Genomic DNA, 72,089 nt, shown 5'->3' with positions numbered 1-72,089 from the left:
GTGCATCAAGCCATCCTCACTGCGTCCAACATCAACTCCATGAACTGGTCATAATCACAGATTCGGATTATGTACGGAACGGGTTCGTGGAGCACCTGGCTAATTGGAAAACCAGAGGCATGTTATGTGCTAATAACAAACCCTTGAAACATGGGAAGTTAATCCAAAACATTGATGATCTGGTCACCTTGAATGGGATGACCATCTACTGGAAAAAGATCAAGGGTCATTCCAAAGTTCAGGGATTAGACAAAACTGGAATTGACTTAGCTGATCAGCTGGCCAAAACCGGGGCCATCCAAGGGGATCTAATAGAAATAGAGTCCCTGTTGGGGGAAATCCAGGTCACTGCTAGGTCCCAGACAAATGCTCACAATGATCTTTCAACTGCACAATGGAGTAAGGAGACCCCTGATGCTGATTTGATTACAGCTCAGAAGGGGGATCCAATAATTGGTAAATTTTACCAACACATTGAGGACCCTGAGAACTTTCCCCTGACGGATACCGATTACATTGGGAAAGAGGACCTAAGAGTGTTGATGAAATGTCCAAAAAGGTTCCGAATCCAAGACGGTTTGCTGGTAAGGAAATCCCAATCTGGCCATGATCAGTGGGTGGTTCCTACCTCATTCCGAAGCCTGATGTCAAGTCATGCCCATGATGCGGCCACCGCCGGTCATAGGGGGTTTCACACAACACTTGAAATCTTAAGAGAGGTTGCATACTGGCCACACATGGGGCAGGACCTCGACCAATGCTTGAAGGGGTGTCTTGTGTGTACACAATTTCAGCCGGCATCCCTCACAAACTGTGCGCCTCTCCGAAAGAGTGGGGTGACACTGCCATGGTCAGAATTGTAAATCGACTTCGTAGGCCCTGTAATTCGTTCATCTAGAGGAAACAAGTACATGTTGACCATCACATGCTTGTTTACCAAATGGGTGGAATGTCTCCCAGCCCCAAACTGCAAGGCAGAAACAGCAGCTGCCCTGATAATTAACCACATCTTTTCCCGTTTTGGTCTACCTCAAAGGATTGAGTCAGACAGAGGTAGCCAGTTCACCAGCGGGGTAATGACAAAGATGTGGGAGATACTGGGGGTTAAAAGGAAGCTACATATTGCTTACCGGCCAGCTTCTTCTGGAGCAGTAGAGAGATACAACCAAACCATTGTGAGCATATTAAAAAAGATTGTGGCAGATTCTGGGCCAAGTTGGGATATCCGATTACCTCTGGTCCTAATGGCCATCAGATCTACCCCTTCATCTGCAACTAAAATGTCACCATTTGAGTTGATGACCGGACGCAAGATGGTGCTTCCCCAGCATCTGCTCTACAGGACCCAAGAGCAGACACTGATAAATGCCTCCACAACTCATGAGTATGTGGAGAATTTAAGGAAACACCTTCAGCATGCTTTTGCCTATGCTCAGCGGAATCTAGAAAGATCAGCTGATAGCATGAAAACCCACTACGACCTGAAGACCACCAGGAAGGAATATACTGTGGGGGACAGGGTCTATCTATACAATTTCCAAAGGAACCAGGCCAAACAGCGAAAACATTTGCCTACATGGAAGGGACCGTTTGAAATTATAGACAAGATCTCCCCTGTAGCGTATAAAATCCGCATCCCCAAAGGTAGTCTGGCGGAAGGGGAAGACAAGTGGGTACATATAAATCAGCTAAAGTGTTGCCATCCCAGGCACACTTTGCAGCAACTGGAGGAGTCCTCTGCAATACCAGAGGGGACCGCTCCAGGTTAATTCAGTTCCAACCCTAAAATATCCCACATATAGTCTCTAAAATATTATGACGCTTGTAAGCCACTGTCTCTGAATTATATCTTGTTTTTCAAAATTGGAATGCTATGTCTATTAAAGTATAAAATGTATATGTCGCCCCACTATATCAATAGTGGGGGAGAAATGTCTATGAATAGGTATTGCCGCTTTCCTTTGTCATCCTAGGAGAAAGAAAACCTGGAGACTGGCCAAGGAGGACGCCCAGGGACCGGGAGCAAAGATCCGAGGGGCCCGGGGTACCGCCCAATAATCCCATCAGGACCTGCGAGGAGGACCGATCGATCCAACTGGGTGGAGAAAAAGATGCTGAACTGTGCCATCTACAGAATTGGAAGAAGATAATGTGGACATACCAGCGCAAGGGCTCAAAACCTCCTTTGCACCCGACTTCCCCTCGACTTGAATCAAAGCATAGTCAGGCGGGGGGGTTTGTGAAGGGTTTTGACCCATGCTGAATCAATAGACTGGGTAGATGTGGGGAATGGCTGTCGCCGCCCATCATTCCATCCCAGAGTCCAGGAGAACCGCGCAGTGCTGAATCAATAGACTGGGTAGATGTGGGGATGAGCTGTCGCCACCCATCATTCCATCCCAGAGTCCAGGAGAACTGCGCAGTTGTGCGCATACCAAAAGCGCCAGGGGTGAAAGGTGGTGCCAAAGGAAAAATAGCAGCACCTGTCAGAGCAAAAGCGCTTTTAAATCACCTCTGTTTCTTTGAGGGCAAGCTCCAAATGTCAAGTTCAAACATTGCAAGATAGCTAATACCGGAGACCTTTGTTCAAAAATCTGTTTTACTGATGTCAAAAAGTTGCTGAAATCATGGGCACAAAACCACTCTAAAGATTCAACCTTCTTGTGGGGGGTTCCACATAACCACTCTAATGTAAGGATGCCCATCAAAACAATACCAAAATTCTCCTGTCAAATTCAAGACAACTCAAAAATGGATGCAGTAACGACAAATTCCACAAAGCGGCGCTAGCGGTCTAAACTCTGACAGGAGAACTGGCTGACAAAGGGACCTGAGTCAATTGGACTTCAAAGCCTGTTGGTTAATTAAAACATCTTAGCCACCTGCTGTTCCCAGAGACCAAGAGGCTGGGAAACCTTCTCACCTCAGAGATTCCCACACCAGGAGGCAGGATATCACATGGCCCTTCTGAGTGAGAAGGAGGGGTTTTCCTTCAGCTTTCTGGAGCTCACACAAAAGACTCTATCCCTTGAATGGGGTATGTTAATTTTGAGTGTTTCCTGTCAACAGGCTTCTGCCAGCAAGGAGAGACATGTGATCACTGACCCACCCAGACTTCTGGAGGCAGACCCAAACACTTTGGGGAGTTGAATTGAAGGCAAATATATGTTTCATAAAAACACTGATAACTCTTTGTAACCAGATGACAGAAATGTGAAATTTGGGGATCCTTAAAATGAAAACTGTGCCCACAATTCAAGACCAAACTCCAATTTGTGTGATGTTCTGGGGCAAAACCCCAGTAATTATGAATATTGTAGACACTGTATTTAAGCTAGAGACCTGGAAATTTACTGGGATATTTGGAGAAGGGGGGTGTACCTTTGTATAATTTTGATGAAAAACCAATGTTGCAAAACCCACGAAAATCGAAAATAAGTTGCCATTTTTGAATGCAAGCTCCTAGAAACGCCAGAGTCGGAACAGAGACTACCTTAAGCAATGTGTAATATGTACATGTAATGTCAACCACTTGTGTACCTGGGAAATATGTATTTGGATCAGAAATAGATTTGTGTGCACATTGACCAGGGGAGTGTCATTTCTGCAGGTCATAAAAATGACATCACTCTGACACACTATCCCTTCCCAAATCAGGGACCAAAGAATCTATTGACCTATCAAATTAAGAGAGGGGCAGGCTTAGTGAAGCTAGCTTCTCAACCCACTTTCTAAAAACATAAAAGCAGAAGGTGCAGGACAGATAGGGATTCAATTCCATTTTCTGCGGGACGCTCTGCCGGGAGACTCCAGACTTCACATCCATCAATCTCCAGAGACCAGAACTTTACTTCAGAACTTAAAGCAAGGGCCTAAACCCACAAACTGAGAACTCTTCTCAGCAGGCCTCAGCATCCTTAAAATCATTTGCAAACTATTCCACAGCCCGGCGAGCTGTCTGAATTCTTTGCCAAGAACTTTTGCCAGTACCCAGAAAGCAGTGTTACATCCAGAATCCACTTGATCCGGACCAGAAAGCAGAGTAGTATCCAGAATCAGAGGCCGCTGTATCCAGAGAGGCTAGACCAGCAGAGCAGAGCTGACCCAGACGCTGTGAGCAGAACCGCCTGAAGTCCAGTCCAGTTGACCAGATCCGTGACGAGGCCCATTCATTTCAACATTAGGAGTGAGTATCCGCCAGAACTGTGCAGAACCCAATCTCTTAGTTAAAATAATCTAATCCAAACTATTTTAACCTAAGTAGAACTGCCTCCTAGTAATCCTGTCATCTGTCATTCTAAAGCTGCAAGCTGTCATCTGTCATTCTAAAGCTGCAAACTGTTACCTGCGAATTTTACCGCGATTTGCGATTTGGCCTGATTTCTTCTCCAGTAAAAATCAGCAGCTCCTTGCTTTCCTTTGCTAAAATTCGTTTAACCTGCTAGTTACTCATAGAGCATTGCTAAAGTGAGCCTGAACTAATATAAAGTAGCCATCACCTACCCTGAACCTCTAGAGGGAATTAAAAGCAATTTTAGCACCTTTTCACTTCCTTGCAAACCACATTAAAGTAATTTGCCTGTGTTTCAAACCTCTACCTGTTTTCCTCTAAGCTTGCTGGGGGGGAACTGAATTTCGTATAGTATTTGATTGCATTCCTGAGAACTGTGTGCTCCTCCTTCCATTTCTTGTATTGCATAGGGGGAGTGAATTGTCAAAAGAAAAAGTGATCATATCATCTTTTGCTAAAATCATAACAAGTTATTTCTGTACTGCATTTTATTCCACCTTGCATTTCCTTGAAACCATCAAGCATTTTCAGCTACCTCATCCTCTATACTACTCCTAAGTAACCAAATCAGTGTACCCCTGTAACATTATCCATTGTTGATCACGGTCATATTCTGAAGTGTGATATCAATTATCAATTTATATATAAAGTGTGATAGATATATATTGTTGAATTGTCAAAATAAACCTTTTAAATTTGCAAAGCAAACCTACTTCTTGGCTCAGTGGGGTCAGGGGGATTCTAAGAGAGGGGTGTTATACAAGGGTTCATCATCCAGATTATAACTTGCCATAAAAAATATATGAATAAGGGCTTCCCTTGGGCATCCCCGACAAGGCACTGACTTAGTGGGATTGCTTGATTGGAGAAACTTACACTTCTTCACTGGACGCTGCATAGAGGTAGACATAGAACAGAAGCATCAGGGTACTGTACAATAGTCCCCTAGTCAGGAAGCAATAATACATGAGTGGCACTGTCAAACGTCACTTCCATCCTGTCCCTCCACAACACATGGGTGAATGCACACTACACACATGTAGAAACAGGCACGGCGCATGCAATCAACATCAGCATCCATGTACAAGGGCCTCTGTTAACCAAAATGTTGCTTTCAAACTCACATGCATCATGGCTCATACTGATCCCATGCACACACATCACCGGAGGGTCATGCATCATGACTCGTACACCACAGACACAGTGGATACAACGGTGACCAGACTGCATGAGTGAATTTACACATTGTCACGGACATGTGTCATGCATCCATGGTGTTTCAAAGTAACACATACGCTTCTCAGACACACAGACATGCACACCATACATGTACATGACAGCAGCACCCATCCCTCACCCCCTCCATGTCCAAGAACATAGACTGGGATGCATTCATGTGTGCATTCTGCATACAGCTCCCCATGTTGCATTGGAACACATGCACCATCCATGTGGTTCACACATTACTGGTATCACATGCATGACCATGATGTCCCTGCACACACACATCCATACATGGTCTATGTCACACATACAGGCAAGTATCAGACTACCAGCACACTGCAACATGCCCTGTCTCACACAGCAATGCATGGCCACTTACCGCTCGACTCCAGACTTGCCTGCATCCTGAGGATCTGGTGGCAAAGCACTGAGTGAATGCGCTCCAGGACCCTCATCTGCTGGTTGGTAAGGTGGCCCCAGCACCCCACTGCATCCTGTGCCTCTAAGAGGCGCCGGGCCTTCCTGAGGGTCCTGGACTTGTAGTCCTCCCAGCGCTTCTGGACATGTTTCAGGTCTCGGGGTGCCACCCCCTCCGCGTTGATGGCACCTACGATGTCCGTCCAGATCCTCCTCCGTCCTTCCTTGTCGGCGCGCGATGGTGTGAAGAGGGCATCATAATGCCCCAGGACATGCTCCACCAGGACACAAACTTCCTTCTCACTGAAGCTGGTGGCCCTCTGCCTCTCTGGCTGGGGGTCGCCAGTGCTCGCGGATGGTGTTTGGCCCGACATGGTGACCCCCGAGGCAGGCGTGGGTGGGAAACTGGGTCCTGGGGCTGGGCTGTGGAGCGATGGTATCCCAGTCGGGAGTCTTCTGTTCCAGCAGGGTTGGACACAGTAACTGGACCCCTGCAGATGGCTGATGTGCAGGCACCAAATAGCAGGGCTCGTGGGCAGCAGGCAGGCAGCAGCAGATGGCAGGTGGGAGTGTGCTTGGGGGCCGTGGGGGCAGGAAAATGGTCTTTTGGGCAGTAGCATGGTCTTCCGTGTGTTTTCGCGTGGCCAGCTTGATACAGAGTGATTTGGAACGTGAAAAAAGTGCATGTCAGCGTGAAATCCGAGGATAGGCCCTTAGCGCGTTAGCGCATCTGTGACGTTACGCGCACAGGCGTTTCCCTCATGACGTGTGCATAGTGGTTCGGCACGTGAAAAAACTGCATGTCCGAGTGTGAATGCGTGTGATCCGAGGAAAGGGCCTACGCGCGTAAGTGACGCGATGCGCGCAGGTGTTTTCCCTCAGCACGGGTTAAAGGTGAGCGGGGCCAGCAGTTCCCTGTACGTGCCTTTCGTGGAGACCGACGTGTGTGTCGCTACTTCGTGTTGTTTCGCACGCCATCACAACTTCACAGCGGATCAAGAATGTATCTCTTCTTTTGGTGGGGGTATTGGCTACGCGTGTTTTTCATCATTACGCTAGTCTGACGGGGAGTCTCGCACACTATTTTTCCCACTGCGGGTGCCCCTGTATATCGCGTACCCATTTCCGAGGTCATAGTAGCCTGCGTGTCCCACGCATACGCGTTTTTCGTGTTCCTGGGTGTCACCGTGTACTGCGGGAGGTTAATTCCACGCACGTAGGCTGCAGTGGTTGCGTGCACAGTTTTACTGCAGATTTGGGGTGCCTGAGCATTGCGTGACCCGTCACTACATCACCGGGGTCACATACTGTTATGCTCACCTGGCTCCCACCGAGGCGTCGATCTGAACTGGACAGCTGCAGTCTCCACCAATGTGACGCGTCGGGCCGAGATGACGGACTGGACTGGCCCACGTAGCTTCGTTTGCTTGGCCGTAGGAATATTCTTCTGTAAATGGAGAAAGGGAATTAACCACCAGTGGGGTTGAGCGTAAATCCCCCCACGCCCTGCTGTTCTCCCCACAGATCACCTTTGATGTCCCCCCTTATAGTCTCACCTGATGGTTTGAAAAGAGGAGCTCTCCATCCTGCATTGAGCGCAGGGGCACGTTGATAACCAGTTGCTTCACTGGCTCGAAGGAATGGGTGAGTCCCAGAACAATGTTGACTCCGAAAAGTATGTAGTTCCTAAGAGTTCACATGTCTGATTTTCACTCTTGTCCGATTCCTTGCAGTTTGCAGCTTGACCCCAGCGAAGAGTTCCTCATGGTAGCTGACGAAGCTCAGTTAAGGATTTGGTTTATCCTACACAGTTCAATAAAATAAGGCCAGAATGTAACCTGTGGCTTGCTCCCTTATTCAGGTGTGGCGAGAAAACATGAAGTTCGGGGAATAATGCCTCCGGTGGTAAAATTAGGTATGTCTATTGTGGTGAGAAGAGTTCCCCTTGTTTCTCCCTTCGTCTCACCTTGTTGTCCTTTTGTTCCCCTTAGGGGCCGGGGTACGGCAAGGATGCAATGGAGACTGCGCCGACCCGTGAAGAGGAAAAGTACCCCCGGCGGTAATCAGGTAAGTCTATGGGGGTAGTTACTATTGCCTCTGTTTATTCCCTTGGCTCACCTTTGCTGTTCTTGTGTTCCCCTTAGGTGCCAGAGTGCAGAGGGAATGTGCAGAAGGATGCAGTGGATTGTGAGGATGCTGCGAAGGCCGGTGAGTTTAGCACGGAGCTACAGCAGGTGAGGCGGCGCGCGTAAAATGCTTCTTTCTTCCAGCTCGAAGGCGCGGTGGATCCGGAATTCAGGTAAGGATCGAAGGTTTTGCTCTTATTCTAACCTGTTCTCCTTCTGTTCCTCCCTTTTTCTAGGAGCTGCAGACTCGAGGCGGGCGTGGCAGAAGACTGGATGCAGGCTTGCAGACACGGTGAGCGTTACGCTGCTGGATGCAGAATAACGCAAAGCGTGTGCTGCTCTTCGGGCGTGGTTTAAATAGCCTCCAAAGTAGTCCCAGGTAAGTATTCCTCCCCAGCCCCACCCGAGTAAAAAATAGTCCCTAGGTAAAATAGTCCCTTTCAAGCCTCATTTGGCTTGGAGCTCTGCAGCATGGTCTGCATCAGGTAAGCTTGCAGCATGGTCTGCATCAGGTAAGTTCTACTCTATGAGCCTGGCGCCATAGGTGCCAAGACTGACTCTCCATATGAGCCTGGCGCCATAGGCGCCAGGACCGCACCCAAACAGCCCCTAGCAGGGGTTTTTGGGCTTGCTCAAAATAACTTGATGCCTGCTTCTGGGGTTGCTGGACCTGGTTTGGTTCCCCGGGGGTAGGCATCATGACACATACAGCCTTGCAGGTGCAGGGGTGCTGTTAACATCTTGCATCCCACCCCCTTCACCCCAATTGCCCAGGACTATTGTGGTGTACACCTCCCATTGGCACTCCTCCATTTGTGCCGGCACTACTCCATCTGTGCCATGGTTGGGAGGCCACCAAAGGTGAGGGGCGCCTCAGCTCGGCATACTCCTTCTGGCGGGCGTGGTCAGGGACGTGGGTGGGGTGACCAAGGAGTAGGGGGACTCCAGGGTGTCCAGGGTGGCCGGAGAGGGGGAAGAGGCAGGGGTGCGCCACTGGTGCATGATGTTGTGCCATGTGTCGGTGCAGTCATGCCACCACCCCTGTGGTTCAGGGATATGCAGCTTCTGCATCTGGCTCTGGCGCCCATGTGACCCGGCAGTCCGTTTCATTGACTGCCACGGGCCCAAGGGTAGTGGTAGCTGCAGGTGCAGCTGTGGACACCACCACCCAGGCTCAGGGTCTGCCAGCGCAGGCTGCGTTGGCACTTGAAGAGTCCTTGGAAGATTTCCAACAGGGCCGGAGGCAAACCGTAGGTGCACGCAGGTTTGCCCTGACCGAGACACGTGTCCCTCGGGCAGTAATGTAATCTGCTGCCCCGACCAGCCGGGTGTTGCCAAGTGCAGGGGCAGATGCAGCCAACAACACCCCGGTTGTGAGTCTGCCAACCAGGACAGTCACGGTAAATGACCCTGCCACAGCGGATGTTGCTGCACACGGTCCATTAGAGGGCACCCAGCTGCCACTGATGCAAGTCAGGCCTTTGGTCGTCCCTCCACCTGCCACTCCCTTGGCACAATCCACCGGTGCCACTGGCCATACTGATCAGGGTGGCATTTGCCAGCCAGGGTCTGTGCCACAATCCAAGAGGAGGAAGGTTGCACCTGCAGCACAGGCTGGGACCCCACACACAGCCACAACCTCCTGCATGTCGAGGAAGAAGCCTTTCTGCAACCAGGAACTGGACTTCCTCATGGACTACATGCAGGACCACAGCCGTGACATGCTAATGGGGCCTAATTGTCAGACTACCGCTGCCCGCCGTGAAACCCACTGGAAGCAAGTTGCGGAACATGTGAGTGCATTCGGCCATGAGGTGCGCACGGCGCAAGAGTGCAAAAAGCGTTGGAATTACCTCAATTGCAGCGCTAAGGCTAAGCGAGCCTCAAATTACAACTTGACTCTAGTGACTGGCAGTGGGCCTGCACCTGAGGAGGAAGACCTCGCTCCCCACGAGTCACTCGTTGCGGAGTTCATACCACCTGAATCAGTCAAAGGAGTGGGAGAGATGCCAGACTTTGATGCCCAGTACAGTGAGTGTTGTAGCGTGTTTGTTGAGGACATGTGTGTTTTACTTGTGTGATGTGTTGTGCATGACTGCCACTACATGTCATGTGTACATGGTTCTGATGTGCAAGTAATGCAATGCTTCACTGATGCATGGCTGCTCTGCAGGATGGTGGACATGTGGAGTGGACGGGGACTGTCCGCATTACCACTTTTGCACCCTACTCACATGATGGTCACCAGGATGCCCCTCCGGTCCATGTTCCAGCTCACTGGCCCTTCTGCATGTAGCCTGGGGTGACCTTTCTCTCAGCCCTGGGACTATGTCATAGCATGACTGACGTGCATGTGTCCTCTGCCTGCATGCGGGTACTCCACCTAGGCATGCTCCCTTGCCCCTCCACCCCCCCTCTGCACCCCAATTTCACCTTTGCACTGGTCTGCTTCAATTTTGCCGTTGAGTACTTGCCTGTTCAGGCGTCCTGTGTACATGCTAACTTCCACCAGCCAATCTGCCAGACATATGCTGTGGGGTATATGCTTTGTACTGCAGGGTGTTTCACTTGGACTGTGCAGAGGTCAGATTCCCCGCAGGGATATGAGTGCCCATTCATGCTCCATGTGGATTCCATGCATGCCCCTATGTGTCCTTGACTGGATGATCATTGTAGTACGTGTCCAGGGTGACTTACATTGCATGGCATTTCATCAGCCTTCCCATGGCCACTGTGGCTCAGTCCTGCGTCGCACACATGTTTAGGGTGTGACAGTCTGTGTAGGTCACAGGCCTCAGCCTGTTTCATGGCCAATGACTCTGTCCAACTGGTGTAGTGTCTTCTTCACTCGTGGGTGTACTCTGGAGGTTTCATCATTTGTCCTGCTTACTGTCCCATCATCATCTGCAGTGTTGTCACTTGACTCACATGATGCACTTGATGCTAGTCAACACTGTCTGTCAATACACAGGTCTATGGTCATCCTTTCAATACCATGCAAGGCATCCCTGCATTTGCACTTGGGGAGGGGTGGTTTGCTTGTAGCCATGCTACCCATTGCATGCACATTGCACGTGATGGCTGAAGTTGACCTTGCACTGCCTTCACATTTTCTGATACACATCATGAAGTACTTGTATATGTGGATAGTGAGTAACGTACAAATGTGCTGCACTGCATCGACCCACTTCAGAGCGATATAACCCCCTTCTACATGCCTAATCACAGAAGCAAGGTCAAGTTGACCCAGCATGCATGGCAGGTTCTCTTTTGTGTGTGACATGTCTGCTTCATGTGTTTGGTGTCTGTGTGATGTCTATGTGTGTGTGTGTTTCTAACATGTGTAGTGACCTTTTTTTCTCTCTACTTTTCAGATGATGACGCAATGGAGCCAGAGGATGGTATTGTCATGCCAGGCACAGGGTTGTTATCACTACACTGGTGGTAGGCCACAAAAACCCACATGTGCTACAGTCCATCTTGTCTTTGGCTGGCAATGAGTCCAGCCCTGATGACCACACTGACGTCCATGTCGAGTTGGATGTGCATCAGGTCCATATTTCAGGGGTGAGTGATTCTGATGTGGGCACCCCTCTGTCCGTGACACCTGCACTGAGGGGTCAGACAGTCTTGGAACCTCCGTCTGTGGTGGATCAGGATGCAGGGTCACCCTCCACACCAGACACTGATGTGCCTGGGCCATCACGTTGACGGCGGCATGTAGTCGTGCAGCCGCGGGTGGTGCCAACACAACGAGGACACCCGGTCCTTGGGTCCCGCAGGTGTCAAGCCCAGCAACGCGGTCGCCCCGCGCAACCGCTGTATACTGAGTGGGAGAAAGACATGACTGCCAATTCTGATTGCCAGGGGGCAGCAATGGAGAACATCGCTGTGAGCATGGAGCGTGTGGCCCAATACATTCTCCCCCCTGCTAAGCAGGTGCTTCTCCAGCAGAAGGCGGCACGGTCCATGGCCCGCTTGCTCAGGCTGGGCATGGCGGCCTCAGACAGGGCACGCCAGGCTGAAATGTTGTCTCTGCGTGAAGCAATTGCTGCTCACGCAGAGGCACACATGGAGGCCCTGAGGGAGGAGTATGCTTCCCTCAGATCCACTCTGGGGGTCCATGTGATGTCCCAGAGGGAGCGGTCAGAGGAGAGGTTTGCGCAGCTTGAGCGTACCATCTCAGCTGAGCTACATGCTTGCCGGGAGGTGCATCAGTTGTCCAGCCAGGCCTTGCAGGAGGAACTCTGTGCAAGAGGAAGCACGCGTATCACGTGAGGTTCTGCATGCAGACCTATGTGTTATCGCCGCACAGAACCAGGCTCACCGATCCGGCAGACTTGCTGCCGACGAGGGCAAGCTGCGGCTAGGCATGGTCAGGCTCCTATGACATGTCGTTCTTTCCAGGAAGAGCCAGACTGGAACAATGAGGTATCTCCCACATAGGTCGGGCTGTGCAGGCGTTGAGCCCATGGAGGTTTTTTTTTCCTCAACAGCATTGCATGTGGGTGTTGAGCAGCACCCTGTACCGCCCCCCTCCTGGCTGCCTCCCCCCCGGGTCGTATGTGGCCATTTTTGATTTTTCTTTTAGTTTAGTTAGTTAAGTTTCTATTTGATAGTTAGTTTAATTAGGTAATGTAGGTTTTTGATAGTTAGTGTAATTAGTTAATATAGTTTAAAATTGCTTGTCTGTTGTGCTTTCATGGGACGGTGTGGTGCTTTGTGGCTTTTGAAAGCATCCGCTGTCTGGTTCAGCTGGTCCCTTCAAGCTTGTCTCGTGTATGTGTTTGCAGCTTGGGGTCCTGACTCACATATGCCACTCATGCTTCCCTTATCAATGGGCTCGTAAGGATGGTTCGGTGTTACAGCCTATTACACAAGGGCTTTGGACTGTCATATCTGTGGCATGTCTGCTGCTGTACTACTTGTGTTGTGGGGATGATAGGGGTGATTTCGACCACAGTTCTTCCTTTGCTAGATGGGCGGTTTCATGATTCATATGTGCATTAATTGCTATGCATTGTGTAGTATGTTTCTTATCTTTGCTGTACATGTGCTTCATGTAATTCATGCTGTAGACAGTGGCTGACACGCTTTGGCTGGGAAAGTTGCACTGATGAAGTGATTTCTGATGTACGTCTCTGATATGATCCACTCATGACATGCCTGAGGAGACACACACAGGGAAATTTCATGCATTAATCATGTGTTTTCTGCCCTTTCTGCAGGTGGATGAGCCTCCAGACCACCTTTCCCAGCAGACATGGCCCATTGGATGTCTGGAAGCTGGCCACATTCGGTATTGCAGACATGCACATGTATGCACAGGCAGAGCCACAGGGATTGCGCACATATATCATACAGAAGCTGACGTGTTTCAACAAACTCCAGGCAAGGTGAGCAGCACAAGGGGGCCACACCGCAGCCAAGTGTCCACCAGGACAGTTGCACATGCCTGCTAAGTAGCACCACTGACGGTGAGCTTGGACAGATATTGGTGTTGAAGCGCACAGTACAGCTAAGATGCGTTGGTGGAGTAATGGGTAGTTGATGGGAAAGTTGTCACGGGCACATGCAGGGGCAGTGGCACATATCCTCTGGTCCAACATGGTCCATTGAGGCAGTTGTATTAGCCATCTAGCGTTCCAAGACAGGGAAAGAAGCAGCTCACAGGGACAGACAGCGATGGACAGACTTGTGTGCAATGCATTTCATTTACAGGTTTGAATTGCCACATGCACTACCTTCTTTATTTAGGTTATGCTGGAACACGACTTGTACTCAAGTCGTACCTTGTAAATGCGTCTTGATTCTTACCCAGGGAACATTGGATGTTGTGTGAATCTTGACACATTGGTTTTACTTTTGCCACACACCCACCGGCGCATTACTTACTGCATTGACTGTGTACAAACCATCACGGGGGAATCTTACGTATGGGTACAAAGCACCACACCAGATAGTTTTTAAAGTATCTTGTTACTTTGGGGCATGCATGGTGGTGTGTGTGTGTGTGTTATGGGCACGCACAGATTAGTGACTATGGCTCTCTTTGCAGCGTTGAACTGCTCATGTTACCGGACCTGAGAGTGCGCAGGCAGAAGGCCAGCACTCACCCCAGAGATAAGTTTCTCTTTGACTTCAATTTGAGTAATTTGGTACTGTGTGCATGATGTACACGTTTGGTCTGATTGTGTATGTGTTAATCTGATTATTATGTTTTTGTACATTCCCTACTTTCCCTTGTCAATTCTACTCCCCTCTCCTGCCCCTCATTCCGGTTATCCAGTATACCAATGCCTGTCCCGACTGCATATCCCTGACCCTCCTTCCCCACCAGGGTCTCAGAGGCCTGTGTGAGTTTGACCTTGCAGGCACCCAGACCACGGTGGGGGTGGTTGGTTCGTGCCACTCCTGCACCTGTACACGGGAGCTGTGACAGTACACATCAGTTCATGGTGCATCATTCGATATTATGTACCACACATGGTACACATCCTGTTGTGACATTGTTTTAATGTGCTACCTTGGTTGTTCCATCATTGTGCTAGTACTTGCTACTTCAAGTCATCTACTGGAGGCTCTTCTGGTTTGTTTTGCTGCCTGCAGGCTTTTTGCTTGGCTTCTGTGTTGGCCTGCTTTGAGTTCTCTTTGATTGGGTGTTTTTGCAAGTCAAGGTGGCCTCTGAGGGTGCTAGACACTTTTTACACGCAAGGTGGAAGATGGAGACAAAGGGGAAGGGTGATCCTGTGGCCAGGTGAACTTCAAGGATGAAGGCTACATACCCCATGCGCAGTTCTTCAATGGGTCTTGGTGATATGTGAGGGAGGGGAGGTATTTTGTTGTTGGACAGTTGCCTTGCCCCACAGTGTGATGGGCACCCTGACATTGTAATTGTGGTATCCTATGTACATGATGTATTCTGCTGATCAATCGCTGTTCATGTGTTGTGTTTACCTTTCAGGTGTGAGGGTATAGTTGTGCTGGGGTGTACACATGGGCAATGTTCACATGTGATGAGGACACTGATGGTCACTTCATTGCACATGCATGTATTGAGTGCATGTCTCTGCTGATACACACACTCGCACTAGGATGCACAACATGTACAACCACCCTTCCATGTCCACATGTGGACACAGTTAGCCTTCTGGGGACCACTGTGTCCCTGCAGCACATGATCTATGACCATTTCTGGATCCTGTACATGCGTGATTTGTTTTTTTATTTAGTTTGTCATTTTCATGTGTTGCTCAGGGTGTGCATCACACACAATGACTGGTCACTATGCTGTGTGCTGAGCAGTGTGTTGCAGGAGATGGACACAGCACACATATTATGCAGTGTTTATTTTGCTGTGCACAATGTGCATGTGAACAGGCATTCATTGTTATGTTCAAGCTACAACTGTTGTTATGCATTTGGGTATGACTTGCTTTGTGTGGGAGGTTGTTGGTCAGTCATTTCATCTGATTCCATGTCAGGCATCATTGTCTGACGCCACTTTGCATGTTTCACATGTCAATGTGTACATTATTGTTATTGTGTTGGTGTTTTGCTATTGCTTGCCATGTCATGTTGTGGTTTTGGTGGCTTTGTGTGACATACCAGTGATTGTCATGGCCTGTTTCGCAGGTCTGTGTGATACACACCTTGCATGTGTACCTTTTGGTCACACAGGATTGGTTAGGTTTGAGTAGCTAGGGATGCACACAATGTGGCACTTCCATGACAACATTCTCAGGGTGGTAAGGTCGTGTCAGTTGACTGTCTCTTTGTCATCATCGATTGTCACCTGGTATGTGCCAGGCCTGTGTGCACTCCGCAGGGGTGGGAATTTAGGTGAAAAATGTGGCCACAAGCTGTGTCCGGGCTGCCTTGCCACTTGCCCTATCCCCTCCCATGGGCAGCGACTGTGCCTGTGGTTGGGGATGTGGGGTCACCACCATGTCCACCGGTACGCCCTGCCGTGTTGCAATATTGTGCAGGACACATGCTGCCACAATGATCCTGCACACTACTGGGGGTGCATAGAGTAGCTGGCCGCCAGAGCGGTCAAGGGAGCGGAAGCGTGACTTGTGCACTCCGAATGTGCGCTCCACTATGGCCCTGTTTGCAATATGGGCAGCATTGTATCTTACCTGGGGTGGTGTGGTGGGGTTGCGGATTGGCGTCATCCTGTGGTTGCTCAGGGTAGGCACTGTCCCCTGGATCGATGATAATGGTTGTGATTATTGGGGTTTGTGTATTTTTCTGTGTGTGACATGCATGCATGTGCACGGTCATTCGTACTCACCTAGGAGCCATGTGTCGCCGTGCTGCCCAGCTTCCAGGGCCTGGCTCAGGGCGGACATTCTGTATATGAAACTGTCATGGGTGGAGCCATGGTAGTTTGCATAGACAGAGGTGATGATTCCCTTGGCATCGCATACCACCTGCACGTTGATGGAATGCCAGTGCTTGCGGTTTCGGATGTGCTCAGTGGCCCTAGGTGGACATAGGGCCACATGGGTGCAATCTATGGCACCAAGCACTTTGGGGAAGTGTGCCACCCTGTAAAAGTCCTGGACTATGGCCTGCCTTTCTGCGGGTGTTCTGGGCATGTATATGTGCCTGCGGACTGAGGGGTGCGCAGTCATGATTACCAACACCTGGTGTAAGCAGCATGACTGCGTGGCCTGTGAGACCCCCCCCCCACTATGGCAGTAGTCTGCTGAAATGACCTAGTGGCCAAAAAATGCAGGACATTGAGCACCTTCTCCAAGGGGCTCAATGCTTGGGAGCAGAGGGTGGGTGATGTAAGGTCATCTTCCCACTCCCTGACCAGGTCTAGGACGATATGAGGTGGAAACCTATACCTGCCGTAGACCTGGTCGTCAGGCATCCCAAAAAGGCTTGTCCGGGGGAAAGAACGCGGGCCCTGGCTATTCTCCTCCTCCTGCGGTGTCCCACGATCAGTGCTGCGACAAACGGGGGCATTCATCGTAGCGGTATGTACGTGTTTGTTGTTTGTGCACGCTTTTATACTGTGCAAGGGGACGCCTGCCTTCCTGTGGCAGACGTGTTGACGCCTGTGCGCGTCTTTTAGCGTGCGCTTGTTTTCCGTATTCAAATCCATGAATACGAGTTGTTCGCGTGCGTGTGGGCGTTCCGTGTATTTCCCTGCAGTACTTTCCCAATTATGGCTTCTTTTTCACGCGTTGTTCCCCATTCCGTGCATTACGCCCCCGTGTCCCGCCCCCTTTTTGGTATGTGCGCAGACGTTGTGCGCTTTCTCTGTGCACGTCGCGCACGGCGTTCGGGATGTTGCAATGACGTGTGCGCCCGTGTGCGTCACGCACGGGTTTGGCGCACATCCCGAGATAAACACGCGCAGGGACTTCCATGAATCGCACGCGTGCGCATGCGCTTCCTTTTGCACGCTTGCGCCTGCTTGCGCCACTTTTTTTGGCGCACATTTCTTCCATGAATCAGCCCCTAAATATCACGGTCCCACATATACCTGTTCCCCCTCTCCATGTCCCAGCCAACTATCCTCAAACCCTCCCCAGCAGGAAACATTTTACAATGAGACTTCCATCCCTCTTTCCCCTCCCATACATCATGTCCAAACCCCTAATTCCCCTGTATTTGTTTCAGTTTCTGCTTCCCCCTCTCTTTCGTAATTTTTATACTGTTATACAATAATCAAATGTTAAGTGTGTTCTTAGTATATGCCTGTGTCTTATTTTTAAAAAGGCAGTTAGGGTGTCCGCGGACACCGCAGATGTCTGTTATGTCTGCAATTAACCAAAATGGGGTGTCCTAAGAACACTATACCTGTCCGTATTGTCCGTAATAAATATGGAGGTGTCCTTAGAACACACAAGATGTCCACCTGTACGCAATTAACCAAAATGGAGGTGTCCTAAGGACACTATACCTGTTTTTACTGTTCATAATTAAAATGGAGGTGTTCTTAGAACACACAAGATGTCCGCCTGTCCATAATTAACCAAAATGGGGGTGTCCTAAGGACAATATACCTGTTCGTACTGTTCGTAATTAAAATGGAGGTATCCTTAGAACACACAAGATGTCCACCTGTCCGCAATTACCCAAAAAGGGGATGTCCTAAGAACACCCCCCTGTTCGTAATGTCCGCAACCAGAATGAATATATCCGTAGAACACATGTCCCGTCCACCTGTCTGCAAAGTTTTGACGCACATCTATTTTATTCAGGGAGTTCAGTAGAACACCTGCGCACATGCGCATCACACCCTTGGGTCCTACAAACATCGCGCCTTTCCATAACTGTCCGCTGCACGTGTGTTGCACTTTTAATTAGTTCGGGGACCCGAACACTGTCCATAGAACACCTGCGCGCATGCGCACAACTGTCCCCGCACATTTGCTGTCCTGCGGATAGCCGTCCCATACGCGAACGTGTCCCTGACGTCATCATGTGACCGCCCCCACGCTGAGCTTGTGTCCTTATTTGCAGACACTGTCCGGGCCCCCGAACATTTAAAAAGGGCTTTTTTGAGCAATCCAAGGTATTATTCAGTAAAAGTTCACCATTGCACATGTCCCAGACAATGTTCCTGCCGATCTACATATTTTTTGGAACTTTTTGAGCCCTTTCTTGGTGTTCGATGTGTCCGCAGTCAGCGCGTGGGTTCGCGCAGCACGCACCTGCACCTCTATAAAAGGCCACACCCCAGAGCTGATCCTCATTCTGCTTTTGGATTTCCAACATTTACAACAGGACAATTGTGCAGGTTGCTGTTCTTGGTTCCTGGTTGTTTGTTATTATCTTCCAGATGGCATCCCAAATTGCTTCTGCTGCTACAGCCTCAGCATCAGCACCCCACCCCTCCACCATCAACACGTCCCCAAGGGCCTGCAGAGGGGAACAGGCATTAGGATGCAGAGGAGAGGGATGAAGAGGATGAGGTAGTGGAAGTCCCTAATACTAGTTCTCACCGTAAGTCTTGGGTGTGGCGGTTATTTACCACTGTTGATGGACTGCCAAAAGCTCGTGCGAACCAGGTCATCTACACTCAGTGCCGCATGTTGCTGAGTCATGGCAAGCCTGGTTCGTATAGCTATGGTACGACATCAATGAAGAGACAGTTAAGGTTGTTCCCCGGTGGGGCTATTCGTAAGGTTGTACCTTACGATAAACGTAGTAGGTTGAGTTCCTCTGCAGCATCCTCCGTTTCCGCTCCTGTCACTACAAGAGACACTCCTGTGGGAAAGCGCATCCCTCCAGCAGCCTTGCAGGACATTCATGATGCTGTTGACCCTTACCTTTCAAGGGTCACAATATTGTGCATGTACTGCGATGCAGTACTCTGCAGGGGGAAGAACCTTCAGTGTGCTTTCGAGACTGCGGTCAAGGATCATGAGAAGGTCTGCGACCTACCTCAATAAGGCCCACCCTACATCTTCCTCTCTCCACCTGCCCTTTCTTATCCCTGTGGTTGGTGTCCCTTCCTTACCCTCCTTTCCCCTCCTTTCCTTGTGTGTCGTGTTTAAAAAAAAAAAAATATATAAAAAAACAAAAACCACAAAAAAAGTCTCTTTTCAGAGCCGCCTCTCACAGTTTAAAAATACAAGTGACAAATAAATAGTGCAGAGCCCTGTGCATTTTTTAGAAGTCCACAGACAGTGGGAGGACATTTTTTTTGGGGGGGTGCTGCCCTATCAGAACCCTTGCACTTTTCTATGGGAGGAAGAGGTGGCTCTGAAAAGAGCCTTTTTGTGTGTTTTTTGTGTTTCAAAAACTTCAAATGGTCAACACCTACTACAAAATGTATTGTTGTAATTCCAAAAAAGGTTGTAATGCATTTTGTAAATTTCGCAGAAAAATCTGATGGCCGGCATAAGTAAGATGTACTCCATCTCTGCGCAGAAAGTGTGTGTACCACAAAACATAATGTTTCATTCTGAAAAGAGGACATACTAACATCTCTCAAAAAGGCACAATCAGCCTTGTTAACATTGCGCCTTGCTTTCTCCATTTGTGGACCAAATGAAAAAGAATGCAGCCACATTTGTCTCTGCGCAATACGGGAAACAAAATTACTCTAGAGTTTGGATACATGTCCCTGACTTTCCCAAGCCCTTCTTTCATTGCAAATTGCAAAGAGATTCCAGACACATGTCCTAAACCTTTCCCTCCACAATGAACAATAATAATGTCTGGATGACGCTGTGTCACCAAAGTAGCACAGAGAGGTACCAAATCCAACCACTTCATTCCATGCACTCCATGCCAGTGCACTTCCACATGAGAGAATCCAAGATGTGCAGCCCCTCCACAGCGATCTGCATGCACTTCCAACAAATGTATCCACGAATCTCCCAAAATCCAAACAATCTGCTTTCTGAAACACACAGCCATTGCTATCTGCTCTTCTCTCAGGAAAAATACCTACTGACAAACTCTCTCCTTACACAACACACCCAGTAAATCTTATTAGCCAATCCCTTGCTCTGCTCAGTCTTATTTGCATGCCTCTCAACCCCAAAATCCCCATATGTAATAAGCGCTGTCTGCGGACAACCATGGTGTCCGCAAACAAATCGAAAAATCTGAACATGGGGAATGAAAATTTAAATAGTGTGCCCCATTACCCCTTTGAAGTTGGCTCTGAAAAGAGCCTTTTTTTTGTTTTTTTAGCAGATGCTTCAGAAACACCTTTTATTTAGTATTTTTTGTTTTTTTTTCTTATTTTCCACCAGAAATCCTCACATTAGCTTCTCCAAAGCAACCCTTATGTTACAAAATAGCATGGCATTTACCATAAAAGATAAAGAAATGCCATCTTCTTTAAAATAAACCACATTACCAGAATCAATGTTCTCATTATTACAAAAGAACACACCAGCTCTAAGCATGAAAGCAAACATGCCTCGGTTGATTGCACACCTAGCAATATTTTGCTGAGGACAAAAAACAAAACTATTGTCCCATATTGCCTTAGGTACTAAACCAGAAAAAATAACCTTGGCATTTGGAAGTATTTTCATTACTGCCTGAACCAAGTGTTCCAAATCTGCCAACAAAGTAGGGGCACTGACATAGCCCAAATGCAAAGCACCACAGTGCAAAACAACTACATGTGGATTGTTCACGCTGCCCATATCTCCACAAACTTGTACCTTTCCCTGCACATTGAAACCAGGCACAGTGCTCCACACCACCTCCACTCTTTTAACATCAAAATTGTTTGCCACATTCCTGCATTTAGCATACTGCTCCAAACCATGCACAAACATATCTCCAACCACCAACACCCTGACTTTCTCCACCTCTGCCATCTTCACTACACACAGCCTCTTTCAACACAAACCACACCCTCAACATCTGATTGGCTGATCCCTACAGTCCCCTTTCCATGCTGGATTTGCTGAGAAACCCCGGATGTGGCAGGCCCTATCCACGGACAGCCGCGCTGTCCGGAGAGCGCGAAACACTGGACCAGCCCTTCTACCCTTTCCACTTCACTCTCTGCACCATTTCCTCATTGGATACTGTTAAGCAGACACACAATCATCCACCAATCACATCAAAGAACTCTACATCTAACTCTATCATCACAGATCAGCACTTTAGATGTACTATTGATCACTCTCAGTACAATTGGGCTGTGACTGCAAAGGACCTACAGCAACAACTACATTAAAACTCCACAAGAGTTCTACTTGTAAATTCATGCACGTCCACATGCATGAACACAGACTACAGGTATGAATATGTTCTACACAGTACATGTACAGCTCTTCTAGGAATACATATAAACAGCGTAACTGCCACTTACCCTTTATAAACTGTGAAATTAACTTACTGTAATTTCTCCTATCTGCTATGATGAAGTGTCACTTGCAAACCTGTCTGCTCTCCAAATTTCTGTTTACACACACAGCTATCTAAAAAATGTTATTTCATATTAAAAGATGGAAGAAATAACAGTATAATTATGAAAAAGGCTCTCTAGTGTGTTATAAAATTACATGCAGCCAGGATGAGTACATGCATCTTCATTCAAGCACACACACAGACAATATCATTAGAGAGGCTCCCAGCTGAAACGTCACCACTGCCTCTATTTCAAATCCTTCTGCTTTATTTCCCACACCTTCACAAATGCATACATTGCATGCTTTTCTGTACAATCGCTGCCATTGTACCCTGTAAAAATAGCAAAAAATGCATATGATTATTTCTTCTATGTCTTAACATCCAATAACATAACATTAAAAAAACAAGTGTGCGCTATACATTTACTGTTATACTCATTTGTAAAACATATTCAACTAACAGATTCTAAGTAAAATATACAGGATGCACATAGGCAAAGGAAAGTGCATGTGCATAGTATGCGCAGTTATAAGAAAACACTGGTACTACAAAAACAAAAAAACTAATGGGCCTCATTACGAGTCCAGCGGTAACCGAGGACTCAATGGGAAAGGGGAAGTGGAAACACTTGATGGTGCTGCTGTTTCCACGTCCACCTCCCGCCTGCAGGACTCGGGATCGGCCAGTATAGAATTAACAGTGGCGGCGGGTTTACCGCCACTGTTAATTCGGGACCGCCCGACCTGTAATGAGGCCCAATGTCTACATTAACAAAAGGGCTATAAACACACATATTCACTAACATATTTCTTTTACAACTGCAGTGAAGACCACTCTCCTGAAAAGCAGCAGCATCTGAAGTACGAACAAGCCCTTAGAAGAAACCTACTCTTTCCATACAAAATAGTAAGTACAATACTAACATAATTTTCTAACTGTAACTCAAACACATTAACATTTTAGCACAAACAAGTGTATTAACTATTTATCATTAGATGTAGTATTAGTGCTTCCCCTTACCAGCTGCATACTTTATATTGTCATCTGAAGCCCAGTATAGTAGCACACAAATACAAGAATAGCCTTCCCAACTTGATGTAGCTGCCCATTGCATAATCACACACCTCCACAATCATCCCTACCATCATACTCAGTCACTCATACACAAAGCACGCATACACTGCACAACAGCCCAACCCACAATTTCTTTTTTTCTCCAACAGACCCCAAAGAATGTCTACCAAAAACCAACTCTGTAGAAAGCAACGCAGAAGTAGAGCAAATCAAAATAAAAGTGTCCAAAGTTAGCATCCATCTCTAGCAGATTTTGTACAAAAAGTTCAAACAAAACAGCTAATACAGTCATTAAGCGAAACAAAACAAGCTTCCAGTACAGAAACTTTGCCTCCTCTATTAAAATGTAAAATGTAACAGAAAGTGATCAACAAGACTTCAGCTACAACTACTGCTAATGCTGCACCTATTAATCTTGAGGTATGGCAAGTAACCATACCAAAAAAAATATTTTTGAAAAAATGTTCCGCCACAGAGTCCTTCAGAACCTTATGAAAACAGGAGAGAAATCATTCACAACCCTTAAAACCTCCCGTAGAGAATTAATCCTAGAAGCTCTCATAGGCAGTGCAGTCCTTCTCAAAAGGAAGTTATTTATTTTAGCTTTAAACAGAATGAAACCACTAACAAAACTAATGACTAAACTACAAAAAAGACTTCTCAATAAGCAGAATATCAACAAAAATAGCTTCTAAAACATCTGTGGAGGTGAGTGGAGTCACACCACGAGCACAGAACCATATTTTAATGAAGAAGCATACAAACAAAAGCAAACAAACACAATTAGCAGTGGACGACGGTATGAAAATCATTATGGAACAAGAAGCACTGCTATGTATGGCAATTGCACTTGCGCGATCTGAATGACACCTAGCCTAGTAGGATCGTTGTCTGTTCTCCCCTTGTTCCCCCCCTGCCTCGTCGCGCCTTGAAACACTTGTGTATAGGTGCGTTACAAATGCCATATCATATCATATCACAAAAATATCCCCAGAAAACTCAGTATCACCTCTCCATTCTACTGAACCAAAACGTCCCGTCTACAAATGGCCGTGCACATCAATGTGTAACATTGCCAAAAAATCTTTGAAATCTTTACGCCAGTTCCTCAATCAGTATGTAAAAAGCAAAGACAAATTAAAAATGAAACTACTACAAAATATGGATGCGTGTCAAGTGCGCAAATACACAGGACTACAAGGACATTCATTAGCCTGCATTTCAGGACCTAATTGCAAAAGCACCTTCAATCTATTTGCAAAAGCACCTTTCATAGCCAGTCCGATAGCACAGTGAGTAGAGCGCTCGCTTTGACATCTGTGCAGAGCTTACTGATGCAGGTTCAAATCCCAGCAGGGCCAAACTCAACCTTTCAGCCTCCCGAGGTCGATAAACGAGCACCACACACCATGGGTGATAATAAGCAGCGCTCAGATGCCTGAGGGTTTGTAGTGCTTTATAAATGCTAAATTATTATTATTATTATCATATCAAAATGATATAAACACATAATTCAACTATAAGAAATCTGCTCCATAAACTCTACTATGCTAAAGGTCCTGCTTTAGCACTAGCCAATTTAAATAACAATCTTCTACATGGTACAGAAAAACAACTACTCGAAGAAATAGAGCATATCCAGAGAAAATATTTTGGAAGTGAAAGCCACTTACAAAATGCAACAGCTTTACAACAAACTAGCAAATACTGTACAAATAGCAACCTTCTATTAAACACATACAAAAAAGAAATACTAAAGTTTAAAAGTACCTCCACTGAAGGACCAAATCATGTGTGTGTGTGTTGCTGCAGGACTTTTTTTTAAAAGTAGCACAAAAACTGTAGACATAATGTACAAAATAGAAGACAATGAAGATTCCAAATGATTCCAATTAGCTCTCTACCTTATAGCAGAAAATAAATACAAAATCATTGACCCCTTAATACTTTGCAATTACTGCACTGCAAAACATGACAACAACCAAACACCTTCAGGTGCTATCACAAATAACTTGGAATTATTCCCACTACCAAAACCCCTGCAACAACTAAATTGATATGAGAGCATCATAATTCAAACAGTGCATCCATTTCAAGAAATAATACACCTTCAACCAAAAACAGCAAAATTACCTCCCTCTGAATTAGTGAAAGGCATTTGTGGCAAAGTAGTTTATTTACCATTAGATCTCAAAGAAAATGTACACACTCCAAGAGTGCAACCGCCAATAGAGCAATCTTTAATTATCTTAGTACATGGCGTACCTACAAAAGACAAAAAAAAATGGCAACAACTTGTGGACTTACATAAAGTTAGACAAGCCCTGCAATATCTAAAAAACAACAATGAGTACTACAAAGAAATTAATATTGAAGACAACATGAGAGAAACCATAGAAATAATTCAAGAGTCACCAGAAACTGGTCAATTTCAACTTCTAAATCCTGCTACAGAATCCAATATTTTAGAACATTATACAATTCATCCTTTACACTCTAAAGACACCATAGACGATGCACTGGAAATGCACCAAATGTGACAAGCCAAAGGATCTCCAATCAGCATATGGGAAAAAAATATAGAAGCACGGGCCTTTCCTCTACTCTTTCCTACCAAAAAAGGAGGAAGGTACGATGATAGACCCACACAGTTAAATGCATCAGAATATCGCTCTTTACAAATTTATTCTGATGACCCCAGATTCAAACAAAACATGGATTAAATATTCCACTTTCTCTTTGAAAATGAACTAGCAACTCTATGCTACGGAGTTGAACAAACAATAAAATCAGGTACCCATTTTCAAAATATGTCAGCTATGCAATTATTACAAAACGTGCAAGAAAAAGATGAAGCTTTACAGTCAAGTATTACAAATCTTTTAGCAAACATGAGTTGTACAAAAGAATACTGGTTCCGATGTCACAGAGATGTGCGCTGTATGATAAGAAACCTTGGCCCACCCACTTGGTTTGTTACATTAAGTTGTGCAGAATATGCATGGGAAGATTTACATCATTTCCTATGCATAGCAAACAAAAACAAAGCAAACATAGATATAAAAACACCAGGAGAACTCTGCTCTCTAGATCCTCTAAATGTATCAAGATATTTCCATCATCGCTTTATTACTATGCTACACTTTATTTGTAATAAGACTGTTCCTACCCTCGGAGAAGTTCAACACTTCTTTTGGAGAATACCAAGCCAGAGGAGCATCACACATCCACTTGCTATTATGGATTAAAGGTGCTCCTAAATTTGGTCAGGACAGTGATGCCACTGTTTTGCAGTTCATCCAAAAATATGTCACTTGTGAAATCCCTTCACAAACAACACATAGTGAACTTCATGCACAAATTTTACAATTTCAAAGACACAAATGTGGGAAATATTTTTGGCGCAAATATAAAAAAAGGAAAATAGTACACCAAATGCCGCTTTGGTTTCTCTAGACCAGTTTCAGCAACAGGTCAAGTAAACAACTTTATGTCTTCAGTCAGACATAGTGTCAAAGGTGAATCACCTAAGAACACATATTACATAAAAAGAAGAGAAGAATCAAAATACATCAATGATTACAATGCAATCATTGCCCTCCTATGGAATGCAAACATAGATGTGCAGTACATTGCAGACAATTACACAAAACTGAGAGAGAGAGAATGTTGCTGCTATGAAGCTGCACACCGTTTAACCGTTACTGTCTTGTATGGAAAATCTGACACTTTATTAATGTTGCACAATGAACAGCAACACGAAGAAGAACTTCAGGCCCAACTAGAAGTGGGCACTCCCGACAGTAGTAAACCTTCTGTAACAGGAAGCCAAGAACCACTTGGACAGCCACTAATAGCAAATGAGGCAGAATTAGCCATGACAGAAGTAGAAAACACCATGTATCAATATGAACAATCTACAGAAGACTTTGCTGCACTGAAATCACAACTGAACAATCAGCAGCGTAGCATTTTCCAAGAAATAACAAAACTAATTGAACATGGTGTGCAACATGAAAATAAAAACTGTACCTGCCAAGACTACAAACCTATACTGCTATACGTGAGGGGTCAAGCTGGTTCAGGCAAAACATTCTTAATCAAAAATCATCAGCAAGTTCCTCCAACAATTGACAAACAACAAACTGTCAGCTGTTGTAACTGCCCCCACAGGTTTAGCTGCCTACAACATAGGCAGTGTCACTTTACATTGATTACTACTCCTTCCAGTAGAACACCAAAACAAATTAGACTATTACAAACTTTCCACAGAAGCTGCAATGGAACTATGCAGAGTTTTCAAACAAATGAAAATGCTGCTAATAGATGAGGTGAGCATGGTCTCCAACCTAATGTTGGCTTTGACTCACCTCAGATACAAGAGGTACTCAAAACACAAAAAGACTACAAAGAGCTCTTTGGAGGAAAACACATTATTGTTTTCTGAGATCTTCTTCAATTGACACCAGTGAAAGGTGAACCTATTTTTAAAACCTTAGGGCACAAACTGTGCCGTAAAACTCTTGGCAGCATAGGAAATGTCAACCTTTGCCCACATTTCCAATACAGAGAATTACCAGAAAACATGTGCCAGTCTGCAGACCTCACATATGCCAACATTTTAAAAAGTATTAGAGTTGGCGTACTGTCTCAAGAAGCACAATCAATATTAAAAACCAGGTGCATCCATACACTCTATGGCCATAGCTCATGTGGTTCGATTGTCATGGAACAATTAGCACACACACATTTCAATTGTATGTCCTTGATGCCAACTCTTGCAAGCTGTTCAAAATTCAATTAAACAATGTTGAAAAAAGAAATGCAACCAATAATAGAAATTTGCTCCACAGATAAACTGGCCGTATATGGAATGACACTACCCATGTGTCAACAAGCCACAACAAGACTAAATACCTTAGAAAACTCTATCTCCAACACAGCTGGTTCGGAGAAATATAAAAATTATCTTTAAATTGTAAAGTAATGCTTAAACGTAACCTTGACGTGGAGCAAGGACTAGTTAATGGAGCACTTGGTACAGTTGTTGGTTTTCAAACATACCCACGTGACAACAACATTCAATTTGTCAATATTCTCTTTGACAAACTATCAGAAGTTAAAAGGATAGGATGCTCAACAGCCCGCTTCCTTCTTTTCAAAGACATGTATGTACGCAGAGAAGAATTTTCACTAACTATAGCATACACAGTTAGCATTCACAAATCACAGGGTCTTACCCTAAATAAAGCATTGATAGATAATGGTAGCGCATCTTTAAAGAAGGCATGAGCTATGTAGCACTATCACGCTTACATACACTTGACAGGCTATTTCTAATCAACTTTGATGCAAGTAAAGTAAATGCTGATATTCCTTGCATTCTAGAATAGAATAGACTGCATTCACTCAACACCCCATCTAAAAACCTATCCTGTTCCGCAAAAAGCAAAACGTTGTAAAAGAAAACTACTTCAAACTGAAACGACACAGGATCTCACTGCAATTCCTCCAAAGAAAAAAAAAAGAAACTAATACTTCATCAAGTACCACAACCAAAGAAGAATCTACTGGTCAAAGTAACTCAACTACTTGTTCAAAGAAGCAACACACAATCCGAACAAATGACTTGGACACAGAACTGTTAGGTCCATTCAAATTTTCAAATACAACGGGTGTAAATTGCTACGCAAATGTAGCAATAATTATTCTATTCCAATTGCCACCAATTATTGACAACATTTACTTACACAGTACAGACCATTTGTGTTTGCAAATGTCAGTCCTTCATAGAAATGCAAACAACAATCCTGACAACACTTACAGTGTTCATGGAATAAGACAAGAATTGGACTACTGTGCTGGAATGGCCAAATTCTCTATAAACTCACAAGAATATCCACAAGAATTTCTAATGTACCTACTACAAGTACTGGAAAACAAAAACATACCTATAAATGAAATCCTCCAAATGTCATACATGTGGAAACATACATGCACTCTCTGCAGCCATGTGGCACAGGAACAAGTCAGAATGAACGCTTTGTGTATGTATCCATACCTAATTGGGAATGCATTCCATTTCAGCAACTTGTACAAAATGCAAACCATGGCAGATTATGTACTACCTGCAATTCAGATAATCACCCCACCTTACAAATACAGACACATAGTAAATACGTAATAGTAATGCTTATACGTTACAATGCAGATGGTACCTAAAACAAATGTAAGCTGACTGGATTCAAACATGGTCAGGTATCACTTGATAAGAAAACCTTCACAACAATACGTATAATCTACCACGCAGGAGCCACAACCAATGCGGGTCACTACACTGCATATATAAAAAAGAATTATGGATGGTTCGAATGTAATGATAGTACCATTACTCTAAAGCAGAGATTAACAGCAAATCTTGTAAATGCTTACTTAATATTCTTAAAACCAAAATTTAATTTGTAATCTGTGTATGAACATAAGCAAAACTTCAACTTCAAAACTATGCACAATTAGAATACGCCGACATTTATCTAACTGCCCCAAGATTCTGCAACAAGCAAACATATAAATAAATACCACTAAAATGTAACATGAAATACACAGCTAGAATACGCCAACAGGTATCTAACTGCCCCAAGATTCTGCAACAAGCAAACAGATAAATAAATACCACTAAAATCAAACAAGAAATATACAGTTAGAATACGTCAACAGGTATCTAGCAGCCCCAAAAAATCTGCAAGAACCCAACAGATAGATGAATAGCATAAAAGTAGAAATAAACAATTAGAATACACCAACAGGTATCTAACTGCCCCAAAAATCTGCAACAAGCCAACAGATAGAAGATTAGCAAGAAACAAGAAATAAACAGTAAAACAATTAAATAAATATATTGTACCACAACATAGAAGGTTTTTTTTTTATCAAGCATCGATTTTTTTTCCCACAGACCCAATGATTTAGAAAACAAACACAGAAACTGAGCAAATTGCGCAGTACATTGCTTTGAACTATAGTACTTGTAAAGTACTAAATATGAGGTTAAAAAAATACAGAAATGTCTATTATGCAATGCAATAACTCATTATGAACTACCTACACTAACATATGATCTTTTCTTTTATCACAGAGCTTGAAAAAGAATGTCTGGTCCAATTACCCATGTCATGAAAAAACTGCATACAACCACAAAAAACTCAACCAGTAAGTATACAATAAATTGACTCACAAACACTGCTGCATAACACACTCATTCAAGCAAACATCTAACTATACCCCAAAATCCAAAATGTTTACTTCCATGGGTATCTTATGCCGCAGTCCTTGTTACAAACTCTACAATCTTAACAAAACTTCACATAAAAAACTACAAATGAAACAGTACCCAAACTTTTGGGTTGTGGATATTTGATGGGTATTTGATTCTATGGGTGTGTTATAATACTGCGGTGGTTGTGGGGCCTAGAGTCTTTGGTGCATGGCCGAAGGCCTACCTCCGGCCATGCAACCAAGACTCTAGGCCCTGGCCACAACCACCGCAGCATAACACACCTATGCTACCAAACATTTTGACTGTGGTAATGTGCGCTGCTTATAGGGGATATTAATTACAATCAATGCTCTACTAACAACCCAAAACCAGCATCATACTAAAGTAAAACAGCTAGTAGTGCATTTATTATGTCCGCGGACAGCCGCAATGACCGTGGACATGGCGAACACATCAGGGACACATGCCACCTAAACAAATACAGTATTTGACCCATCTCTTACTCCCCAACCCTCCCCAAGCACTCTTACACACCAACACACTCCCCAAAATTGCAATTTGCCTCTGTTCGCCGCTGCGCTGTCCACGGATCCAAGATGGCAGGCGCATCGAAACAATGTGACACGCCTCACTTCAGCCAATCAGCGAACACGTTGCATGTCCACGGACATGACGCAAGCTGATTAACCAATCGCTGTCCTGTCTGTGAAGCGAACAGGGAAATGTGTCCGCGGAGCAAACATAGAAATCACAAAATATTTTGAATTACGTTTTGGTCATTACAAAAAAAATACTGGATGGATTTACACCAAATTAACAAAAGCATGCTTTCGGGACTGGAAGTCCGTCCAGAGGTTTGAGCTGTAGGCGTGAGCAAAGTTTTTTCCAATTATGTCTATGGGATAAAAATATATTTTGGGACCCACCCTATAACTTTGCCCCCCCTGGAACAAACCTCACCAAACTTTGCAAAAAGAAATTCAGAGTGGGCAATATCCTTTCTTTGCAAAGTTTGGTGAGGATTCGTCCAGGGGGAGCGAAGTTGTAAGCCGCCCAAAAAGTGTCCTTCCGATGATATGAGCAACTTAAACATAACTACATGGCCGCTACCGCAGGCTATGTAGGATAGACATTTGAGCCAAGTCACACATTCCACAATGCCAACTAGTAGCCATGGCTGGAAGTTCACCTCCAGTTCTGAACCACAACATCAGGGCATTGTTATGTTATGTTAAATTAATGTATAAAGTGTACGTTCACAACAGGGCTGTCATTGTGCTACCCAACAGCAAGGCATGAGGGAAAAACGGATTTAGGCTATATAGGTTTTTAGAGCATGGCAGAATGCCAGGTGGTTAGGTAAGGAACGCATGGCGTGAGGTAGGTAATTCCAAAAACAGCGGCTGCTACTAAGAAAGCACTGCCCCCAATCCGACAAAGTCTGACCTTAGAGACTTGCACAAGGCAGGCCTCCGCAGAAGGCAAAACCCGTACCGGGACATACGTGCAGAACTTGGCCTGCATATACTCATGACCCAGACCAAGGAATGCCTGATGCACCAGGCAACAGCCTTAAATAAGACATGCTGTTTAACTGGCAACCAGTGGAGAAGATGTAAAACAGGGGAGATGGGGTCGAGGTGGCCAAGCGAGCCGCCAAGTTTTGAAGTACCTGGAGGCACCGAAGAAGAAGGAGGGGCTGAGCTAACAATAAAGAGTTGCCGTAGTCAATTTAGGAGGAAACCAGCGCTGCCACCACTGGAGCCCTAGCCTGAGCCGGAATGAACAGAAGAACTTTATGAAGAAGCTTGAGCTGGAAATAGCCGCATTGGGAAATGGTGCTGACCTGGAGCTCCAAGGACAGAGTAGAGGAGATCTTTACCCTCAGATCCTTTAGCACAGTGGTGGGGACAGGGAGAGGAACCAGGGAAAGAGGCCAGAAATCAGAAGTCCATAAAGCAGAAGCAGAAGGTGGTTCTAACAGCAACACCTCCTTTTTGGCCCCCTTCAACTTGAGCTAGTTGTACCGCATTCTCCTACGCCTTCCAAGCAGACTCTGAAACTGGTGGCCGGCTCAGGAAAGTTAAGGTCAAGGCGCACCAGAATATGGGTATCGTCCGCATAGGAGTAACACAGGAAACCGTGGGACGAGATGAGCCTGGTCAGAGGTTGAACATAGACATTAAACAGAACGGGTGAGATGGCAGACGCTTGTGGAACCCAACAAGTAATTGCCATAGGCTGAGAGCAAAAGGTAGGGAGGGAAAGGGTTTGGCAGTGACCAGACAGAAAGGAGGAGAACCAGGCCAGGACAATCCCAAAAAGGCCGGTCCCAGACAGGCGTTCTAGCAGAACAGTGTGATCAATGGTGTCAAAAGCGGTGGAGAGATCAAGAAGAACCAAAGCACAAACTCCGCCCTGATCCTGCAGCCGTGCCAGACCATCCAAAATGGAGACCAGCATGCTCTAAGTGCCCCGCCCTGGGCAGAACCTAGACTGTGATGAGTGAAATAATTGGGAATTTTCTAGAAAAGTGCTAAGCAGAGGACAGACTGGAGATTTCAAGAGTTTCATGAGTAAGGGGAGCAAAGAGATCAGCTGAAAATTAGCAGGAAGAAGAGGATCTAAGGAAGTTTTTCTTAAGTGGCCTGACAGCAGCATGTTTAAGAGCAACAGGAATACATCCTGTTGAATAGGGGGTCTCATTACCCTCTGCCCGGGCATTGGTACCTCTTGGATAGGAAGGCACTCTGAAGCACATCAGGACACTGAGAATGGGCTTCAATAGACATCAGAGTTATTTTTCTCAGCAGGGGGAAAACATTGCATACAGCACACCAAAGACATCTCTGCAAACTCCCAATTTCACTGGCCTCTCAGCCCTTTTTATACAGTTTAGAAAAGTGAAGTGATGGCATGATCAATGTACAACCCCTTTTCCTGCCTGTGATTCGTTGGCCTACCTGTCACTCAGAACCAGTCTAAACAAGGTTTACTTTGCTCATTCTACACCAGTGGCCTTTGTATGCACTTCTATCAAAAAAATGATCCATTGATGTCATCATGATTTAGCAAAAATTGACCATTTTGTTTGCGCAATGATCCATTTTAGAGTTTGATTTGAGAAGTTGCCTGACTTTGTCCCACTCAACAATGGCCGACCAATTACAAAATGCCTGACCCATTTATTTTTACCCAAAACTTGGTACCTGCTCAATTTCTAATCTAGATTTTTAATGATTTATTATAAGCATGTACTACGTAACAAACTTTCTATCACACAAGACATTCTGACCCCATACAATAGATCGCTCTTCTAAGCGCTTTCCTGAAAGGCACTACATTTCTGATTTTCTCAACATTTAGAGTCAATGATCAACCCGATAAATTGTCTGCATTCGGTTTGAGGAGGAGGTGATCTATCTCCAACACATTCAGTTTGATGGAGGGGGTATTGTGAAAACAAGATCAAAATATCGAGGCTGAGTACCCCAAAAGTAAATACACCAAACACAGGTTAGAAAAGAACATACAAATTTTATACTGAACAGTTTTCCAAGAAAAGAAACAGATAGCTATCGGCCCTCAGTACAACACAACGAACTCCAGCGTGGTTCAGTGTGTTCAGTGAGAGACGCTGTACATTAGAATTCGTTGCTCTTTTATACTATTTGCGAACATGATGTCTAACCCTACTTCGGGTTAATATTCCTCTAATACATTACTGATCTAGGGTTCATGCCGAGTTCGCATATCCACATGTAACTAGTTTGCCTTTAATACATACGTCAACAAGCCTACACGGCAACTGTGTGTTTTGGGATTTCCCATGCAGGTCTTCTCAAACATTAATACAATGTAGTTAAACAAGTGTTCTACGTTCAGTATTTGAATACATTGTTCTCAACATATGCTCACGGATTAGGTTCATTGCACGAGTAAACCTTTACACACAGGTCAACGAAGGACAAGGTCTCAGTTCACGACCTCAACAAGTGGCCTGCAGGCAAGTTACAAATTAGCTACATGCATAGGTCAAGACGGCCATGTTGTATTTCGGAATGATATTGTCCACCATTTTAACACACAGGGTGACTTTACAAAGCAAACCTAAAATGGCGGATTGACCTAAAATGGCGGCTTACATTGATTTTAAGGTCAGGACCTTGCAACACGGACTTTTCGCAAGTGACTTACAAGCAGCTTGGCGTAGGCCAATATACATATATTCATTGCAATAGGAGGCACAATATACTTTCTTATTTAACAAACCCTCCTTTTGGCCTATGCCAAGTGGTAAACTACTGTGGATCTCCATGCAAATAACTCCATGCATCATCATCCATGCACCCTGAATCGCTGTCAGAAATATCTATTGCCATCAGGTCATTCACTAAAATTTCTTATAACACATATTCCTTGGAAGTTTTATCTGGGGCATACACTTTATGTCCTATCTTACCTATTGCTTGTGTGCAACATCCCCCTAGCATCGACCATATACTAGGTAGACACTGAATACAACAACAAAGGAACAGCAGAATTCTCAAAATGATCAGTAAGACCGAAAGTACCTTCCAACCACAAGATCGCAAGAATTCCCAGAACCAAGCTCTAAGATCCCAGTTTCTCTCAGGAACATGCACTTCTGAACTAAGGACGTCCAGATTCTGTATTGCCTTGAAGATAGTTGGGGAGGAATCTGGCACAAAAACACAGCAAGCGGACCCCACTAATTTACACACTCCACCACGTTCAGCCAGAATGACATCTAATGCCATCTGGTTCTGAAGCGGAACTAGTCTTATCGCTTTCTTTTCTAAAGTCATATTATAGAGTATGTCCGTGGTCCGGTTGATGGTTCTCTCCAGTACTCTTGCTAGTCTTCTGATATCTTTGGAATTTGCTATCTGCCCCCAAAATGGCACATCTGATTTTGCTATATCTCCCAAGATTTGTGCTGGAGTGTCACTGTTCTCGTCCCGCCATGGACGAGCCTTTGAAATTTCTATTGTTCTAGCTATAAACACCCCAGGTAACAGGATCCCTAAATAACAGGTTCCATGCCAATCCCTGGGCAACCATTGAAATGCTACATTACCGCAAACAAAGTAGACAGGTTCGCCTACATACAAAGGTCTGTTTTCCCCAGTCAAATTTGCAACGTTGGCACAACCTTTAAAATCTCCCATTGACTGAGTACCATTCCTCTGTATGCAAAAAAGAAACTGAATCAGGGCTATGGTTAACAGTGTAAGAAGGAGGCATGGCATCCTTATTGCCTATCGGAGCCATCTTAAAGGAAATCAAAGATTGGAAAGGACAGGACAGTCTGTCGGAAGGCCTAATAGAAGCAACGTTGGGCTTACTCCTGATTGCAAAAAGCGAGCATCCCAGGGGAGTCAAAACACGATTCTCAAAACTATTCAAATTAGTGCCATCAAAGTTCCCTGAGATGCTATTGTTCCAACGGCCAAAGAACAGTGCTCTAAGAGAAGCATAACAATTGTCAAAGGTAAAGGATGAATATACCAACCTAGCCCCTTATCCCCGTGTTGCGGTAAATGTGAGCAGACCCAACAATTAGACTTATTAAAAATGGCATGCGTAGCATTCATGACATGTAGCAGAGTATTATTGTGGTACCTTTGTCTATGCTGAGAGTCCCTAGGGGACAGAATATGCAAATGTACAAAGGGAGTAGGAACAGTAGGTACATTTTCAGTAGGCAACAAGGATTCTAAAGGATGTGTTTCCTCGAGGTAGCACAATCCTAAGACAGTGACTATTATAAAAACCAAATATCATTATAAAAACACAGCAATACATTTTCGGGGCCCAGATGCATTGTCCATTGTCCCGGTTGGTCACACGATCATTTACAAGTCCCATACGAGCGGTAGCGGTGGCAGGCATTGTAGTCTTCAAACTGAAACCCCCAATGTTCGTTGCTGGCGACCTCCCGGCTGCGTGACTTCTTAGTCCTTCCACAACCCTAACCAACAGAATCCCCTTTCTCAAATTTGGGCAAAAACAAGCCCTCGATGATCCTTTCCTTCTCCGAATGCACAGCCGAACCGTGCCGTAAGTCTATCAGATGCACAGCAAAACCGTGCAGTAAGTCTATTTTCTTGGACGCAGATTGTACCTTGCTTTTCCCGGTACTGATTGATCCGGAAACAATGTGTCGTCACTTCCCGTTGGAAGCAACGTATCAGAGACAAGTGAAGATGGCGAATTTGAAACAGCAGTTTCCGATGCAAAACTTTTGGAGAGTGTGGAGACAAAATGGCTGCTTCCCCAAGCCTCACGGGCTCAGAAAGATTCTCCGACACACTTTCAGCGCTATCTACTGCTTTGGGATTGTTGGTTGCAGCGTTAGCGAAGGGTTCTGTTTCTTCTATGTCGTGTGGCACAGGGTGAGGAAGTTTCTTGACGTGCGACGCGTGGATCCAGTTCTTTCTTCCAGAAACCCACACTGCTGTTTGGGTGACCAACAGGACTTGGAACGTGCCCCGCCAGCGAGGTGCAAGTCAGGAAAAGCGCTAAAATGCCTTGATGAGCACCCAACTTCCAGGCCGTATGCTGTGGCCCGGGCCCTTGTATCGCACAGGTAAGGCCTCTCGTACCTGTGATAAATCAAATACAGGTTTTTAGTCAACTGGCTGCAATAATCTGAAAGTAATACATTTTCAACATTTCTTAACGATCTACATTTAGGAAGCTTCCAAATATTGGCAGGTCTCCCCATTACCACCTCAAATGGAGAGAGCCCAGTCTTAGTTTGAGGGGTTGTACGCATGGATAACAACACGATCGGGAAGGCGTCTGGGCATTTTAATTTAGTGTCCGCACACGTCTTAGCGAGCTTGTTCTCGATGATACCGTTGTGTCTTTCTACTAGTCTGGCGCTCTGAGCGTGTCTGGCCGAATGGAACCGTTTGTCGATCTGTAATGCCTCACATATCTGCAGAATTACAGCAGCGACAAAATGTGGACCATTGTCTGACCAGATAACTCTTGGTAGCCCGAACCGTGGGAAGTACTCCTTTAACATGGTTTTTGCAGCAGTCATGGCTGTAGCATCTTTGACAGGGAAGGCCTCAACCCATTTGCTAAAAGCACAGATGACCACCAGAATGTACTTCATATTGTTACACCGCTCCATTTCAATAAAATCAAAGTGGATAACTTCAAAGGGGACACAAGGTGGCACAAAACTTCCCCTTGGAGTTGCTGTCCCCTTTCCCACATTGTGTTGTAGGCAAATCATGCAATCTTGGACATAGCGCTGGGCAATTTTCGAAATGTTGTCATTTGCCCAAACTTTCTCTAACATTTTTGTTACTTTCTGGGCACATACATGCGCAGGACATGGGCCATGATGACCATCATCATTACATACGCGTCAGGGAGTAGTCATTTCCCTTCAACTATGTCCACCCAACACCCGTCATCATCAAGTTCTCTTGGTTTCCACGACTGTGCTTAATGTGGTGATTGCATAAGCAGCTGTGGATGTACCTTCTGGGAGTGTAAAGCAGGAGCCATCACAAAACAGCTCTCCTTGCGGATTATCCAAAGGAGTGTCTTTCAAATCAATTCTACCCTTTGTCTCCTTTCCGGTAGTATACAGTCATGTGACTCTTCATCGCCGCAAGTAGTATCTTGCGGGAAAGGTAGGAGTTCAGCCGGATTAAGAACACACCACCTCCTAATTTGAATGTGAGGATCAAACAAGATAAATTCATATCTCGTCAACCGTGCGGAAGTGAGGTGTTGGGTTTGGGTTCGGTTCAGTAGAACATCTACAGGGTGAGGCACCATCAGGGTTAGATCATGGCCTAGGACCTTTCCCTCACTCTGTTTTATAGACGCAGCAGCAGCAGCGACAGCTCGCAAACATCTTGGCAAAGCGCATGCGACAGGATCAAGGGCGGAAAAAAAGTAACCGCACGGCCTATTCTTCCCTCCATGTTCCTGCGTTAATACAGCCAAAGCACATCCATCACATTCATGCACAAACAACACAAAGGCCTTTTCATAGTTTGGTGTGCCCAAAACTGGTGCAGAGCATAATGCAGTCTTGAGCAAGTCAAACGATTGCTGGTGTTCTGTGTTCCACGGCAATGGCAAAGAAATGCCCTTCTTTGTCAAAGCCAACATCGGTTTGATCACTAGTGAAAAATTCAGAATCCACACCTAGAGTAAGAAGCCATACCTATCAAGGCTCTAACTTCCTTCTGTGTATTTGGGACAGACATGCCAGAAATGTGTTTTATGCGTTCAGGTGTCAATCTTCTTCCCTCCTTTGACAGGAGATAGCCTAAATAGGCGACCTCCTGGCAACAATATTGAAACTTTTTAAGCAAAGCTTTGTGACCATGCTTAGCTAGATGAATAAGCAATAACACAGTGCCCTCCTTACAGGCGCTCTCAGAGTCAGCAGCTAAAAGCAAGTCATCAACATATTGAAGCAATGTATAAGTAGAGGGCAATTCAAGGGTATAAAGTTGTTCTTTCAAAGCCCTACTATAGATGCTAGGACTCTCTGTGTACCCTTGAGGTGCACGAGTAAATGTGAACGAGCATCCCCCTAAGGTGAACGTGAACAAGTATCTACTATCCTTGTGTATAGGAATACTAAAGAAAGCATTCTTTAGATCCACAACACTAAAGTAAGTAGCTGTAGCTGGAATCATGGTTAAGATTGTCGTCACATCAGGGACAATTGGAAATTGTGGAGCGAAGACTTTATTAATGGCACGTAGATCAATTATAAAACAGAATGGAATTGCATTATCGCCTTTCTTGTAGATGGGTAAAATCGCACTATTGCACAAACTTCCTGAAATTTCTTCAATCACCCCGCGATGCACAAAATCGGAAACAATGCATTTCAAAGCTTGCTCGCCCTCAACTGAAATCTTATACTGGGGAATGCGTGGCAGCTCAATTCCATGTTTCAAAACTATCTTAACAGGCTCAATCTGAAAAACAATGACATCATTGTCGTCAACAGCCCATAAGCTCTTTGGTACATCAATGAATTCTTGCGGCAAATGTCTAGTCAAGAATTGCGAGACAGAAAATTGCTGTGGTGAAATCGTCAAGCGCACTCCATCAGAAGAACAATACATTACTGCATTTAATTCTTTTAACAGGTTCAACCCCAGCAAATTCTCTCCACAATTCGAAGTCAACAGAAATGGACAGTGGTCCGTAAAGGGACCCAAATAAATGGGTACCGGCGAAGAAACTGGACAAACAACTGGTGTGCCAGAAAACCCTACAGAAACATTGGTTTGCCCTGACAGTGGAATGTTTGGAACCCATGAATGATCAATGGAACACTTCTGTGCTCCGGTATCTATTAAAAACGGATGTTTCCTTTTTCCCACCACCATTTCAACGTAGGGACCTTTCTGATTGATGGGAATAGGTATAGGTTCCAACCCCTGCTTCGGGCAATCCTAACGAAACAGAATATCATCAAAAGGAAGCTCTTCAGATAGATATGCGGCAGAAGGATGATCAAATATGTTCCTAGTATCCACACTCGAAGTCTGATTGTCCTGTGAAAAAGGTTGCTGAGGATCCTATGTAAACTGACCTCTACCAGGACCCCCTACACCCGGGCGACCTCTGGATCGTCTACCCATATTCCCAAATGTGTTATTCGACCTCTGTCGAAGGACGGGGCATTGTGCACGCAAAAGAGCCCTCTTGTGGACAATAGGCACATTGGCTAATGTTCACAGGACCCAAGGGCACATTCCCCTGCCGGACATACTGACCTCTAATCTGCAAACTACCCCCTCTGGGGCCTCTAGCAATTTGCTGTAATAGTACTTTAGTCTTTAAATCACCTTTTTGTTTTTCAACTCTATCTTTTTCATTATTGACACGATTCTCGTAGTACTGAGCCATATGCAGTACTTCTGATTGGGACTTCGCCTGCCAAGCACTCTCAGAAGACATAATTTGTGACTGGATGTCAGGCAGCAATCCACACACAAATTTTTCCACAAATAACCTTTTCACAGACTCTGTGCCTAAGTCCTGTCCGCTGAAATCCGAGAATACCTGTTCGAACCGATTAAAGAACTTGGTAGCACCCTCAGACTTCCCTTGGACACAGGCCGTGAGTTTGTCCCAAATAACTCTTTTCTCGGGGATTATGGTTTTTAATTTTGCAATAATTCTATCAGGCAAAGTCAGTATCACCTGGGGCGGTCTTTCACCAGCTGGCCTTTCTCCATCAAATCTAGTTATATTCGCCCATGTATCTCCCAACCCTGGCACATCGTTGTTATGCTTGAGCTAAAACATGGCGCTGGTGCGCAGTGCATTCTGGGAGCGCTCGGAGCCATGATGGATATTTACTTCATGCCGCAGTGAAAAGCTGCATTCATTTTGTGAGAGCTAGATTCACGATGCTGAAGAAAACATGCTTTCCAAACCTCGTATGCAGTCAAGGACATTTCTGCTGGGAAAGCTAACTTTGTTATGTCTTGCTATGAGCTATGGGACTGTTTTCCGTGGTGCTTGTTTTTAGAGGAGGGAGGCACTTTGCTCCTTGAGGTTACTGTTGGTTGACCCAGCTGGCAACCAACGGCAGCTCATCAATGCGCAAGTGCGTTGCCAGAAGGTTTGAGAAATCGCCACCCCTTTTGAAGGGTGCATATATGCGGAACCCCTGAGCGGTCAGGTGAGACTTCAGCCGGAGGAGGGACGCTTTCATCCGGCATCCCTGTGGGCTGTTGTGCTCTAGGCCTGGCTGTTATCGGGGTCTTCCAGCCGCTTCTGGCGAGATGAGGAATCCAGTTACGCTCACGGTGATGTATTTCCTTTTGAATTCTTTGGTTCTTCTGTGATTTATTTCTGTGTTTCTTCTGTGATTTATTTCTATGTTATCACTGGTTGCTTCTAAGCTTTGAATAAATAGCTGTATAAGCGCTCATTATTTTCTAAGAGTGTGTGGTTGCAAGTTATTGCGTCTTACTGTGTTCAAAGTATTGGCTCTGTAATTGCATTGGTGATTTATGATTGTCCGTGCACTCTGGGAGAGCAATACATTTTGGCGTCACAAACAGGATATTTGGGATGAATTGTTCCAAATATTCAAGAATCTGTTTGAACGTAGATGGGCTTCGGTTACCTTGCAAGTGAAAGTAATTTGGCAGTGAGTGTTGAACTGTGTTAAACTGTTTTTTTTTTCCTTTTGCCGGTGTGTGCATGCTTGTGGGAGTGATTGCAGTGTGGAAAGAAAAAAAAATAGAGATATAAAGAGGTTTTTTGTTTTGTTTACAATAATGAGTAGTTTGTTCAAGAAAAAGAGCGTTAACGCTGGTGGTGAATGTTCTGATGTTATCATTCCAGGCTGGACTAAGAGTCCATATGATAAATTGGCCCAGGCGTGGGCATGCAGCGCAGGGCTAATTGAAACATGGGATCAGTGATTGGGAGATGCTGATCCGTCTGATGTAATGGTATGCTTGCAACAAGTTCCAGTGGAACGTGGCAGAGAATGCGCTGCATTAGGTAGGTGAGGTTGGGTTCTTTTGCATGCTTATAGGAAAATACATCAAATGAAGTTGGAAATGAAAAATGAGGTTTTGCGATTAGAAAGAGAGCTGGCTGCAGAAAAGCAGACTGCGTTAATGCAGCAGATTCAAATGAAACTTTTTAAAGATAAGGCTGACACATATCAGGCTGTGGCCGAGAGGGCAGCGGTCAGAGTAGCCCGGTATAAGTATAGGAAAAGAAGGGGAGGGGTCAACAAAAGAAAGGTGGCAGCTGTAATCGCTACCGCCGGTGTGGATTGGGACCCGGATAAGTGGGATGGTGATATTTTTGACTCAAACAGTCTAGAGAGTAGTTCCGCAAATGAGTCCGCCCCAAAATGGAAATGAAGCATAAAATAGTGGCGGCTAAGCCAGTTAGAAGATGGCGAGCCAAACCCCACTCGCATAATCCTGCTGGTGGAGTTGTGGATTTAACCACGCTGGAGGATTACAGGAGGTTGGGGAAATCATTACCCGTTTGAGGGAAAAATCAGGGGAACCCTTATTGACATGGATGGTGAGATTGCTAGATGGGGGCGCTGCAGGGTTGTTGGTAGATTCCACAGACTCACCGCGTTTTCTACCCTTGTCAACTGACACCAATGTACAGTAGGTTTTAAGGGCAGGGCCGCCCCCTGATGACAATGGTCAAGATGCACAGGTGTCTTTGTTGCACCTAGCAGCCCAAGCATGTAACCCTAAATACCCCATTACCACAGAATGGCCTAGTGAAGAAACAAAATGGTATACTTTGAAAGAGGCAATTCAAAAAGTCAGAGAGCATGCTATGAAAGAGGCAATTCACGTAGCTACTCCAGGACACATGGGGGCTGTGCTGCTCTCAGTTTCAACTCGAAACATGGTGATTAGAACTGCGCCACCCGCATACAAAAGTGTCATTATGACTTTGCTCGTAGGTATGACGAGCAAACCCACTGATGAGGTAGTGGATGCCATTCGGCAACTGGCAGATTTAGGGGAATGGGACAAGAGTGATGACAAGCCACGGAAGAGAGGGGGGCGTAGTGAGAGAAGAACTGAAGGCAGGAGGCAAGATAGTAGAGACTCCCGAGTTTCCAGAAAGGACATGTTTTTGGCTTTGTTAAAAGACGGTGTGCCACGAGAAGAAATTGATGGCATTGAAACCAGAGTAATGTATGAATTATACAAAAAAAGAGGACTTGCAGCCAAAGAGTGCTATAAACAGGTTAAGAAACAGACAGTAACCAAGCCCAAGGGGGACACCTCACCTTCCGCACCTCCTGAGGAAGAACAAGGAGAAGGGTCTGTGGGGACACCTTCCCCGTACCAGCCAACATGCGCTGATTTGAGGAAGGTGGTGAGTGCAATGCTAGAGGTGGAGTCAAGTCACACTCATTCGAAATTTGACTAGGGCTACGGCCAAGCTCCGGCAGCGTCTGCTTGCATAAAAGTTGATAGGCGGCCCATGTTGATGTTAAGATTTTTTGGGGGCCAGGAAATACGCAAGGGGTGCGAGCATTGATAGACACGGGGGCGGAGGCCTCTTTGATTCATGGCAATCCTTCAGGATTTAAAGGCAAACAATTTACTATTACAGGTCTCAGGGGAAAGGAGACCCCCGCAGTACAAACGAAAGTGGAGATGAAAATAGGCAATTTAAATAGGCAGAAATACCAAGTGTTGATTGTCCCGATACCTGAATATATAATTGGCTTTGACATTCTGGAAGGGTTGACTTTGGGACTTGGAGGTAAAACGTACCACTTTGGGGTGAGTGCATTGATCTGTACACCCATTACCGTAGGCAAATTGAAGATGCCCCCAGTGCAAGTGCCTGTGGCAACCAAGCGGGTAGCAATGAAGCAATACCGCATTCCTGGGGGGGGGACAAGGAAATTTCAGACACCATCAAAGAGTATGTTGAGGCGGTTATATTACGCCCTATCATCACCGCATGGAACAATCCTCTCTGGCCTATTAAAAAGGGGGATGGGTCGTGGAGGATGACGGTGGATTACCGTGAGTTGAATAAACACACTCCTCCCTTAGTGCCCGCGTTCCCAGATGCCATTACCTTGATTGAGGACGTCCAAAAGTAAGTGGGGACTTGGTATGCAGTGGTAGATTTAGCCAATGCATTTTTCTCTGTGCCAATTGCTGAAGAGTGTCAAGAGCAGTTTGCATTTTCTTGGAGCAGGCGTCAGTACACCGTTACAAGGTTACCTATTGGGTACATACATAGCCCGACTATCTGTCACCGGCTGGTGGCAGAGCACTTAGACAAGATACCGTGTAAACCTGACATACAAATCTCTCACTACATTGATGATATTTTGATTCAGGGCAAGGATGAGCACAGTGTGCAAAGCCAGTTAGATGACATTATGGAAGGATTGAAGAAGGAAGGGTGGGAGATTAACCCAAATAAAATTCAAGGCCCAGCTTAAACAATGATATTCCTAGGGATTCAGTGGCATCATGGGCTTCGAGAAATGGTGCCAAATGCCTCACAGAAAATACTTGAATTCACCACTCGAATTAATAAAAAGCAAGCTCAGCAGTTTTTAGGGCTGTTTGGGTTTTGGAGACAGCACATTCCCCATTTAGGGCAGATAATGCCCCCCCTCTACAAAGTGACACACAAGAAATATGAGTTTCAGTGGGGGGGAAGAACAGCAGAAAGCATTTGATTTGAAGAAAGACACCATGCAGCAGGTGCTTGATTTATGGCCATTGAAGGAAGGTGAAGTGGAAATGAATGTGTCTGTACAAGACAATTATGCTAATTGGAGTGTGTGGTAGAAACAGGACAGGAAACGTGTGCCATTGGGGTTTTGGAGTCGTAAGTTGCCCGATGCTGGCAACTCATACACTCCGTTTGAGAAGCAGTTGCTGGCATGTTATTGGGCCCTTGTTGATACCGAGCAAATGACGGTGGGCCATGATGTATTGATGAGGCCAGAAATACCAATCATGCAATCGGTACTGAGCTCTCCTAAAACACATAGAATAGGACATGCTCAAAAAAGCCAGCATAATTAAATGGAAATGGTACATTCAAGGCAGAGCCAAATCAGGGAAGGGTGAAGTTGCAAAATTACATGAGCAAGTAGCTAACATACCACCCTCAGATTACATATCACCGGAAGTGCCTGAAAAACGCGAGTCTCCTGTGAAATGGGGAGTACCTTACAGCGATTTGACCGTGGAGCAGACACAGCATGCCTGGTTCACGGATGGCTCAGCCCGATATGTGGGAACTGAGCGATACTGGAAAGCAGTGTCGTACAATCCCAAGACAAAAAAGATTTTGACAACGTCAGGGAAAGGGAAGAGCAGTCAGTTTACAGAGCTTTACGCAGTTTACCAAGCATTGAAACAAGAGACCCCTGGTCGATGTCATGTGTACACGGATTCATGGTCAGTGGCGAATGAATTGGCGGTGTGGTTGCCAACCTGGCAAAAGAATAGGTGGAAGATTCATTCAAAAGAGTTGTGGGGAAAAGAACTGTGGCAAGTGAAGTCACTGTGTATCATGTGGATGTGCATTGTGCCACAGACTCATTGGAACATTGGTTTAATTCTGTTGCAGACGAATACACCAAGATTTCATCTGTGGATGCGGAGGTTCAGGAAGACAATTTGGAGGGTTTGGCCAAGTGGCCTCACCAGAAATGTGGGCACCTGGGAGAAAAGGCTACTATCAGGTGGGCACAAGCTCGAGGAATCAGTATTCCTTTAGAGGTAGTGAAAACGATCATTTTGCAATGTCCAGTGTGCCAACACCAACAGCATAGACCTATCCCTCAGATTGTTCGCGGTACATTGCGAAGAGGAAAACTACCAGGTCAAATTTGGCAGATTGATTATATCGGTCCCATGCCAATGAGTAAAGGTTGTCAGTATGCATGCACTATTGTGGATACATATTCAGTATATATGATGGTTTTGCCGTGCAAGTGTGCAACACAACTGAACACCATCAGGTTGTTAGATCAGATCATATTACTTTATGGAGTGCCTTTGCAGATTCAAAGTGACAATGGGACACATTTCAAAGGCAAACTGATACAGGAGTATTGCCAGGAAAAGAGCATTGAGTGGCTATACCATGTGCCTTATTACCCTGCTGCTTCAGGGCTGATTGAACGAATGAATGGGTTGTTGAAAGAACAGCTGTGCAAATCTGGAGATGGCAATTTGGCAGGCTGGTGTGATTGTGTGTTTGATGCAGTGCAAGTACTAAAGAATAGGCCTGTGAATGAGCAGGAAACTCCTTTGATGCGACTAATGACTCCTACTTTACAGATTCAACCCAATTCAGTCAGAGAAACCGTATTATATTGGGAAATTACCCCGGGTTCGTTAGCTCCCTATCGGGCGACTCCAGAGTCAGCAGGGGTAGACTTGCATTCCCATGAAGAAATCAGATTAGACCCAAGAGGGATTGTTGTAATTGAAACAGGGATTGGAGTACAAATTCCCCCAGAGCATATGGGATGGATTGCCCCTAGATCTGGCCTAGCATTGAAGGTAGTTCAAGTGTTGGGAGGGGTAATTGATGCCGATTACCAAGGCGAGATCAAAGTCACCCTGATGAATAGTGGAGACCTATTGTTACCAATCCACAAAGGTGATCGGGTGGCCCAACTGATTATCATTCCCATTAAGTTGTCCATGATTAAGAAGGGGGAGCCTCCTACAGTGTTATCTACACGTGGGGATCGTGGTTTTGGCTCTTCAGACAGTATGGTACCGGGTGCGAAGGTGTGGGTGGAAAGGCCAAGTGGCCCACCAGTGCCCACAGATGTCATTGCATCAGGCAAAGACCAAGTAGTTTTGGTAATGGAGCCCGGTAGAAAGAAATGGCAATATGTGCCTGCAGACAAATGTTACCTGAGAGAGTGATGTACAACACTGATATCTCTTTTCTGGGTTTCCCTTGTAGATCCTGTGTCTGGCTGGTGTAATTGTGGTACTAAATAGACTCCATTTGGGAGAGTTAAACAGCAGGCTGCTACCAATGAAAAATATCACCTCTGTGCCAGTGATAAAGGGGATACTGATACTGATGAGTAATGTTGTCCAAAAGCAGCCTTATGCCGATGCCGAAAAAGCCAGCCAGACCGAAGACATGGATTCATGAAATGCGGCAAACACGTCAGGCGCAAGTGAAAACAACCTTGATGCCAGTAATGCAAGAGGCATTTACAGGAAGGCGAAAACATTCTCCCATGATCACCCAAACGGAGAATATGTGGAAATATCTGGCACAGCAGGTGCTCAACATAACACACTTTTGCCTTACTGATGTGCACAATGCTGAAGCCTTATTGACTACGTGCTTAGTGGCAGTGCCAACGCCAGTTCCGGTTTTAAAGCATATTTTCGGCATCACACACAATGATTCTTTGGTTCAGGATTCTGATATTAGGCAATCTTTTTCCGTCTGTGAATACTCCAGATTGTGCCAGGAAACCGATCGCAAATGGAGAAATTTGACACGTGTTATAACCTATGATATAACCCAAGGCGATGTGTGCTACCTTATGACATGCAATATACAAGAAATTGGCAAAAGCCAATAGCTCGATTTAACCAAACCGCAAAATCACACAGTGTTTGAGCAACGATTATGTTCGCGAGTGCCACGCACATGTACCAGTGTGAATAATACTATGTCTTGTAATCATACAGTGATAGCTGCCAGTCATTTGAATCATGTGAAACTTCCAACAGGATGGCTCTTTTCATGTGGCAACATCACATACACTTAAATTCCAGCTAACATTTCCGGAGGTCCATGTGCCTTAACTCGATTAGGACTAATGATGTTTCCTTTACACCCAGCGATAACTCGAGGCAAAAGGTCAACTTTCAAGTCTGTGGGTCTATCTCCTGATTGTGATTCATATGTGCATTTGCTATCAGAAGCTGAGGTTCTAGCATTAACCCTTTCATTAGTGGGAGTTTGGGGTTTAGCTGCTGGGGGTTACAAATCTTTGATTAAATTAGCATGTTTAGTAGTCAAAGGACTTAATCATACTTCTCAGGCATTAGAAGAGTTACTCCTTGATAGTAAAGTTATTAGAAAAGCAACTTTGCAAAACAGAGCTGCTGTTGATTATCTATTGCTAAAGCATAATTTAGAGTGTAACGCAGTTGAAGGTATGTGTTGTTTCTATCTAAGCGACCATTCACAATCCATTGAAAGTCATATTCGAGGATCTCATTTCTCAAGTGTCCAAAGATCATACTGGGAATTGGTGGGATTGGTTATTTTCCTGGATTCCTGATGTTGGGGGTACACTACGTTACGCTTTTGCTTGCATTTGCATTATATTAGCTATCATAATAGCTTGTTGTTGTTGTATTCAATGCATTCCCAACTTAGTTTTAATATTTCGTCGGTTTCAGAGACCGGCTCCTCTGCCACTGGGCTATGGAAGATAAATATCCAAGGGTGGAATTGTTATGCTTGAGCTAAAATATGGCACTGGTGCGCAGTGCATTCTGGGAGCGCTCGGAGCAATGATGGATATTTACTTCATGCCGCAGTGAAAAGCTGCATTCATTTTGCTGAGAGCTAGATTCACGATGCTGAAGAAAACATGCTTTCCAAACCTGGTATGCAGTCAAAGACATTTCTGCTGGGAAAGATAACTTTGTTATGTCTTGCTATGAGCTATGGGACTGTTTTCCGTGGTGCTTGTTTTTAGAGGAGGGAGGCACTTTGCTCTTTGAGGTTACTGTCGGTTGACCCAGCTGGCAACCAACGGCGGCTCATCAATGCGCAAGTGCGTTGCCAGAAGGTTCGAGAAATCGCCACCCCTTTTGAAGGGTGCATATATGCGGAACCCCTGAGCGGTCAGGTGAGACTTCAGCCGGAGGAGGTACGCTTTCGTCTGGCATACCTGTGGGCTGTTGTGCTCTCAGCCTGGCTGTTATCAGGGTCTTCCAGCCGCTTCTGGCGAGATGAGGAATCCAGTTACGCTCACGGTGATGTATTTCCTTTTGAATTCTTTGGTTCTTCTGTGATTTATTTCTGTGTTTCTTCTGTGATTTATTTCTATGTTATAACTGGTTGCTTCTAAGCTTTGAATAAATAGCCGTATAAGTGCTCATTATTTTCTCAGAGTGTGTGGTTGCAAGTTATTGCGTCTTACTGCGTTCAAAGTATTGGCTCCGTAATTGCATTGGTGATTTATGATTGTCCGTGTACTCTGGGAGAGCAATACAATGGTCTATAGTCCTAACTTGTTTCCACAAATCTACGGGCAGGAGTACAGGAAATAACAAATCAATACTCCTAAGGTGAACACTGAGGACTACAAGACGGACTCTATTTCTTTATAGAATCCTGTCAGATTTTTCCTAATATCAGGAATAGATTGCCTAATAGTATTCACTTCCTGTCTTGAGAACGGGACGTGGACAAACTGCGATACATAATGTGCAGGAATGTTCACAGCAACTATACCATGAGCAGCATCGGCCGCAACCTCAACCTTCGGGACAAATGTTGGAGGAACCTCTCTCATAGGCAACTGAGAAGTAGGTGACTCCGAACGCTTACTAAGCAACAGAGCTAAGTCGAGCGCTAAAGCAGTCGAAGAAGTGTCAAGTGAAAAAGCTCTCTTATAAGTACTCGATAACTCTGTGGGACAACTAATCTTTCTTTTTACACAATCATCCTGCAGGTACTCTATCATTACCTGTATCACTTTCCTCTGCATTTCTGGCATATACTGACTATATGTGTCATATACTTCAACTGGAGTTATCAACATATCTGAAATCCATCTAAGCGCGTCCTTCGTACAAATTCGTGCTTCCTCAGATATCGATTTACGTCAAGGAAGGAATCGTTTCTGTACAAACATACTTTCCCCCTCGTCATCCTCATTCTGTAACCTTTCCAACTCCTTTCTATACTCAAATAACCTTCCGACATGTTTGTTTACTTTCTCCACATTGTCTCTTGAAAACGCTAAAGTATTTAGATCCCTTAACCCTTGCGGGAGATCTGCATTATTTAATGTGCCCCACATCACACATAAATTAATTCCTAAACCTTCAATAAAAACATTTTTCTCAGGAAAATTATCCATATTATAAAGTGTGGCAAAAACAGTAGCTTGATCATCCCTCTCCATACAATGCTTAGCCCATGCAATTAACTCACATTTCTTCTCTAGTGGTACAGTATTGCGAGTGACAACCTTCGACTCTGCACCTTGATCGACTACAAGCGCTACAGGACCACTTGGAAGAGAGGGGGCAGGCAATTTCAATGGAGGTACTGTTACAGGTGCGATAAGAAGAGGTGGAGGAGCTGGAGGAAGAGGAACATTGGGAGGAGCAGGAACAACAGGAACAACAGCAGGTAGAGCAGGAAGGGCAGGAGGAAGAGGCCAAACAACAGGAAGAGGAACATACAGAGGTGGCGCAGAGGCACCAGGCCTTCGTTCTTTTAACAATTTGTCTATGAATTCGTCGGAAGCATGAAGGTCTTTAGAAGGTAGATTTTCTGAATTCCAAGTGAGAAAGCTCTATCCATATTCCTAGTCGATTCAGAATGTTTATCTTGGTCATACAATAATGCTTTTTCGGCATTCGTTTTATGACGGCGCGCATGTTTTTCTCTACTCTTAAGTTGCAGCAACGCTTCTTTTTTCCAATTCTGCAAAACATCAAATGCTGCAGGTCTAGACTTCTTCTTTAATAGAATTGACTCTAAATACTCAATACGAGGGATTTTGAAACAACCATTGATTAGCCACTGAAGTTCGGAGGCATGTTTGGTTTGTCTGTGCCAAATATCATTAAATACTATACTTCCAATAGCATGCTTACAGTACATCGTACAACCGGTGACCCCTCCTGTGGTGCGGGACGGCTAAATTCCAAAGATTGTCTATCGCTGCAGAACAACGCCCTGAAGCAGGTAGACAATTTCCCAGGCCTATCAAATTATTGGTGTTACCTGGTCAATAATTGGGTCTGCAGATACAATATGCCAAAATCAAATTATCAGGATTATATTAAGAGTCGGGTCACGACTCACCTGATCAAGCCTAAGGAGGTCCGATCGGATTTCAAAGAATCTTACCTAACTAATCTTACCTCGTGTGTGGTGATTTCGACAAATCTGCCCGCCCCGATAAGTGGACCCTCGTCAAGATGCCGTTCTCGGACCACAAGCTAATTGTCCAGGGATCGGCTCGTGCAGTGCTGCTGAGGTGTCGCGTCTCGTTCAGTGGGGCCCCTTTTTCTCACACCATCCGATCCCAGTCCGATAGCGAGGGTCAACCTTCGATAATCCGGCATCAATCTTGAGGGTCCCTATTCGGGCACCAACTGTGAAAACAAAATCAAAATATCGAGGCTGAGTACCCCAAAAGGAAATATACCAAACACGTGTTACAAAGGAACATACAAAGTACTTTATTTTATACTGAACAGTTTTCCAAGAAAAGAAACAGATAGCTATCGGCCCTCAGTACAACACAACAAACTCCAGTGTGGTTCAGTGTGTTCAGTGAGAGGCGCTGTACATTAGAATTCGTTGCTCTTTTATAAAATTTGCGAACACGATGTCCAACCCTACTTCGGGTTAATATTCCTCTAATCCATTATTGATCTAGGGTTCATGCCGAGTTTGCATATCCACATGTAACTAGTTTGCCTTTAATACATACGTCAACAAGCCTACACGGCAACTGTGTGTTTTGGGATTTCCCATGCAGGTTTTCTCAAACATTAATACAATGTAGTTAAACAACTGTTCCACGTTCATTATTTGAATACATTGTTCTCAACATATGCTCACGGATTAGTTTCATTGCACGAGTAATCCTTTACACACAGGTCAACGAAGAACAAGGTCTCAGTTCACGACCTCAACAAGTGGCCTGCAGGCAAGTTACATATTAGCTACATGCATAGGTCAAGACGGCCATGTTGTATTTCGAAATGACATTGTCCTCCATTTTAACTCACAGGGTGACTTTACAAAGCAAACCTAAAATGGCGGATTGACCTAAAATGGTGGCTTATATTGATTTTAAGGTCAGGACCTTGCAACACAGACTTTTTGCAAGTGACTTACAAGCAGCTTGGCGTAGACCAATATACATATATTCATTGCAATAGGAGGCACGATATAATTTTTCATTTGACAGTATGACCACCTTCTGTACATCTCCCCTCTGTATTGTATTTAGTAACTTACTCAATACATATCACTAACCCTGTGTCCACCCTCCTCAATTTTCAGTGTGCCTACAGATCTCAAACATAATCACCTTTTCCTGCGAAACTATTTTATTTCAATCTGAGAGGTATCCTAAAACAGTTCTACAACGTCAGTACTAACACATTATACTCTCCTAGTCCAAACATGTCTGTGTCCCTATAATAATACATTTATTTACTTTTATCTGAGTCCTATCTCCATTACCCAGTTAACCTTAAACTAACTATATGCCTCAGATAGTTTTACAGCCACTATGAGAATTAAGAGATGTCACGCCTTGAGGTAACCCACCAGCCCGTTCATCATATTGCTCACATGTGATTTCTAATCCACATTTTTCCGTCACTCCCAAACCATGACATTCTTCCTTGCTCCCATTGTCTTCCCCATGCATATTTTCCTTTTTTTTAAAAAAATAATTTATTATAGTTTGACAAAAATGACAGGAATAAGAACAAATGGCACTTCCAATAATAACTAATTAGAAAAACAAAACCCACACAAATATCTTACAAGAAAAGGTAATATCTAGACTCTATTGCAAAATATACATGGAGTACCATATTTACAACAGCAACAAAAAACAAGAAACAAGGGGTAAGAGAGAATCAGATGATAATAGAACAGGAAGAGATTTCTTTTCATCAGTACATCTTCCACCCAACTCATCTCGGTTTAGCATCCATGGACCATCTTTGTCCAGTTGAATTTGTCCTTTTTTGGGCTGTCTTGCAGCAGGTCCTTGGGCCCTTTAATTCAAAGGCCAATCCTTTCGCATTTTAGTGTCTCCTCTTTTTTTTAAGAGAGCACTCAAATTCTTAGTTAATTTTTCAGTTCAAAAGTCCACACCAGGGGGCATTTAGCTAAGGAACACAAGGATGGGGGAGTCTTTTGCAGAAAGTCTTTTGTTTTGAACAAGGATGATTATAACGGGGCATTTGGTTGGGTTCCTCTGTGACTTCTCTCTGCTCATAGGATTGTGTACTGTCAATTTTCTGAGGCACATAGGTCCCTCGTTGTCCACCTGTAATATAAAACTGAATAGGTTTCCTAAGTATGTGTCTATCATCATACTTTTTCACCCAACCCTTAAAAATCTACTCTGATATGTCCGTCACACACTCCTGCCTCCTAAACAAACTTTATTGTCTTATTTTCTAAACATCCCTGCCTCCTAGAAAAAACTACAATCATTAATTTGCATTCTTTATATACCAAAGCTATTAATCCTCTCACTTTTTTCGTACTTATTCACTTTTATCTTACTGTACGCTGTCTGCTTGCTGAGGCCTGGTTTGTTTTCAATAAACATATTCAGGTACATCTTATTTTTTAAGCAATAACTACATTTACCTGTCTCATTTTCTGCCCTTATGTCTTATGGACTTGTTCTTTCATTTACAAAATTGTATATCCCTCCAGGGGACATACTTATTTTTCCCCTATATCGACATTCTCAGATGTAGAGACACTTAAAAATAATACATAACAAACAAACAATTGATAAAAAACATTTTGAGAAACATGGTGTCTCCTTCTCCATCTTCTAGGCGCATCCATAGCAGAAGAGGACATCTTTAGCAGGGATCCCTGTTCTCTGTTGAAAATCAAAAATAGAGAAAAAGTCATTTGCGGACTGGCAAGGAGGTCAAGTTTCTCCTTAACCTAAATTCTTTCTCCTGGCTGCTAACACATTTCTTTTTCTTACGGTCATTTCTCACTAATGTCAGCCCATTTAACTCTTAGGCTGTCTTTTACTCAGTTGGTGCATATACTAATCATAATCATTTTCTTTGGGTTTTTACAACATTTGAATCTGTTCTTGATTTTTTCTCAGCTCAGCTGAACAGTCTTCGTCTGCTCTGCTGTACATACTTTATTCTGCTTTGCTGCATGTGCTTGACCTGCTTTGCTGTAAATGCTTCATTCGGCTTTGCTGCTTGTGCTTCCTGCTTTTTCTTTGCCGTCTTCCATCCAATCGCATTGGACCATGGTAATTTCCCTTCTGTGCTATACTTTCATCCTAGTTGAGGCACAATAAAATATTTCGCCCCACATTATCTCCTCCTTACCCCACTACACTAACCTTTTTTCTACACTATGGGCCTGATCACGATTTTGGTGGTAACCCTTAAATCAGGCGGTAGCGCTATTACCGCCGGATTTAAGGGTCCACCAAATCAGGACTTTGGCAGATTTCGCCCCAGCTCTGAGCTGGGGGGAAATCTGCTGAAAATTTGCACTATTACCGCCGGCGGGAAATCTGCCGGCGGTAAGAGCGCACATTTTCCCCATTGAGCCCAATGGGGCATTCCCGAATGGGCTCAATGGGGAATTACATTACCGCCGAACTCGTGATCCGGCGCTATTAGCGCCAGGGAATTCGGGGGTAGGGCTAATACCGCCAGCGGTTACCGCCAAAGTCGTGATCAGGCCCTTTGTCACCAATTCTTACAATGTGCCTTCTCATTTTATCATTTGATTTGATTTTTGATTTTATTTCATTTATACCGCGCACCACTGACCCTGAGGCTTAAGGGCGCCGACATACAAACAAGTACAAAAAAATCAATAGGCCAGGTACTAAACATAAAATCCAACAACAAAGTCAGGTTAAGCACCATCAGCGGACATAAGACAAACAGCAGATGTTATAAAAAAACATATAAACAGGTAAAAAGTCAATTCAGGACAAGTCTTAACTTAGTGGACGAGGGCGAGTCCTGCAGTTTTGTGATTTTCTTCAAAATCATGGGTAAGCTACTGGCAGCACAGCCTATAATAATGCAATCAGTATTATCAGTGGAACACCAGTTGTCAATCTGAGTTCTACGGAGAACTTTCAGGTCCTGTGTTCTAATGCAATTAGGCCCGCCTTCTGATAGAGCCAAGCTAAAATTTTGTTCTTTAATGCCTCCTTTGATTCAGGGTAACTAGGCTTGGCAACATCAGTAAGAATAATGTTTCTGGAATCCACGTCAATGCTCCGTAGGTTGGAGTCCATAATCATAGCATTTGATCCTTTTTTTAAACAAATATCTATCGAAAGGGTAATAGTCGATCAAATAACCGACTTGAAAAGGGGCAGCAAACATTCCAGGATAGTTTCACCCTCTGGACAGGAGGCAGGACGAGCAGCTTTTATTTGCGAAGACAGATCTTTATGTGAGAGCTCTATGGGGTCTGTTTGACAGCCCTGATGAAGCCCGTTCTGAGGGATGAAAGTTTGGGAGGCCTTTTCAATCCATCTAAGAGCCTCTAGACTAGGCTTCTGCAGAGCTAACTGATGTGACAAGGATTTCTTTGGGCCCACTGATACCAACCATGACTGAGGATCTTCAGCGTAGCAGCATGCCGCAAGGTCCCGCAGCAGGTGTTCTTTCAGAGTCAACTAATTATCAGGTGCATTAGGGTTCCCCCGGCAACTATCGGGTCTTTCTATAGGTTCTTCTCCTGGATGTTTCCCATTATTTGTTGGCTGCTGGGCCAGCACCAGCTGAGCACCCAATTCATCGTTAACCCTTAATAACATTCCTTTTACATGCGGGTCAGTTACCTTTGAATATAGTGACATAGAGGTAGGCGAGGAAGGGCAGGCCATACTCTTAAAGTCTTTGTTAAAATATAGAAGATTGGTAAGCAAAATCTGCTCTTTCCAAAGTTTTTATCTCCTCTTAGCACTGAGTGCAAGAACTTCTGATAGGCGATGATGAAACTACATTGTTTGCCTATTCTAAACAATTCTTTCATGGTTGCCAAATCTACCTTTGTTGGCATCCTACCAACTATCAAAGATTAAAAAAAGGTTACCCACCTTTTATTTGACTTCTTCTATGTCCTGGTTTTCTCTGAAGTTGCCATGCTTGCATGTATATGCTACTCTATTTACACCTATTTACACCTATCTTGGGAAAAATGGCTACATAATTGAAGACACTGGGCCTCATTACGACTTTGGAGGTAGCCATGGCGCTATTGGCATCATGGCTGCCTCCAAAACCGTGTCCGGGTCCCTGAATGGGGAAATACCGGGTCATTCCGAGTATGGAGGGCCTGGTATTTCCCTATTCAGGGAACCCGGACCCTCCCCATTCCCATTCGAGCCCCCATAGGGCTCAATGGGAATGGAGAGGGAGCTAACAACGGGCCCATTACAAGAGGGCCCGTTGTTAGCTCGCTGGTTCCCTCACGGGATCCGCTATGGACGTCTGGATAAACCAGATGTCCACATCAGGTCCCGCGAGGGAACCTCGTAATAGTGCGGAATGCGTCTAACGGCGCCGGCACCATTACCGGCGCCGTTAAACGCATTCCGCAATAGTTATAATGATGCCCACTGTGTCTCTATCTGCCCCTTTTTCTGTTACTCACCTGGGTCCTCTTACTCCTAATAATGATCATCAGTGTGTTCACACCCTGTGCTGTGAACCGGTACTTACCTCTTCTTTATCTCTTTTCACTAGCACTTAACTGTGTCAGATATACTGTCTCTTCCCCTATTTAAGGCCATGCAGACATTCCTCCAATGTTCACTGAAGGTCCATGGTTTTCATTTATAAAATAAAGCAATATCATTGCATACACTTAAAATAATTGTATTTTACTTACCTGTGTATGTATTTTTGAATTGGCCCTGCTCACCATTTTCTTTGTAAGGTCAACTCAAGTTTTGGTCAATCATACCCCTTTTGGTTCTTCATTAATTCCCGTAATTCTTTTTTATTGAAATGCATACTTTTAAAATGTTGGTCTTTATTTTTCATTGGTGCTGTTTATTTTTCAAATTTGAATTGTTGCTTCTTTTTATGCTCCATTTTGATATAATGTCCATTTCTTCATTCATCCAATCATTTCTTCATTCATTTTTTCCATGTCTTTCTTTATTTATTTATTTATTTCATCCAAATGACGTACATTTTTTAAAGTGTGCACTTTATTCCTATACTGTTTAAAGTGAATTATTTATGTTCATCTTCTCCTAATTCATTTTTCTAGGCGCATGCCAAAAAGTCCCAAAGTCCACCTAACATTTTGACGCTTTCTCCACATTTTTTTAAAAAACATTTTTTATTCAAACCGTTGTTTATAGTTTGATTAACAAACTTTTACAACTTTCATTATTAATTTACAGTTTTCAATATCGTATCTTCATTACAATCAGTTTTTAAAAGAAAAGAGAGAAGAAAAAAGAAACTCTTACAAAATATCTAAAACATCTCAAGTGACATCTCATAAAATTATTCCTCATTGTTTCTATAGTGCCAGCTTCTTAGTGGAATTCAACCAATGCAACCCCTTAGATATATGCCCATATGTCTTTTTCATTTAGCAGTGTTACAATTCCTTCAACATAAACATGTGTAGTAAAATTTCATCAATCAGCAGTCGATATATGAGGTCGAAATTGTATCTTTACAGTAGTTCATTCACTGTTTGCCTCAAAAAGTTTTCGTAGTGGGCAGTTTGTTTTTCGAATTCAAAATTCAATATGGATAGAAAACGCGTCAGCCGTAAAATGGCTTTAGTAGAGGAGCCCCACATACATATTAACGATAACCACTCGCATGAGGCAACCTGTGTACCCAATATTTCATTTCCAAATATTTCTTTTCGTTGCACTTCAAAGCAAGCACAATCTGTGATTAGATGCTTAAGCGACTCCTGCAAGTTGGGCACCTTGTAAAATCTGCAGTTATCCCTCGCTATTGCCTCGTTGGGTTTCATCCAACTTTTTGCTCGTTCTAAAGTTGGGAATTGGTTTAATTTAAACCTCAAGTATAAATCTCTGGCTTTAGGACAGGGAAGTTGCAATAGGTAAGGTTTGTGCGGTAGGCGTACTGAAGCAAATTTAGTCGCCTCTTTATATGTTTTAAGTTTTTCCATGGCATTTATGGGTTTGCACCAATCGTGCGCGAATAGGCAGTGCTTAACGTGTGATTGGCGAAGTTCCAAGTCCGCAGGCGTAAGTGCAAGTTCTTCCAATATAACTCCCATTTTCTTATAGAAGATTTTAATTGATGGGGGGTTAGAGGCACTAAGCATCATTCCCAGATCTTCATATAAGGAATTTTTGGGGGGAAATAGCATTTTACCAAGATTTGTTAATTGGCGCCAGTTGTATCAAGCAGACAATGATGTTAATCCCAATTCCTGCCTAAGAACCGCATTTGGAAGCGAGTTGGCCAAGCGCAGCACGCCCTTCCATAATCGACCTTGAAGTTGGTCTAGGAATTGGTCTATGTTTGCCAGGCACATATCTAGGGCGTATAATAAAATTGCCTCCACTTTGAGGATGTAAAATTCGAAAAGGGGAAGCATGGAAAACGTACAATATTTAGTTAGTACCATACGCATTTGAGTGGAAAGGATTTTTGCCTTTTGATTAAGTTTGCTCTTCCACATGGTCATTGAATTTGAATCAGATATCAAATAGCCCATATATCTAATCGTAAGTGTCCTAGGGATGGGCGTGCTGCCTATGGTCCACTTCCATGGACAAGAGCTTCTTTTCAGGTTCTTGAATATAAAGATGCTAGATTTAGCTACATTAAAGTCAAGATTGTGTGAGGAACAATACCTGGCAAATATGGAGAGTTTCGTTTACAGACCTGATGGTGTACGATCGAATATTACGTTGTCGTCAGCAAACGCAAGCCACTGGACCTTTAAGTGGCCTAATCTGGCAGGGTAGCTGATTTGTTTCCGCCAGATGTCATTTATGCCACAGAGGTGTAGATTAAACAAGGTGGCTGCCAGTTTACAACCCTGTTTTACTCCAATTGCAATAGGAATTGAACTTGTGGTTGCTCCAGATTGATTGACTCTAATGTAATAGACAGTGTTTGTATGCAGTTTGGATATTAGGTATATATAATGTGCGCAGGAATACCTAGCTTCCGCATTTTTTGCCAAAAAAATCCCTGCACCACGCAATCAAAGGCTGCTGTCAAGTCCACCGATGCCATGTATAGTGGCCCAGAGTCAGTTGTCTTTGATTTTGCAAGTAAGTGCGCCATAAGTGTAGCATTGAGGGATGACCCCATCTGGGCCCGAAAGCCGATCTGGTAACGCGAAAGGTTATTATTATTTTTCAGAAAGATCTGGAGTTCCCTTAGTATTAGAATTGCAAACACTTTGGCTGTTGCATCTATAAGTGCAAATGGCCTGTAATTTGCGGGGTTATCCCTATCCCCCATTTTAAAAATGGGTAAGATGATTGAGCCCAACCAAGATTCAGGGATGACTAAAGATGTTAGAACCTTGTCAAATTGGGATTTCAGGAGTTTTGCCCATAATATGGGATTCTGCTTTAACACACAGGACGGAATGCCGTCCGGACCAGCTGCCTTGGGGTAATTCAGCTATAACAAGGGGGGTTGTCCTACCCTCTATGGATCTTGGGGGTGCATGGGGTAAACTCTGTGCACACTGGTTTTAGAACCTAATGGGTGCCCTTGCAGTTTGGGCAACTGTTAAGGGAAACAGCATCGTTGCTGCTGTCAAACAGATATCTCTAATGTAGTATTGGTGTACAAAATTCCAATTCTTTTGTACACAATTGCGCTTTTTATTGATTAGCTGATGCTTATTTTCTTTGTGCAAAGCATTTTAGTAATTTGTTTACATATAACAATCTGTAATGTGCGTTGTGGAACACAGAAGCATAGTTCAACATTCACTATGACATCAATGTGGAAATAAATGGTCAAAGTAAAAGGCATGGCAAGTAAAGCATTCATTTGTACATTTTAACTAACAGTTTGTTTGTGAGCAAAGATGTTTCATGCCAATGAGTGTGAAAAACACAGGGTAAAAGTTCAGATGGAGGAGACGTTGGAGATCAGTCTCCTATGCCCGGCTAAAGTCTGACCTCATATTTGGTCTATGTCTGGGTTTGATGTTAGGAAATGAATTTTGCAGCACAGGATGGAAACCCGAAACTACTTTTGGATAAAAGTGCTGATGACGTTTCGGCAGAATGGATGGTAGCCTTTTTCTGGGGCCAAAGAAAGTCAGGAAACTCTGTGTTAAGAGAAACAGAAAAGGTAGAAAAAGTGCATAAGAGAGTACTGTTAAAACAGCTACTAGTAGCTGGTCAGGGTCAATGTGTAGCATTAAATGCTGAAGACAAATCCTAAAAATGGTTCCAGTAACAGAATCCACTCACCACTGGTCGTGCGTCCAGTTGGAGCGGATGAACCCTAAGGGTTTCATCATAGTGTGGTTGGAAGGGCAGAGGTCGCCTGTGTGGGCGTCGGTAGAGTGGTTCGCCGGAATGCCGGCGGGCGGTTAGTGGGTTAATCTTGCCGGACCCTCAGGGTGGATAGCGGGGTCAGTGGTAGGTCCGTAAGGGTAGAACCTGTGAAGCACGCAAAAGAAAAAGAGAAAACAGGGGAAGAGGGAGGGGGGGGAAAGAAGGGAACAAGGGGTGATGGGAGAAAAGCATGAGTCAATGGAAGTGGATATGGGTGCAGGACAGGCAGGTTAAGAAATGCATGGAAGTGCATTGGGGAGTAGGAAAAAGTGGGGGGGCAAAGAAGTACCCGAGGCTGGTAGGTGGGGTCCCACCTGGATTAGGCGGGGGACCGTCTCAGGAGCAGTCCAGAAGTGAAGACATCATGACTGGATGGCTCTGGGGAAAAGGAGCGTCTGGAGCGCCCTGTGGGATGAATAGGAACGAAAAAAGTAACGGTCATGTAAGTATCCATGGGAGGGCTTGTCGAGTCGAGAAGGGTAGGCACTCTCAGGGGGAGAGTGCGGCGAGTGGCTGATTTTGCCGAGTCCGGGTGTGGAAGGCCATACCTGCAGTCAGAAAGGGTGGGCAGCACAATGACCGCCGTCTCAGAATGGCACCTGTGCTGTCTCTGCGAAGGAGAGCTGCGAATAAGCGTGTTTGAGCGCAAAGTCACTGTGCATGCGCACGAGAGAACTGTCTCGTGTTCACAGTGCCGTTTGCTGCACAGAATCCTGCGGGTAGTGTCTCTGACTGGTTTCCCTGCTGCGGGAACAGTACAGAATGCTACCCGAATCTAGCCCGTGGCATAGAGGAAGGCTTCCCCTTGGATCAACTGATCCGTGTGTGAAAAAAATGGGGGGGGGGAAGAAGGGAAGAAGTGAGCCAAGTGAGTGCTGGGCACGCAGGGGTGGGTGGGAAAAAGAGACCGGTATGGGTTGGGAAGCAGGAGTAAAAATCATCCCGTACTCAAATCGGAGAGAAAGGAAGCGCATGTCGATGGTCATGCTGCTGTTTGGAGTGTGCGAGAAATGAACGCACGGCAAGAGAAAATCGTAAATAGAGACGAAAGAAGTGGCATCCGAAGGCCGAACTGAGTGGAAGATCAGTTCTGGGGACAGTTTATGCAGGGGGGAAAGGGGAGAAATGCCATAAACCCAGTGGTGATGGTAGAGTGAGAAATGACCATCATAAGGGGGAAGCAAGTGAAGGCATGAAGTCTGGCAATGCCACCTGGTATGTACCAAGAAGACAACAGAAAATAACATCAGAAATAAAGATATGTCTGAGGGAACCACATCAGTGTTAAAAGAGGGGGGCAGTAAATCAGTTCCAAAACTGAGGACGCTCTAAGATATGCATGTCTAGTAACCTGCGTCAGGAGGTAAGAGCAGGGGGTACATTGTAAAAATACAGAGTTATAACACAGGTCATGCATGTACTACACAAATACAACATAAAAAATACAAAGTTGTACTTCAAGTCAAGCCTCATAGATAAACATTGGTGGTGAATGGCACCATGAGTATGCACATCAATACAAGCACACACGGACATGTAACAGTGTCTGAAAATATGGTAGACAATAATCTCTATTGCATGTAAGTGCATAGATTGTGGCAGAGAGCGGAGCAGAACCTGAGCTCATAATGTAGTCATTAGGCAAGGAATTTCAGATGTTGAATGGTCCTTATATGGCCTCGTTAAGGCCGGTGTTAGTGGATTTAAGTTTGTGCATCCACCATGCCTCTTTGAAGTTGAGGGCGTTGGCGATGTTGCTTTTGTTTTGAACTTTATCCACCACCCACCAAGAAAAAGAGTCACAATTATGCTGTAATTCAACAAAATGGTGGACCAAGGGAGCAGTAAGAGATTTACATCGTATTCTTGATCTGTGTTCGCAAATACGTTTGTGAACGGGTCTTGAGGTTTGGCCTACGTACCGTAATGCACAGGGGCATTGGATTACATATATAACATTGGTGGACTCGCAATTCGAAAAGTGTCTAATTTTCCACTCTTTCCCCTCAATCATAAACGAGTTGAGTTTCTTGGTTTGTTTACAAGCCGTGCATTGGCCACATGGGTGATGTCCAATAATTTCTCTCATGTTTCACAAAGTGGAGCGATCTGGAGTTTTGTTGGATTTGGAACTGGTAAGGAATTCTTTGAGATTTCTGGACCTCTTGAGAGCCATACGTGGTTTAGGTTCATCTGGAAGATTGAGTTGAACAAGTGGCCAGAATATTTTGATGAAGGATTTGAGTTTGGAAGTAGTTGGGCTGAAGATGGTGACGCAGGTCAAGATATTCTCAGAAGTGGCAGTTCGGTCTTGGGGTGTCAGGAGGGCCTCTCTCGGTGTGTATCTTGCTCTCTTCTGGGTGTTTTTTATAAGTTTCTTTGAGTAACCTCTAGACAACAGCTTTGTCTGAAGGTCACTTGAATGTTTCTGAAAATCGTCAATTTGCGTGCAGTTGCGACGGATCCTCAAGAACTGTCCATACGGGAGATTCTCTCGTAGGCTCTTGGGGTGATGGCTATTGTAATGTAGGACCGTGTTGCGGTCTGTGGTTTTTAAAAAAATGGAACACTCAAGTTTATTGTCTTTCGGTGCAATGGTGAGGTCCAAGCAGTTAAACTTCTGGTTATTCCTGTTAATGGTGAATTGAATGGCAGTGTTTCGCAAGTTGAGCCATTGAAAGAATTCCATCAAGGTGGTGTCTTCTCCTTTCCAAAGAAAGAGAATATCATCAATGTATCGAGACCATAAGGTAACCGAGTCAAGATACGGGTTGGTCATGTTGAGGACATGTGTCAGTTCGAATTCGGACATGAAGATGATGGCCATTCTGGGGGTGAATACTGCGCCCATGGCTGTCCCACAGGTTTGGAGGTAAAAGGTGTTGTTGAACTCGAAGAAGTTATTTGTAAGTGCCATTTCGAGGAGTTCAATGATCAGGTTGATCGGCACCTGTCTCTATGTCATGTGTTGTGTCAAGTGATGTATCATACATTCCAGTGCTTCTTGTTGAGGAATAGACGTGTAGAGGCTTTTGATGTCTAAGGATACCAGAAGATCTTCTGAGGAGTGGAATGGTTGGTTTTTGAATTTGGTGATAGTGTCCATGGTGTCCCTTAGGTATGTAGGAGTTTGCTGGCTCAGAGGTTTGAGAAAGTGATCGATGAAAATACCGATGGGTTCAAGAATAGAGCCACATCCCGAAACGATGGGTCTCCCGGGGTGTGTGACTATTTTTGTGGATTTTGGGAAGGGCATAGAGAACGGGTGTTCTGCCTTCTGATGTATTAAGAAAGGCTTCTTCCTTCTCGGTGATCCAATTGTGTTCCAATGTGTATCCTGTTATTTCCTGGATCTTGTGTTTTATTTCTGATGTGGGGTCTTTATTCAGTTTCTTATAGTTGCTTTCCTCTTCGAGGAGTGACATCACCATAGTATTGTACTGGATGTTGCTTTGTATGATGATGCCCCCACACTTGTCGGCTGGTTTGATCACGACAGTGTTATTGGCACCTAGGGTGGCGAGGGCTTTTCTTTCTCCTGAGGTCAGGTTCTGTCTATGTTGTTTTGTGTCGGACTGTAATTTCCCAATTTCTTGCCGAATGCATTTCTCAAACGAGAGGATGGACGCAGGGGTCTCAGAGTCTCTTGGTTGAAAGTCTGATTTTGCTCTCAGGCCGGTGTCCTCAGGTCCCGGCAGGACGTCTTTGTCGAGGAAGTACACCTTCCTTCTAATATTACAAAAAAAACTGGTCAGTTCCAGGTCCAATTTGAACCAATCGGTGTGATTGGTCGGCACAAAGGATAATCCTTTTGCTAGTAGTGAGTTTTCATCTTTAGACAGTAGGGAGCCGGAGAGATTGAAGATGGGAGTCATTGTTAGCGCCTCCGGTTTCTCCTGTGGCGTTGGTTCGGGTATCCCCATTGGGGAAAGTTGTAGAAGGGAAATTGAGGAGGATGGGGTGGGCCCCAGTACCCTCCTCTGGGGCCCCCCTGGCTTAAAAAAGGCAAGTTGGGAGGTTGTAAAAAAGGCTGGTTACGGCCTAAGTTGGCTTGGCGTCCTCTTGCCTGTGGTTGATCCCCTGTCAAGGAGTCGGAGCTTGAGGTGTCGGAGAAAGAGACGCCTCTGCGTCTATTTCTTGAGGCCCCACCTTGTTTGGCCATGCGTTCTTTATCCTTGATGTCTTTATAATCTGCAGTGAGGTAAGGGTAGATATGCTCTATCTTGAAATTCTTGATGTCCTTCGCAAGTTTTTTGTGCTTTTTTTCTAAGGTTGTTGCCATGAAGGTGTCAAGCTCTTTGTCGATATCTTTCAGTTTCTCGCGTGCGTTTGTTAGGGTATCATCCGATAGAAAATTAGTCTCTTCTGTCTTAAGATCTTTAAGAATGTGCGAATGTATTCTCTGTGCAGTGGTGATTGTGAGAGCCATGAGGTCTCGGCTGCATTTCGTTGCTATTTTGCTAAAGCCATCGAGGTATTCTTGATCATCTAGAAATAGTGCTGGCTCGTTCCTTATTATGAGACCAAGGGGAATCATGTTCACACGAAGATATTCTCTGAGGAAGTGTCCGTGCACCTCTGTCCTGAAGCAGCGCTTCTTAAGGTTCAGAAGGTCTTCGCCTTTTGCTGTCGATGCTAGGTGCTGCTGGGACCCTACTATATTGAACATGGATGGGCCTTAAATGATATCATTGATTTTTGTTTCTGAGAAACTCAAGGTATGCTCCATAATCGTGGGTTAAAAAGAAGATAGATTCGAAGGGAGTGAATCAAAGGAGCACGAGGTGTGGAGTAATTCAGGGCATTAATAGCAGACTCAATGTCTTGCATGACCAAACAGGTATAGGTAGTCGGGGAGGAGGAGGTTCCTCTGCATTAATGGTATGGTAACGTGCTGGAAGCGCAAATTTGTTTCTATAGAATTCAACCCATGCTGCAGCAGATATCGAGGAAGACTGAGTTGCAGTCAATTTTACAGCATCCGATCTAAGGCTTGCCCATGTCGAACGCCGATCATTGCGACATAAGGAGGCTATGATCTTTTGGTTGTCAAGATTGAATTTGTAGCATTTTAAGTTTTTACATTTATTACGGTACACGTTACATATCATTCTTTTCAGTTAGGCGTATTCCTCTTTAGAACAGAGTTTGTTTTTAAGCTTCCGTAATTCAGCGTTTTTGAGACGTTTAGCATGAGGCAGTTCGGGACAGCTAATCTGCAAATTTGAAACATGTGTAATAGTTGTCTCATTTTTTATTGCCCCCCTTATAACGTCCAAAATTTCCAAATGAATAGTTGGTTCTATGTTTGGTTGTTGTTCAGATTTGGTGCTGTCCCGAAGACCGCCCAGCCAGTCGTCAAGACAAATGTTAACCCTGTAGCACAGTCGATTATTCCATCTAATGGAAATCCCTGGGCGGTCACCCTCCAAAAAGGCTTGGTGTGGATAACAGTTAAGTGCATCGGTAATTAAAGTAATGGACAGCTGATTTAATAGATGATCACCCAGAGATGGAACCAGAGTTACAATATCTTTTGCAACAGTCTTGTAAGTTTTGCAAAATGGCAAAGTGATCAATACGAGATGTTAAGAGGCCCCTTTTCCATGTGTACCTTAATCCATGACTCTGAAATGGCACAAACGCTAGGTCCCACAGTGCTAAATGAGCGTTCCACATACTGCCTCTACCAGCAGATGTGAATGGAAGATTGTAAACCGTGTTCCCAGCAATGGGTTCCAGGCATTCCGCATTAAAATCACCTCCCATTATTATCCGACATGCAGGATAGTTTATCAGAATTTTGTCAAAAATCATATCAAGTAAGGCAAATGCACAAGCAATTTTCAATCGAGCAGGATTGTGATATAGAGATATACACAAATAGTGCTCTGTTGTCAATACCTGGAATGATATTAAGACTGCTATGAACAGGGTTGTTTTAAAAACCTCATGGATGATAGTGCTCAAATTGTGTTTATGCAAATAGCAACTCCGCCATGGGGGCGGCCTCTTGGGCCGCGTTCCGTTAAAGTTTGGTACACAGTGAAACCTGGTAGTGCAATTTTTTGTAAAGCCATGGTTTTTTGCCAGAAAAGTATATCGCACTTATAAGCATCAAACTTTTTATTGAACCATGTGTACAGATTTTTAAATCCACATGCGTTCCATAAAAGAATTAACAATTTTTGTAGATTATTAGGTGGGCACATTATCCATTGCAGGGTCAGTGTGGAGATCAATGAGGTTAACCATGAGCCCTCCTTGATCACTGGGAGTGACAATTGGTGGAGTGACGGAGACAGGTTCGATGACATGGGTTTCATTGAAGGCTATGGCATCATCTAGCACTTCAAATGAAACCGGTGTTAGCCCAATCATTTGAAGTTCACATCTGTGCTGCCATACCAGATCAGTTATAATACTAGTTTGCACTTTACACACCATCCTATGATTTTGAATATGGGGCAGTGTGATCCATTCGATATCAGCGTACGAAGAGCAGGAATTTGCCTGAACGCTTTTAATAAGTCTGAACGATTCAATCTTTTGTTCCCATACATTTCTGGATCAGTCTCCCATCCCAGTATAGTAGAGGAAGGTAGAGCCCCTTTATCATTATGTTTTGGGGGAGATAAGTGCTCTTGTAAAATTTCAGCTATAATCAAGTCTGCCGATTGGACAACCTCCCAATGATTTCCGGAATTTAGTTGGTCCCGGCTAGACAATTCACCGTGGGGAAGATTAGCTTGAGTACGGCCTGTTAGTTGTTTCTGGGGCTGGGATTTGGGATTTTGCGGAACTTCGTTGTTAGCAGAGACTTGACTTACCACTTGCCCTGCTTCCATAACTTTATGTGCTCTAGGCTTAAAGAAGGCTGATAGCTGGATTTGAACATTACCCGGTGTCTTGGCTTGTGTCTCAGGGAGCACACCCAAATTGGGTGCTACAGGGTCTTTTAGAATCTTCGAATTGGTCTTCCCTTTACTGCTTTTGGAATCCATATCGTTGCCTTTCCTACCAGGGAGAGCCTGTTCGTCTTTTTTTGGTAACCTTGGATGGGTCCTCTAATACAGGACCTTGCTCATGCTGTGCGTTCAATTTCACAGCCTGCGGCAAGGCACTGGTTTCATCCGTCTCAAGGGGTTTTCTTTTTATTATTTGCTTTTTTTGTTTTTTTGTTTAATTTAAGTTCAAGTGGTTTAGCCACTGGTTGGGGGGGGGGGTTCTTTCGGCCTTCCTTTTAAGGGCTCTAGGAAAAAGGCGCGTTTCCTTTCGCGAGGCAAAACATTGTCCTACACCAGCAGAATACTGGCTCTTGGCTTTGACCTTACCTATCGGAGAGGGTGTCGCACTGGTGGGCTCCAAAAATAAATTTGTAAGTGCCGAAGGACTATCGGGGTGGAATATTGATTCCACCTCAGCATCGTCTTGTCGATCTTCACCACCAATCAGATACTCAGATGGATTAGCCTGAACAAAGAAGAGTAATTGGTCAATGTTTCGGTGTTTGTAGTGACCATTTGGCACAATTGCGCGTGCGTAAGTATCGGATGATGAGAAGAGGCCAAGGGAGCAGCCACCGTTTGTGCAAAAGATTGCAAAAATGAGTAAGTATTCATCTGGGGTGGACACTTCGCTTCAGTGGAAGCCACCTGTTCTTTGTATTCGGTTTGGGTGGCACAGCTCACTGAGCCAAACTTGGTGTTTGTACCACTACCCACAGGTGCACTCCCCCTAGTTAGGGGGGCTGCACCATCAGCCCAAATGGAGTCAGAAAAGATGTACCCTTCTAGTTTGTTAAGTTTGAAAAGAATTTGATTCAGAGAGGATTTGCAGTTTCTGACTTCATAGTGGGTGTAATCATGTCCTCGGTCCAATAGATTTAAAATCTGTGATAGAACCGGGTAAGATGCCTCTAGTGTCTGCATGTCGTCTGCTGGATCCAGCAAGTCAAAACCCACGTGAAGGACCCGAGGAATGGAAGTGGGTGAGGAGGCAACGCCGGCTGTCAGAGGGTGGGGCTAGAGGTTTGCAGAACAGGGGACCTCTTTTGCAGAGTCCATTGTTACCGTGGGGTTTTTATTGGACATTGAGTTGGAAGAAATATTTGAAAGATTCAACGTGATGCTTCCTTTGGAGTGTAAGTGTACGTCAGCCCTTTTATGTGCAGGAACTGTCACCGGAGTAGATGGACCATACGATAGGCGCACACGTTTTTCAAGGGCTGCGAGAACTGCTGGAGCAAGAATCGAGTTATCAGAGGGAGAGGTATTCAGAAGATCAGGATTGCTCTCCCCTGAAGCGGTAGGCACGTCCATCCTCATACTCAGGAAGCTTTTTCTCGAAGCAGACTTGCGAGCGGGACCCGGTTGAGTTGCGGAAGCATTCAAGCTAGAGAAAGATGTCAGTGATGCTTCTGCTTGTGAACGTGCATATGCAAAGGCCACTTCGTGGTAGATTATGTCATTTGCAGATGCTAAGTTCAATTGAGCTGTGGTGCTTAGCCCCCCCCTGAGCGAGTTCCATGTTAGCAGATTCCACAATTGGGGAAAGAATAGTAGTTTCTACCTTGATTGCTTTTTTGCGATGTGAGCGGTTTCCCTCGGGTTTACATGGAGGACGGCCACTACGCAAAGAGTAGACCATTTAGGAGAAAAAGTAGTTTCACCCTTTAAGCCCTTCCATATATAGACGGAAGTGGCAATGTACAGAATTCAAAATGTGTGCTTCCACAGTATTAGTTGGTTGCAGTAAATCAGCAATAATAACAGAATAGATCATTAATACATCAATGCTGTAATTTCAAGACACCCCTGCATATAATGCGCAATTTCAATGCCATCATCCACTACTGAGCCAAAAACCTAAATGCATGATATGATATGATATGATATATTTTATTTTATTTTTATTTATATGCAGCACTTAAGTTTTTGGTTGGCTCATTAAAGTATCCTAGTTATCTATAGTTCACAATTTGCGCCAGAAAATATCTGTAAACATCACCCACATTCATGTATTAGGGCTTTTGACACGGGAGTCCCCCCTATATCTCCAAGGAGCTTAGTGCTACCAATCGTCGGACATCCTTTCAGCATGCAGTGATAACAGTACACACAATGGCAACCTCATGAAGAGGTGGTACATCCCCCCCCCCCGTGTTATGGCGAGTCAATTTTCCGAAGTCAGCATTTTTCCAAATAGTTTCCACAGTTAGCTGATTATGCTTACAAGTGCGTATCAAACAAAGTTACCTCAGAAGCAGGACCGGGCCAGAAAGAATGTGTGCCACAATTTGGGATGTGCATGCACCCAGCGTACCCGTGCACCGTGAACAGTCAACCGTCCTTCTTTGTACTTCACGATGCACGCACGGGTGCGCTGGGTCAGCTTATTTTATGCAGCCCAGAGAGGCGTCACCACGCCAGGGGGGGGCAGGATCAGGTATGAAGGCACACCTTCAAAAAAGAAAAAACAAAGAATGTGTAAGTTTGGGTTATATTAAATAGATACTAATGGTTGCTGCAATCAATGTAGTCAGGCAATAGGGCGTGACATATATAACCAATGTAGACACAACGTGTGTTTGCAACGAGCACAACATGTGCACACCGTGTATGTACGACGTGAGAGTTCAAAGTTATAATCAGTCTGGGGCACCATTCCACTCAATGCACCCGTGTCAGAGAGTCACCTCAGTTTCCTTATTGCAGGTCAGGCAGTTGGTGTTACTTCCAAAGACGTCCCGGCGGCTGCCGGCTCTCCAGGGAGCAATGAGAAATCCCGAATGTGAAGTTCGAAGTAGCAGCTTCGACTCAGCAGCACCCGCACACAGTCAACAGTACTTCTTTGTACTTCACGGTGAAATTACACTGAATACTGCTACATTATTGCCATATGCAATAGCATGTTTCCTTTCCTTTCTCTTTAGTGTGTGATGTTCCTAAAGAAACACCACTTTATTCATCTGTAAATTCTACCTAAATATGTCGTCATTAGTGATGTTTAATCAACCTGGACCTTTCTCTTGAGGACCCTCACTGTCCTCTATGGTCCTTGTTTATTATTCATTCCTTGATCATTTGCCATGTTTCCTTATACTATGGCTTTTTCTAATTGTAAGGGGTCATCTGTCCCCCCTCTTTGTTCATAAATATCCATGGTCTGAGACTAAATTCATCAAATACTCTCACCTCTTTTCCACAAGGTCACAAAGCTATCTGCAATACCACGCTTTCATTACAACAATAAAACCCTCTGGTTTCTGCCAGAAACGTCTCATTGGCCTCTTGCCCTGTACATGCCACTCTGAACTCACTCATATTCAAATGGTGCATTCCCAAAACAAAAACACACTTTCGCTGAACCACCTAAACAAAATCATGATGTTTAGGCTTGTTTCATCCACGCCTTTCCTCAAAACGTTGGCAGATGCCTGTTACAAATGCAACAAAAATTCGTCATAACGCACTCTCTTCCAGAGACTACAAATTCCTCACTAGGCTAAAAAGTTGATTTATGGTCTTCAATAAACACCCTAGGTTTCTTTTTTCACCAAAATGTGTAGTTTGTCATCATATGTAGCTATGGTTCAAGGTATGTTGGTTCTACTATTGGCCCAGTAAAAGTATGAATATAACAGCATTACAGGGCCATGAGAAATGCTGATTTGAATTACCCTCTAACCAAGCATTTTATAGACAAACACAATACTGATGTTCAGAATATGAAATTCTTGGGTCTAGCGCACATTCCAGAACATGAAAGAAAAGGCAGTATAGAATTAAAGTTACAACAACTAGAAGCCAAACTAATATTTATTTTATTTTATTTTTTTGTTCATTTATGACGCGCTTAATACCAGCGAGTGGTTTCTAAGCGTGGGATCAGGATTTGAACCCGTGTTGCGCCTCGTTGTCTTGCTTCCAAGACAAGCGCATTACCCCTGAGATATAGACCTTAAAACCGTTTGGTCTAAATGTTGACTCAGAGATATATGTGTTATTAAATTGAATCAAATGCAGATTTGCACCTTGTATCACACTTTATGATGAAACCGTGTACAGAAGCCAAATATAGGGATCTGATAGATGTGATAATGGACCTGGTCCAGGTCATGGCCGGAGCAATGAAGGACCGGTGTGGTCGTAACGGGTACCCTGCTCCAACTGGTGCATGCGCCACAGAGGCCCAGCTTTATTGGATGAGCAAACAGGCGACCGCGTGCGTAGCACCATCACTTAAAGGGGCACACTACACTCCTCCCTTTTCATATTTTTTTCCAAACATACAAACAACAACAGAATGCATGCATGCATGTGCAGCACAACCATGTAACATCAGTAATCAAGTTCAATGATTCCATCTAGATAGCTGCACCAACGGGTGCCCTACGGCATCAGGGGAGATCTACTTCAAAGTCACGCAGGTAGCTGGGCTGCCTGCGGCGTTCTCGTACAGGATAGCACCTCTACCCACCAGGATTGTCCTCTGCAGAGTCCAAACCCCCTCATTAGTCAGTCGGGCCATCTTCCATGCTACGGAATGCCAATACCTCCTGCTTGTTCCTTCTCTCTCGCTGTCCAGGCTCGGCCTCCTCAGTAAGTGCTCAGGCCTCCGGCATCATTCAGGGCTTGACTCTGGTGAAAGAAACAGGAGAAACAGGAGTTCCTGGTCACCGCTGTGTTTCCATCCACTGCGGTTACCAACAATCACTTTATGTCCACCATTCTGAGTGGGAAAGGCTCATGGGGCAAGCACAACTTC

Source organism: Ambystoma mexicanum, chromosome 14, assembly GCF_040938575.1.
Source record: "Ambystoma mexicanum isolate Mex_15411 chromosome 14, UKY_AmexF1_1, whole genome shotgun sequence".
NCBI classification, from domain to species: Eukaryota; Metazoa; Chordata; class Amphibia; order Caudata; family Ambystomatidae; genus Ambystoma; species Ambystoma mexicanum.
Note: the sequence above shows the minus strand (reverse complement) of the source record.